The 72,089-nt window shown below is 40.5% G+C and overlaps 1 protein-coding gene and 1 pseudogene across 2 annotated transcripts; both read right to left on the bottom strand.

The window, feature by feature from the left end:
• Positions 1–26,520: 26,520 nt before the first annotated feature.
• LOC143589266 (uncharacterized) lies at positions 26,521–30,016 on the bottom strand. Its single transcript, XM_077070087.1, has 6 exons — positions 29,866–30,016; positions 28,888–29,394; positions 28,559–28,713; positions 28,047–28,159; positions 27,467–27,950; positions 26,521–27,177 (listed from the first exon to the last, which is right to left on the bottom strand). Exons 1-6 carry the CDS (start codon positions 30,014–30,016, stop codon positions 26,521–26,523), a joined length of 2,067 nt encoding a protein of 688 aa, XP_076926202.1.
• Positions 30,017–50,921: 20,905 nt separating this feature from the next.
• LOC143589265 (uncharacterized) lies at positions 50,922–63,787 on the bottom strand (annotated as a pseudogene). Its single transcript, XR_013145240.1, has 6 exons — positions 63,652–63,787; positions 62,880–62,999; positions 61,843–62,341; positions 61,184–61,377; positions 51,847–52,275; positions 50,922–51,767 (listed from the first exon to the last, which is right to left on the bottom strand). The product of XR_013145240.1 is annotated as an uncharacterized LOC143589265 (transcript).
• Positions 63,788–72,089: the final 8,302 nt, after the last annotated feature.

Raw genomic sequence — 72,089 nt, 5'->3', positions numbered from 1 at the left:
GGTCAACGATCACCCAGATGGTATCGCATCCCGTCGGCGTCTTAGGCAAACCCGTAATAAAATCCATTGAGATGTGTTCCCATTTCCACATTGGGAGTTCCGGTTGTTGCAGTAGACCAGATGGTTTCTGGTATTCTATCTTGACTCTGGCACAAGTCAAACATTTGCTCACGTAGGTGGCAATGTCGGCTTTCATGTTCGGCCACCAGTAAAGTGCCTTTAAATCATGATACATTTTATCTGAGCCAGGGTGGATAGAATATCGGGACTTGTGAGCTTCGTCCATCACTAGAGTTCTCAACTCTCCGTATCGTGGAACCCAAATCCGGTTCTCAAAATATCGGACCCCGTCCGATTTGGTTTCAAGTTGCTTGCTCATGCCCCGCATGAGTTCCGATGGAAAATTATCACCTTTCAAAGCTTCCAGTTGCGCATAGCGAATCTGATCGGGTAAGCTGGCATGAATCGTGAGTTGCAATGCTCTCACCCGTCTGGGTTTATCTGTTTCTTTTCTGCTGAGGGCGTCGGCCACCACATTGGCCTTGCCAGGGTGGTACTTGATGGCACAATCATAATCTTTAAGCAGCTCGACCCAACGACGCTGTCGCATGTTCAGCTCCTTCTGATCGTAGATATGTTGGAGACTCTTGTGGTCGGTGTAAATGGTAAACTTGGTACCGTACAAGTAATGCCTCCATATCTTAAGAGCAAACACCACAGCTCCGAGTTCCAAATCATGGGTCGTGTAGTTCTTCTCGTGAACCCGTAGTTGTCTAGAGGCGTAGGCTATAACCTTCTCGAGTTGCATCAGCACACAACCGAGACCTTGTATAGATGCGTCACAGTGTACCTCAAAATTTTCCGTTCCCTCGGGGAGGGCTAAAATAGGGGCGCTACAAAGCTTGGTTTTCAACAGTTGAAAAACGGATTCTTGCGCGTCACCCCAGTTGTACTTAGTGCCCTTGTGGGTCAAAGCGGTGAGGGGTTGAGCAATCTTTGAAAATCCCTCGATGAAACGCCGGTAGTAGCCGGCCAGTCCTAGGAATTGTCGCACCTCAGTCGGAGTCTTAGGTGCTTCCCAGTTTTTTTGATGGCCTCTACCTTACCGGGATCGACATGGATACCATTCTCGTTGATCACATGTCCTAAAAAGTGAACCTCGCGAAGCCAAAATTCACATTTCGAGAGTTTAGCATACAGTTGTTCCTTCTTCAGTAGTTCCAGAATTATCCTTAAGTGCTCTTCGTGGTCAGTCTCGTTCTTGGAGTAGACGAGAATATCATCAATGAAAACAATCACAAACTTGTCGAGGTACGCCTTGCATACTCGATTCATGAGATCCATAAATACGGCTGGTGCGTTGGTTAGGCCAAAAGGCATAACCGAAAACTCGTAGTGACCATACCGTGTTCTGAAAGCCGTCTTTGAAATATCTTCTTCGCGCACTCTCAGCTGGTGGTAACCGGATCGTAGATCGATCTTCGAGTAGTAACTCGATCCCTGAAGCTGGTCAAACAAATCATCAATTCGGGGTAAAGGATAACGGTTCTTGACCGTCACCTTGTTCAACTCCCGGTAGTCGATGCACATTCGGAAAGTCCCGTCTTTCTTTCGGACAAACAAGACAGGGGCTCCCCATGGCGATGAGCTAGGTCGGATAAAACCTTTATCCAACAAATCTTGCAACTGAGTGGACAACTCCTGAAGTTCCGCCGGTGCGAGTCGATACGGGGCTCGTGCTATGGGTGCTGCACCGGGTGTCAACTCGATTTGAAATTCGACTTGACGAATAGGAGGGAGTCCGGGCAAATCCTCCGGGAAAACTTCTGGAAAGTCTCGCACAACCGGTATGTCTTCAATTCGTTTCTCCTCCGCGGGTTTCTCAACAATCTGCGCCAAAATTGCCGGATGACCCTTTCGTAGATACTTCTGTGCCTTCAAAAGGGTAATGACGCTGGTGGTCATGCCGCTTCTCTCGCCTCGGACCGAAATGATCTCGCCGGAAGGGGTGGTGATATGGACTATCTTATCATGGCATATAATCTCCGCTCGGTTCTCGGATAACCAGTCCATGCCGACCACGACATCGAAACTACTAAGCGTAAAAGGAATAAGGTCGATGTCAAAGACATGACCTGACAGTTTCAACTTACATCCCGCAAGTATATGAGTTGTTACTACAGTTTTACCGTTAGCTAATTCAACAGGAAACTTAGCGTCTAACGGGGTTGGAGTAAGGTCTAAAAGTTGGCTAAAAGTTTTTGACACAAAACTCCTATTAGCTCCAGTGTCAAACAAAACAGAAGCAAAACAATCGTTTACAGGGAACTTACCAGACACCACATGCGGATCATTGCGGGCTTGACCCGATCCAATCACAAACGCTCTTCCTTTGCCATTTCCTCCACCATTACTGCCACTTCCATTACCCCCATTATTGTCATTCTGTTTCAGCTTGGGGCAATCCTTCCGGAAATGACCTTCCTGTCCACATTCAAAACATCCCTTAGTCGTCATCGGTGGCTTAGTAGCACCCTTCGCCGCAAGGTCAACTCTACATTCCTTCGCTTGGTGACCTATCTTTCCGCATCTTTGACACTTGACACGGTCACACTGACCAACATGATGAAAGTTGCACCTGTTGCACTTTGGATATTTCCCAGCATATCCGCTCGAAATCTGCCTGCTACCGTTGTTGTTGTGATTCTGAGTGTTGAAACTCCGAGTAAATTCGGGCTTACGGTAGTGGTGTTGCGGTGGGAGGTTTGAGGATGAAGATCTGGTGTTGTCAAACTTTCTCTTCCCGCTGTTCGGGTTGCTGTTGTTGTTACTGTTGCTGACGTGGTCATTACTCGGGTTGTCACGGACTTTAACAGTCGAACCCCTCGGTGGTAACGCACCCTGGGTCACAGCCTGATCCGTCAGTTTGTGAGCCAAACGGATCGCTTGCTGGATCGTGGCTGGTCTGGAAGACGTCACCATACCCTGAATCTGTGGTGCTAACCCATCAATGTACATCTCTATCCTCTTGCTCGGCGGAACCACCATCCGCGGACACATCACAGCCAACTCGTGCGAACGAGTAGTGTAGGCTTCAATCTCCGAACCCACCATCTTCAACAACCAAAACTCCGATTCTAACTTCGAAATTTCCTCCCTCGGACAGTACTCCTCTCGCATCATGTTTTTGAACTCCTCCCAGTTCATCGCGTTAGCCAGTTCCAATCCAAGGATCTGGACGTTCGAATTCCACCAAGTGAGGGCGGAATCCTCAAGTGTCCCAGCAGCGAATTTGACCCTACTGGCAGGGGGACAGTTACACATCTCAAAGGCCGACTCGGCCTTCTCAGCCCAACGCAGGAAGCCTATAGCTCCCTCAGTGCCCTTAAACGTACTGGGCTTGCAGTCTAGGTAGTTCTTGAAGGTACATGTTCCATTCGGACCTCCTGTTTGATTCTGAACGTGTGCAGCTAAAGCGGCCGCCACATGGTCATTCAGCAGAGTTTGGAGTTCAGCTGCAGTCATGCTGATGTTACCACGTCCTCGTCCAGCGTTTCTTCCGGCCATTTCCTAGAATCACAGTATAAAATGTTAAACATGAATTTTTCTTTCATATACAACACACCATACATGTAATAAAAGATAGGTAAGAAAGAAAAAAAAAAAGAAACAACATCACATCACAACCACATATTAGTCTAAATAAAAATTCATGATTAAAACCATTGTATTCGCTACAAAGTATTTCCAATCAATCCTTATAATCGTAGAAAAATAATAGTTAGGATGGAGACAACCCCTCCATCTAAGTGTCATCATCACTAGATGTCGTCATCTGAGGACACTTCTGAATGTGCCTCCTCCTCAGCCGGTTCTTCCTGTGGTTCCTCTTCGGGTTCCTCCTCAGGATCTTCCTCAGGATCTTCTTCAGGATCTTCTTCAGGCTCTGCCTCGGGCTCGGCCTCAGGCTCTGCCTCAGGTTCTGCTGCGTTCTGAGCAAGTTGCATTTGTAGGATATCGCAACGTTCTAACGCTATCTCAGTTCGGGTCCTTGCTTCTTGGAGTTGCTCTTTCAAGTCTATCATTTCGGCTTGCATCTTCATCATAACCTTCATCTGTTGATCACTAGCCCCTTGCATATCTTTCATTGCCGCCGCCATGCGGGCAATCTCCTCCTTATTCTCGGTTTCGTCTTTTAACAATCTGGAAACGTTCTCTCTCGTGTAGCGCATGTAACCCACATCACGCTCCAAACAAGAAACGACAGCTGCGAGAACTCGCTCCACAGGTTCGGTTATGGGTGGTAGAGTGTTAGGATAAGCAGGATGGTTCGGGTGAGGCAATGGGGGAACTTGTTCACGGTAGACCATACGTCTGATCATGTTGGGGTACCAATCCCAGCTAACGTCGTTTTCATACAGGCCTCCGGATAGGCGGTACCTCTTCGGTGCAGGAGCTTCGAGTTCCGGGACTACACGGGGTGGCGAGGCAGTAGGTAACTGCGGTTCCTTCCCGTGAGCATGCGTCATCGAATCGGATGATGATGAGGGTGGCGTCGACATTCCTACAGGTAAGCCGTGTATATGCGCGCGTATGAGTGAAAGAGGTAAAGAAATAAGATTTCAAGACTACACAAACCTATGCAGTGCGTATCATTATAACTAATGGGTCGTCGCGGTTATAGTCTAGTATGCATGCAGCTTCTAGTTCGCTATAACCAATGGCTCTGATACCAATCTGTCACACCCTCAAAATCCACTAACGGAGTTTTACCGTCAGAGGGTGTGAACTGGCAGGATCGGAATCATTAGTTATAATCAAACCAAAGAAAAAACGTTTAAATGTAAGTAAGTGCGGAAGCGTAAAACCTTAATTCAAAAGTTGCGTCACGCAGGACGACTTAAAACCAAATGTAACTGTTAAAATTAAGTTTGCAGAATAAAGATGTTTTCAATTAATGCATGCTCCTAAACCGCGCGCCCGCCTCGGCTACCTGAGAATAACATACTAAAAGTGTCAACACAAGGTTGGTGAGTTCACAAGTTAAATAAGATAAATCGTTTAGCGTTTTGCGTAACCTCGTTACGGCGTTTCAGTGTTGCGTAACCCCGTTACGACGTTTAAGTGTTGCGTAACCCCGTTACGACGTTTAAGTGTTGCGTAACCCCGTTACGACGTTTAAGTGTTGCGTAACCCCGTTACGACGTTTAAGTGTTGCGTAACCCCGTTACGACGTTTAAGTGTTGCATTACCAGATAGTGTTATGTCAAATTATATATCGATAGGTAGCTAATCTATACAACAAGTATCGCTAAGTGGTTCGCGACCGAAGCTGACTGTTTATCAAGTGCCCGTCACCAGGTCAATCCAGACCATGGTAAGTGTTAGCCAAAATTACACCCACTCAACCTCCAGTTGAGCTTAACGTCGGGTGGGGTTTGTCAAACCCAGTAGTACTACTCAACAGTGACTCGCTATTCCAAATATTAACCGGTCCGATGTGTGGGACTTCAAATGTTACGTTTGCCGCTTAGCCTTTACAAGTGATATATAATTTATAACAAAATCTTAAATATGCGTTTATCTCAGAAAATATGTTTATCGGAGTATGTTATCTCCCCCAAGTGAAAAACGTTTGAAAACAGTTCAAAGAGCGGGGTAAGTGAAACTCACTGTTTGCGAAGAATATCCCGATATAGATCACCAAGTGATGCGCGTCGTAGAAACTCTCTAGCGTTCTAAATAACAAAGAGATTTTCTAAGTATCGGTACGTTTAACGAGTCTCTAGACTCGGCACATAATACCTATGCACGTAACAGATTTCGTGTTTCGTTTGTGAATCGTGTGTGACTTAAACAAGTACAATTGTGATACGATACATGAGTGAGCAATTACTTTCGTGTCACGTACTAATAACATACTTTACTAGCAATTATCCCCGTAAGGGCATTTTGGTCAACAAACAAAGATTAACTAACCATTATTCCCCATAAGGGCAATTTGGTCAATTCATGGCAATCAATTTACAACTATTCCCCGCAAGGGTATTTTGGTCAAAAACAACAATTTTATAAAAACTATCATATTTCATGCATTTTTACACAACTCAGCAGCTAGTTTCATTATGACAGAATTTTTACTTGAAAGATTGCACTAGTTCACCGATCATAACGTCTCAATTAATTCACCAAAAATCACCACAGAAGCATACATATCTTAGGTTTCCAGAACATATTTTATCTTATTTTTATTCCACATATTTTTCTTATAATGACCAAAACATTACAGCAAACTCATATCAGTCAGATTCATGCGCAACAGAATGTTATTTGCAATTCCCGTTAAACGAAAAATCCAATAAATGCAAGACCACTTGGGTTTGGTTCCTAACTCAATGAGTCAACTTCCAGAAGTGGAACCAACCCAATTGGCCTCGTGGTTCATGAGATATAACATTTACAACTTAACCTAACAGCAGGTCTAGAAGCTCAGCTTTGCACCACGTTTTTGTAAAATCATAAAAGTACACTTATACTTGTCCAAAAATTTCAAACTTATACTTCATGAAAACTAGACTCAACCTAATTTACTGCAGTACCCACAATCTCAACCAATTTTCACGTTTACACTTCGTTACAGTCACTTGAACATCGTACACACATTCTGTCCAGATTCTGTTCACATCAAAACTCAACAATTTCACTAGCCATGGATCACAAATAAGTCATATAACATGCTAGACACTAATACTACTATCCATGCATCTCAATTACACCATACATACAAGATTAGGGTTTGTGTTTTAACTCAAATCAAAGACAACAATGAATCATGCAATACTATCAAAACTAGTTATCAAATCATCACTAATACACCATCAAATAAACAAGAATCATATGAACACCATGCATAGGAAAAAGTCGGACCTAGGGTTTGCAAGTTATACCTTCAAAACACCAATACAAGCAAGAGGAAGGTAGGAGATGATTAGAAACGGGTGTAGGATGCTTCAATTGTGAAAACCCAAGATTAAAACCAAGTGTTTGGTGTGTGTTTGTGAGCCGATCGCACGGAGGGGGGGGTCTAGCTGCCGTCGGTTTTTGTGAGGGGAAGGAGAGGAGTTAGGGTTTGTGATAATGATATATTTATAGATATACAAGTTACACTCTAGTCCCTAAACTTCCAAATGTTATATCTCTAGCCTAAATAGTTGGTTCCTGTTTCTTGTTTAACATTCCACATAACAATCAAGTAACACACATATATCTAACACATAATTAACACATAATTATTGTTTTGACGTTTGTCGTTTGTTTATCAATCGTTTGCGTCAACTCGTTTGCGTTTCGGTGCAAATCCCGAAAGACTACACATGTAGTAAGTGTTAAGCGTCATTTAAACCCTAGTTTAAATGTAATGAAGTGTGCGTTATAGATTTAACGATCTTAAAGTTTGAATTGACGGAGTTGAGTTAACGGGGTTAACCTGAAATTGACGATTGTCACATGAACATTCTGATATGCAAACATGTTTTTAACTATTATTACTTGAGTTTTAAGTCGTCCTGCGTGACGCAACTTTTGTCTTTTGGTTTTTACGCTTCCGCACTTATTTTTCATTTAAACGTTTTTTATATGGTTTGATTATAACTAATGATTCCGATCCTGTTAGTTCACACCCTCTGATGGTAAAACTCCGTTAGTGGATTTTGAGGGTGTGACAGATTGGTATCAGAGCCATTGGTTATAGCGAACTAGAAATTGCATGCATACTAGACTATAACCGCGACGACCCATTAGTTATAATGATACGCACTGCATAAGTTTGTGTAGTCTTTGTTATCTTATCTCTTTACCTCTTTCGCTCATACGCGCGCGCATACACGGCTTACCTGTAGGGATGTCGACGCCACCATCATCATCATCGTCCGATCAGATGACTCATGCTCATGGGAAGGTACCGCAGCTACCTACCTCATCGCCACCCCGTGTAGTCCCGGAACTCGAAGCTCCCGCACCGAAGAGGTATCGCTTATTCGGAGGCATGTACGAAAACGAAGTTAGTTGGGATTGGTACCCTAATATGATCAGGCGTATGGTCTATCGTGAACAAGTTCCCCCGCTACCTCACCCGAACCATCCTGCTTACCCCAACACCCTACCACCTATAACCGAACCTGTAGAGCGTGTGCTCGCAGCTGTTGTTTCTTGTTTGGAGCGTGATGTTGGTTACATGCGCTATACGAGAGCTAACGTTTCCGGACTGTTAAAAGATGGAACCGAAACTAAAGAGGAAATTTCACGCATGACAGCGGCAATGAAGGAAATGCAAGAGGCTAGTGATCAACAGATGAAGATTATGAGAAAGATGCAAGCCGAGATGATAGACTTGCAAGAGCAACTCCAAGTAGCAAGGACTCGAACCGAGATAGCTTTAAAGCGTTGCGATGTCTTACAGACGCAAATTGCTCAGAATCCGAGGAAGATCCCGAGGAGGAACCCGAAGAAGAACCGGAGGAAGAACCGGCTGAGCCGGAGGCACACTCAGAGGTGTCCTCAGTCGATGACATCTGAGAATGATAACACCTAGATGTCTGGAAGAAACGCTGGACACGGACGTGGTAACATCAACTTGACTGCAGCAGAACTCCAAACTCTGCTGAATGACCACGCGGCGGCCGCTCTAGCCGCACATGTCCAAAACCAAGCTAGAGATCCAATTGGAACGTGTACCTTCAAGAATTACCTTGACTGCAAGCCCAGTACGTTTAAGGGCACTGAGGGAGCTATAGGCTTCCTGCGTTGGGCTGAGAAGGCCGAATCGGCGTTTGAGATGTGTAATTGTCCCCAGGGTCAAATTTGCTGCTGGAACACTTGAAGATTCCGCCCTCACTTGGTGGAATTCAAACGTGCAGATCCTTGGATTGGAACTGGCTAACGCTATGAACTGGGAGGAGTTCAAGAACATGATGCGAGAAGAGTACTGTACTAGGGAGGAGATTGCAAAGTTGGAGTCAGAGTTTTGGTCATTGAAGATGGTGGGTTCAGAAATCGAGGCCTACACTACCCGTTCTCACGAGTTGGCCGTGATGTGTCCACGGATGGTAGACTCACCGAGTAAGAGGATTGAAATGTATATTGATGGGTTAGCACCGCAAATTCAGGGCATGGTGACGTCTTCCAGACCAGCCACGATTCAACAAGCGATTCGGTTAGCTCACAAACTAACGGATCAAGCAGTGACCCAAGGTGCGCTACCACCTAGGGGTTCAACCACTAAAGCCCGTGACAACCCGATTACTGACAACAACAACAACAATCCGAGCAATGGAAAGAGAAAGTTTGACAACACCAGATCCTTATCCTCGAACCCTCCACAGCAACAACACTACCGTAAGCCCGAACTCACTCGGGGCTTCAACAATCAGGGTCACAACAACAATAACAACGGTAGCGGGCAGGGTTCGAGCGGCTATGCTGGGAAGTACCCGAAGTGCAACAGGTGTAACTATCATCATGCTGGCCCGTGTGACCGTGTCAAGTGTCTGAGATGCGGAAAGATGGGTCACCAGGCAAAGGAATGTAGAGGAGACCTTGCGGCAAAGGGTGCTCCTAAACCACCTATGACGACGAAGGGATGTTTCGAATGTGGGCAGGAAGGTCATTTCAGGAAGGATTGTCCCAAGCTGAAACAGAACGACAACAATGAAGGTAATGGAAGTGGCAGTGGTGGTGGAAACAATGGGTAAAGGAAGAGCATTTGTTATTGGGTCGGGTCAAGCCCGCAATGATCCGTACGTGGTGACTGGTAAGTTTCCTGTGAACGATTGTTTTGCTTCTGTATTGTTTGACACGGGAGCTGATAGGAGTTTTGTGTCGAAAGCCTTTAGTCAACTCTTAGACCTAACTCCCACCCCGTTAGATGCTAAGTTTCCTGTTGAATTAGCTGACGGTAAGACTATAGTAACGACTCATGTACTTGCGGGATGTAAGTTAAAACTGTCAGGTCATGTTTTTGATATCGACCTTATTCCTTTTACGCTTAGTAGTTTCGATGTCGTGGTCGGCATGGACTGGTTATCCAAGAACCGAGCGGAGATTATATGTCACGACAAGATAGTCCACATTACTACCCCTTCCAGCGAGATCATTTCGATCCGGGGCGAGAGAAGCGGCATGAACACCAGCGTCATCACCTTCATGAAGGCGCAGAAGTATCTACGAAAGGGTCATCCGGCAATTTTAGCGCATATTGTTGAGAAACCCGCGGAAGAGAAGCGAATTGAAGAGATACCGATTGTGCGAGATTTTCCGGAAGTTTTCCCGGAGGATTTGCCTGGACTCCCTCCTATTCGACAAGTCGAGTTTCAAATCGAATTGACCCCCGGTGCAGCACCTATAGCACGAGCCCTGTATCGGCTCGCACCGGTGGAGCTTCAGGAACTGTCCACTCAGTTGCAAGATTTGTTGGATAAGGGTTTTATCCGACCTAGCTCATCGCCATGGGGAGCCCCTGTCTTATTTGTCAGAAAGAAGGACGGGACTTTCCGCATGTGCATCGACTACCGGGAGTTGAACAAGGTGACGGTCAAGAACCGTTATCCTTCGCCCCGAATTGATGATCAGTTTGACCAGCTTCAAGGATCGAGTTTCTACTCGAAGATCGATCTGCGGTCTGATTACCATCAATTAAGAGTGCGCGAAGAAGATATCTCAAAGACGACTTTCAGAACACGGTATGGTCACTATGAGTTTTCGGTTATGTCTTTTGGCTTAACCAACGCACCAGCCGTATTTTTGGATCTCATGAATCGAGTATGCAAGGCGTACCTCGACAAGTTTGTGATTGTTTTCATTGATGTTATTCTCGTCTACTCCAAGGACAAGGCTGACCACGAAGAACACTTGAGATTAATTCTAGAATTGTTGAAGAAGGAACAACTGTACGCTAAACTCTCGAAATGCGAATTTTTGCTTATCGAGGTTCACTTTTTAGGACATGTGATCAACGAGAACGGTATCCATGTCGATCCCGGTAAGGTAGAGGCCATCAAATACTGGGAAGCGCCTAAGACTCCGACTGAGGTGCGGCAATTCCTAGGGCTGGCCGGCTACTACCGGCGTTTCATCGAGGGATTTTCAAAGATTTCTCAACCCCTCACCGATTTGACTCACAAAGTCACTAAGTACAATTGGGGTGACGCGCAAGAATCCGCTTTTCAACTGTTGAAAACCAAACTCTGTAGCGCCCCTATTCTAGCCCTACCCGAGGGAACAGAGAATTTTGAGGTACATTGTGACGCATCGATACAAGGTCTCGGTTGTGTGCTGATACAACTCGAGAAGGTTATAGCCTATGCCTCTCGACAACTACGGGTTCACGAGAAGAACTACACGACCCATGACTTGGAACTCGGAGCTATGGTGTTTGCCCTTAAGATATGGAGGCATTACTTGTACGGTACCAGGTTTACCATTTACACCGACCACAAGAGTCTCCAACATATCTACGATCAGAAGGAGCTGAACATGCGACAGCGTCCTTGGGTCGAGCTGCTTAAGGATTATGATTGTGCCATCAAGTACCACCCTGGCAAGGCCAATGTAGTGGCCGACGCTCTCAGCAGAAAAAAAACAAATAAACCCAGGCGAGTGCGAGCATTGCAACTCACGATTCATGCCAACTTACCCGATCAAATTCGCGAGGCGCAACTCGAAGCTTTGAAAGATGATAATCTTCCATCAGAACTCATGCGGGGCATGAACAAGCAACTTGAAAACAAATCGGACGGGGTACGATATTTTGAGAACCGGATTTGGGTTCCACGGTACGGAGAGTTGAGAACTCTGGTGATGGACGAAGCACACAATTCCCGATATTCTATCCACCCTGGCTCAGATAAAATGTACCATGATTTAAAGGCACTTTACTGGTGGCCGAACATGAAAGCCGACATTGCCACCTACGTGAGCAAATGCTTGACTTGTGGCAGAGTCAAAATAGAATACCAGAAACCATCTGGCCTGCTACAGCAACCGGAACTTCCAATATGGAAATGGGAACACATTTCAATGGATTTTATCACGGGATTACCTAAAACACCTACGGGATGCGATACCATCTGGGTGATCGTTGACCGGTTGACTAAGTCGGCACACTTCTTAGCGATTAAGGAATCGGACAAAATGGAAAAACTGACTCGCGTCTACATGAAAGAAGTGGTGTCTAGACACGGAGTGCCTGTCTCAATCATTTCTGATCGAGATTCCCGTTTCACTTCGCACTTTTGGAAGTCACTGCAAAGCGCACTAGGCACCCGTCTTGATATGAGCACAGCATACCATCCTCAGACGGATGGGCAAAGTGAACGAACTATTCAGACCTTGGAGGACATGTTGCGTGCATGCGTATTGGATTTCGGAAAAAGTTGGGAACCTCACCTACCTTTGGTAGAGTTTTCGTATAATAACAGCTACCACGCAAGTATTAAAGCAGCGCCGTTTGAAGCACTGTACGGACGGAAGTGTCGATCACCTCTCTGCTGGGCAAAGGTGGGTGACAGCCAAATCACTGGTCCAGAACTGGTACTCGAAACCTCGGAAAAGATTGTTCAAATCCAAAACCGCATGGCAGCAGCACGAGATCGCCAAAAGAGTTACGCCGACAAGCGCCGAAAACCTCTCGAATTTCAAGCGAACGACCAAGTATTACTCAAAGTCTCACCTTGGTAAGGTGTGGTTCGCTTTGGGAAGCGAAACAAACTCAACCCACGATACGTTGGCCCTTATCAAATAACTGAGCGCATTGGTCCGGTGGCGTACCGACTGGACCTACCAACGGAACTCAGTGGCGTACACAATGTATTCCACGTATCCAATTTGAAGAAATGCCTATCCGATGAAACCCAAGTAGTCTCTTTGGATGAACTGCAAGTTGATTAACAAATACGCTTCATTGAAGAACCAGTCGAAGTTTTGGATTGGGAAACCAAAACGCTCAAGCACAGCAAAATTCCAATCGTTAAGGTTCGTTGGAACTCAAGACGTGGACCGGAGTTCACGTGGGAACGCGAGGATCAAATGATGAAAAAGTATCCTCACCTTTTGGAAGGGCTGACGAAACACAGAAAACCGCAAAACCCGACAAACCGTCAGAAATCACCGGAGGTATGAATTAAATTTCAGGACGAAATTTCTTTCTACTAGGGGATGATATGACAAACTGAAAATTTTTCTTACTTTTTCAGACACTCATCACGACTTAACTCAAATTTTCGGGACGAAAATTCTTTAACATGGGAATGATGTGACAATCGTCAATTTCAGGTTAACTCCGTTAACTCAACTCCGTCAATTCAAACTTAAGATCATTGAATCTATAACGCACACCTCATTACATTTAAACTAGGGTTTAAATGACGTTTAACACTTACTACATGTGTAGTCTTTCGGGAATCGCACCGAAACGCAAACGAGTTGACACAAACAATTGGTGAATAAATGAAAAACGTCAAAACTATAATTATGGGATAATTATGTGTTAGACTTATGTGTTATGTGATAACATTGTTATAAACGTTAACTCAAGGTGCAAGAATTAGTTAATTAAGCTAGTAAAGTAACATTTGAAAGTTAAGGGACCAAAGTGTATTATATTATTATTATTAATATAAACCTAAAACCCTAACTCTCCTCTTCCTTTCTCTCCCAAAACGACGGCAGCCCCCCCCCCCCTTGCTTCCCCCTTGCGATCGGCCCTCATACACACACATACAATCAAGATTGTTCAAGTTAATTGAAGATTAAGGTGCTAGGAAGGTATAAACGACTATCCTATGCATCCTTTATACATAATTTCGATTTTTAATGGGTTAATTACAAACCCTAGATTCCGAAAATTTCATATATATTGTGTTCATATGATTTTTGTTTGAGTTGATGATGTATTGATGATGATTTGATAACTAGGATTGATATTGTTACATGTTAATTGTTGTGTCTTTGATTTTGAGATCAAATAAAACCCTAACCATGTATGTATGGTGTAATTGATGTGCATGGATAGTGGTTATGGTGTCTAGAGTGTCATATGAACGGATTATGGTCTATAGATGATTAATATGTTGAATTTTGTTGCAAACAGTTTCTGGACAGATTGTGTTGTTGATGTTCAATTGACTGTATCTGGGTGTAAATGTGAAAATTGGTTGATAATATTGATACTACAGTAAACTAGGTTGAGTCTAGTTTCTAAAGAATATAAATTTTCAATTTTTCGACGTGTAAAAGTTAACCTTTATGATTTTACAAAAACGTTGTGCAAAGCTGAGTTGTTAGACCTGCTGTTAGGTTGTTTTGTAAATGTTATATCTCATGAACTACGAGACCAATTGGGTTGGTTCTACTTCTGGAAGTTGACTTGTTGAGTTAGGAACCTAACCCAAGTGGTCTTGCATTTGTTGGATTTTTCATTTAACGGGAATTTCAAATAACATTCTGTTGCGCATGAATTTGACGGTTATGAGCTTGCTGTAATGTTTTGATCATTATGAGAAATCTATGTGGAATAAAAATAAAATAAAATATGTTCTGGAAACCTAACACATGCATGCTTTTGTGATGATTTTTGGTAAATTAATTGAGATGCTATGATCGGTGGAATAGTACAATCTTTCAAGTAGAATTTCTGTCTCGGTGAAACTAGCTGCTGAATTTTGTGAAAATGCATGAAACATGATAATTGCTAGTTAATTGTTATGTTTTGACCAAATTGCCCCTGTGGGGAATACTTGCTATATAATTGTCGTGTTTTGACCAAATTGCCCTTGCGGGGAATAATTGCTAGTTAACTGTTATGTGTGACCAAATTGCCCATACGGGGAGTAATTGCTAGTGATGTACATTATTAATACATGACACGTAAATAATTGCTCACACATGTAATGTATCACGAATGTACTTGTTAAAGTCACACACGATTCACAAACGAAACACGAAACACATTGTGTGCATAGGTATTATGTGCCGAGTCTAGAGACTCGATAATAGTTCCGACACTTAGAAAAATCTCTTTGTTGTTTTAGAACGCTAGAGAGAGTTTTTCTGTGACGCGCATCCTTTGGTGATTTGTTTTGGGAATTCTTCGCAAACAGTGAGTTCACTTACCCCTCTAAACTGTTTTCAAACGCTTTTCACTTGGGGAGATAACATACTCCGAAAACGCATTTAAGATTTTGTTAGTATAAATTATATATCACTTGTAAAGACTAAGTGGCAAACGCAATAACTAAAGTCCTTCATTCACATCGAACCATTTAATATTGGATAATAGCGAGTCATTGTTGAGTAGTACTACTGGGTTTGACAAACCCCACCCAACGCTAAACTCGACTGGAGGTCGAGTGGGTGTAATCATGGCTAAACACATACCATGGTCGGGATAGACCTGGTGGCAAGACAAATGATAAACAGTCAGCTTCGGTGTCGAACACTTAGTAATTCTTGTTTTATAGGCTAGCTACCTATAGATATATAATTGACATAACACTATCTGGTAACGCAAAACGCTGAACGCAAAACGCTAAACGCTTTATTTTATATAAACTTGTGAACTCACCAACCTTGTGTTGACACTTTTAGTATGTTATTCTCAGGTAGCCGAGGCGGGCGCTCGGTATAGGATCATGCATGGTTTTTGAACATTCTGATATGCAAACATGTTTTTAACTATTATTACTTGAGTTTTAAGTCGTCCTGCGTGACGCAACTTTTGTCTTTTGGTTTTTACGCTTCCGCACTTATTTTTCATTTAAACGTTTTTTTTATGGTTTGATTATAACTAATGATTCCGATCCTGTTACTTCACACCCTCTGACGGTAAAACTCCGTTAGTGGATTTTGAGGGTGTCATAAATTGTTAAAAAAACTAATATTTTTTACTTATATTAATAATTTATTATATATTATTAAAAAGACTAATAATTAGTATTATTAATTAAAATTAATTAGTATAGTAATATTACTTTTAATTAATAAATAGAATATTAACTGAGTTCAACCATAACTTTTTCAATTAATACTACTTTTAATTATTTATTTTACTTTTATTATATATTTTTAAAAACCTGTCGAAAAAGATATGGTTGAACTTAGTTAATATTATATTTATTAATTAAAAGTAATATTAATATACTAATTAATGTTAATTAATAATACTAACAAGTTTTTTAATCCGTGCGTTGCGGCGTGGGGAGCGTCTGTCTACAGGTAGTCATTAGTCAAAAGTATTTTCAACAACAAACAATGAAGTAATACTTGTATGGTTGATAATCATAATATATATTGTGTAACTATTACTGAAAGTTGGATAAATAGTGAAATTTGTGAGAGGAAGAAATGTTGACTTTTAATATACCTATATATATATATATATATATATTTAGGATTTGATTTATTTCAGAAGTGTTTTTTAGTGCGAGAAGTGTGAAAAGAGATTATAACCAATCACATGATTTCTTTTTTAATTTATGATTATTTCAATACAAGGGTATGTTAGTAAAATATAAAATGTTTTGTTTTGTAACTCATACTCATTAGTGGTTTAATTAATGATAAGTTACTACCAAATGGTAAGTAGTTGATATTATTATTATTAATATTATTATCTATTTCATCTATAATCCAAACCATTAAAATCCATAGAAATCCGTAGGATCTAAAATCATTTTATTCTAACAAATGGCTAAATAATTTTTTTTATTTGATCTCAAATGTGAAGTGTTTTTTTTGTTTGATTTTATACAACTAACGTAGTGTAGGCTTATCATATTTAATGTAGATATAGTTGTGTAATGTAGTGTAGGTAAAGTTTTAAATTTTGCGTAGTCAATAACTATTGTAGTGTAGACATATCATATGTATTGTAGGAAAAACTAATGTAATGTAGGCTCACATCCAAATGATGTGTAGTCATAACTAATTAGTGTAGATATATCAAATGTAGCGTAGGCAAAACTAATGTAGTGTATGTACACTTTCAAGTGTTGTATAATCATAACTAATGTAGAGTAGACATATCATATTTAGTGTAGTCAAAACTGATGTAATGTAGGCCCACTTTCAAATGTTGTGTAGTCATACTTAATGTAGTGTAGGGAAACTGATGTGGTGTAGGCACACTTTCAAGTGTTGCATAGTCATAACTAATTCAGTGTAGATATATCTAATGTTTGTGTAGGCAAAACTAACGTAGTGTAGTGTAGGCACACTTTAAAATGTTATGTAGTCAAAACTAATATATTTTAAACATATCTAATGTAGTGCAGGAAAAATAATGTAGTGTATGGACACTTTCAAATGATGTGTTATCATAACTAGTATAGTGTAGAAATATTTAATGTAATGTAGGTAAAACTAATGTCGTGTAGTCACTAAAGACAAGTTAGTGTATGTTTTTATGTATCATGTATATGTATTAAACTAATATATGAGTAAATCAATTACTCTATTATGAAATATAATAAAAGAATTTAGCCTTGGATATTATTAGTTTACATACAAACAAAATTACTTTAAACTCAAAATAAAATACTACCCAAATAGAATTCGAACTAAACTAATTAAGTTGTTTTCAAATGATTATAGAAGTAATATATATTAGTGGCTGAAAGTTTTTAGTTAAAGAAATACTAAGAGACAATTTGGAGTAAAATAAGGGATTATCATTACGTTTCATATTAAAATGCCTACATTTGGATGACCAAATTGCCCTTTTTATTAATAAACTTGGACTTTTTCTTTCATATTTATACAAGTTTGCCACTTTTTTATAAACCATTGATTGACATATTAAATGGTCCAGATCTATTTCACACTTCTCGTTATAATATCACTTCTCGCATGATCCATCCCCTATATATATATATATATATATATATATATATATATATATAAGGGAGGGATAATTTGAGAACATCTTGAGTTATTAGAACTTTGAGAACTAAATATGGACCACATGTTAAATTAATTATGGAACTAATTTGTGGTTGTAAATTAAACTATAATAAAAAAATTAGAAAATGAGAGAGAATCAATATTTTTAAATGGTAAAAGGGTGTATTTAAGTCAAATGCACCAAAAGAAAGACAAAAACATCAATTCAGTAGTCCATATCATTGTTTATTTATATTTAATTATTTTATAAACTAAATCATTTTTATAAAAAAACTAATTTGTTAAACCGATCATGTTTTTTTATAATTACATACATATTACAATTTACACAAGTTACATTAAGACCGTGTAACTTATGTAAATGTCATAATATTACCTAAATGTAATATAATAATATTACATAATATTACACAAAACCTATAATACACAATTTACAAAAACTACATAAATTACAACACATACATAAATTACCCAAATTACAGCTAGTCCAGTTACACAAATTACATCGACAACAATTACACAACTTATCCATATTCCATTAATTACCCAACAACCAATATCATATCTTACACAACGTACATAAAGTACACAAATGCAAAATACATATGTTACATAAAATGCACAAAGTACCCAAAGTTACCGAAATTATACAAATTACATATCCTACACAAATACATAAATTAGATCTATCTAATGTAATATACCTTTATATGCTAATGCTAAATAACTTTTAAAGAATGAATTTTTAATAATTATTTTAAAAACCTATTAGCGACATGAACCAAACGAAGATGTTGTCCGGCGATGAAGATGGTCTAAGGCATAACAGAATTAGAGAGAAGAAAAATACGAGTTTCTTTTTTTTTATTGTTTTTTTTACAGAAATTCATATATTTTGATTATGAGATCTAACAATTAAAATTAGAGAAAAAATGGGGGCTGCGTACTCCCGGCGTTACTTAGTTGGCCGTTCAAAAAAAAATTAGAGAGAGAGAATGATGAAGAAAGAAAACATTTAGAGAGAGAAAAGATTTAGTTTTTATTTTATTAAGAGGCAATGAAAAGTAGAGGAGAAAAATAATTAGATTTACCAAAATAACCTTTACCGTTTAAATTCTTTTATGATGTGGATTAATTTCACCCACTAATTAGATTACAAAGTTCTTAAAACTCAATGAGGTTCTTAATTGAAATCATCCATATACATATACATATATATATATATAATATATATATATATATAGGGGAGAGTTATTTTGAAAACCATGGTGAGTTTTAAGAACTTTAAGAACTCAATTTTGGACCACATATTTAATTAAATGATATGAAACATGTGGCTGAGATTAAATGTAATTAAAATAAGAAGCAGGAGAGAGAATAAGTATTTTTGATAATTACACAAGTTTAAACGTTAGTTACACATGTGTAAAAAGTCGATTCGGTGTGTAAAGAAAATATCGTAATTTTTTGTACATCACTTACACTCACGTATTACACATGTGTATAAAAAATTCGGAAAAACAAATTGTTACGTTAAGTTCATTCGAGTTCTTAAAACTCAAAGTGGTTCTCAAAAGAAATTAATCCTATATATATATATATAGTGGGTTATTGTTCAATAATGGATTATCGTATATTACGTACGCGGCCTTCCGGAGCATTGGATTACAAAACACGCAGTGTCAATTTCGTAAATAATCCAAACTAGTTCATGATCAAATTCACCGATTACAAATCCATTTTGATCAAAATTTTGAATTCCCCGATATATCTCATCCAATTTCTAAACCCTAGTCAAAGCTTAAAGTATGAAATCTCTAAAGTCAAAACCCAAAATCAAAATAGAACGTCGTTGAACATCAAGATGCTTCAAACTTGTTAAAAAAATGATGATTTAATTAATCGAATTGATGTGTAGAAGAATTTAGATTCATCAATGGATTATGAAATTGCTGAAATAATACATTCAATTGAGCTCTGATTATGGTTCAAAATATTACGTTTAAACGTTCAGAACAAAACTGAAGACACTGTATACATTTAAACGTTCTAACCAAAACGAAAACATTTAAACGTTCAAGTTTATAAGTTCAGAACAAAAAGTTTAGAAGTTCAGGTTTAAACTTTATACATTCAAGGTTAAACTAAAACGTGCAGGCTTAGAACCTAAAACATTCAAGCTTCATCTTAATGAACTATAGTGTAAACCCACCACTCAAAATTTAACTATTGAAGCTTCAATTTGATGATTAATTGGATCAATTTCAAGGTTAATCGATCAATTTCAATTTCAATTTCAATTTCAAATTCAATTTTATCAAAAGATAAACAAACTTGTGAACAACAATAGACGATGATGTATGATGACTGTGGATAGTGGTTTCGACGGTGGACGGTGTAACATCCTAAAATTTTCGTATTTAATAAAAGAAGTCGCGGTTAGTTATTGGGCCTATATAAAGAATTAGTAAAGAAAAGATCATAGACTTAGATTAATCAAGATGAGATTATGGGATGAGATGGACTTAGGGTCCATGGGCCTTAGGAGTATAAATACTCCCTTAAACTACCCTAAAACCCAAAATCCTCATTTCTTTCCATCTTATTCTCTACACACTCAAAAACACACACATCATGACACCACCTATACGTCCGAGAGAGAGACGAGCGAGATCCAAGAGCAAGTGAGCGTTAGTTGTGTTAGATCTTCATTATCCGAGTCTTATACAAGATCTAGAGTTCCTAAACAAGCTAACCAATACCAAACGAACCCGTAAAGGTATGTTCTTGATCTTAAAGCTTACATTTTTGTAAACGTTTAGCCTTGAAACGTAGAACGTGACTAGATCGGGTGTAAACGAAACATAAAGATGTAAACTTGATGATAAAACGAACCTAATGAACCCGTAAACATAAACGGATCGTTTAAGATAAACCTTAGAAATCATATTGAACGTTTCGAGCTTAAAGATCCAAACTTTATGTCTTTCCGGGCCAAGTTTTACCCGAAAAAGACCATAGGAATGATCGCGGGTGTAACATCCCGAAATTTCGAGATAATATTAATTATATTACTTAACAATAGAGGGAAAGATTACTCGGGTTATCAGGAATTAAATAATAGAATAGGAGTTGGTATGGGTCGGGCTAGTGTTGGGAAATGTATGTGGGTCTTGGACTTAGATTGCGTAAGATGGGTTAAATGAGAATGGGCCTTGGGTCCGTGGGCTTGAGAGAGATAAATACCCATCCCAAGCCCAAAATATCATTTATTTCCATCTTTCTCTTTTACACTCCTCAAAAACACACACATAACCGACCGAGATTCGAAGCCGAGACCCGAGATTCTGTTGAATAGATCTGAGTTGATAAGGTAAGAACTAATCCAACAAAGCTAATATTACTGAAAATGGTTAGGATTGGATGGGTTAACCGGACCCGAAACCCAAACTGCCCAAATCGGACCCCTAAAACGTCGATTTTAGGCCGATTTGATGGTTGGGATTTGTAGGCGCCGATCATACGATTCCGTGGGTACCAAAATCGAGTTATTTGGCTAAGAAACGAAGGATTTATGGGCAAACAGATCTGCAGCGCGATAACTTCGCCTGCAAGATTAAGTTCGCCTGATGAACTTCGCCTTCAAGCGTAACTTCGCCTTCAAGCGTAACTTCGCCTAAGGATAACTTCGCCTACGGCCAAGTTCGCCTAAGGTATAACTTCGCCTGAAGCCAAGTTCGCCTAAGGTTTAACTTCGCCTGAAGCCAAGTTCGCCTAAGGTTTAACTTCGCCTGAAGCCAAGTTCGCCTAAGGTTTAACTTCGCCTGAAGCCAAGTTCGCCTAAGGTTTAACTTCGCCTGAAGCCAAGTTCGCCTAAGGTTTAACTTCGCCTGAAGCCAAGTTCGCCTAAGGTTTAACTTCGCCTGAAGCCAAGTTCGCCTAAGGTATAACTTCGCCTGAAGCCAAGTTCGCCTAAGGTTTAACTTCGCCTGAAGCCAAGTTCGCCTAAGGTTTAACTTCGCCTGAAGCAAAGTTCGTTTATAAAATAAATTAAAAACCTAATGGAAAATGTGTTAAGGCAGTTATCGAAAATAAAATTTTTCCAAGCTGACCTGGCAGCTTAACCCCAGCCAGGGGCTCTGCCCCTTGGACCCCGCTAGGGGCTGCCGCCCCTAGAACCCCGCTGCCAGGGGCGCTGCCCCCGGACCCCCGTTCGTTGTGGGTCATATATAGATAGAAATACAAAACGAGTAGTAGTAGTTAATTGATATGTGTAAATATTATACAGTTAGCCGAGCCCAGTTAAAGAAAGGAATTACGATCAACGGCGAGCGTAACAGGATCCAGGTGAGTTTCTAGCCCCATTCCTTGTTATGTTTTCGGGGCTGTGTGCATACTTGATGTGTTGTTAATACAATTATCCTAAGTGATAAGTGTATGCCATATGTGATATATGTGATATGTATGAATGATTGCTTGATGGTACGTGAACGATCTTCGGATATTGCACGTACTGTCAGGTTGTAACGTTATAAATATGGTAAGTATGATATGTATGAATGATTGCTTGATGGTACGTGAACGATCTTCGGATATTGCACGTACTGTCAGGTTGTAACGTTATAAATATGGCAAGTATGATATGTATGTTTATGTGTATGAACGTAATAAAGTTAATAAAAGAAGGAAATGACGGTTGTATGGTTGTATGGTTACGAAAAGGGTACCGAGCCCTAATAATACTCGAGGTATGATGTATGGTTGTATGGTAACGAAGAGGGAATCGAACCCTACTAATATTCGAAAACAAGGGACCAGACCCTAATAATATCTGTGATGTTAGGGACCAGACCCTAATAATATCTGTGATGTTAGGGACCAGACCCTAATAATATCTGTGATGTTAGGGACCAGACCCTAATAATATCTGTGATGTTAGGGACCAGACCCTCATAATATCTGTGATGTTAGGGACCAGACCCTTATAATATCTGTGATGTTAGGGACCAGACCCTTATAATATCTGTGAGGTTATAGGGCGAAAGGCTCTTTAAAACGTATGATTATGAATGTAAAGAAAGTATATAAGTAAGAAAGAAAGTATGTAAGTAAGAATGAAGGCATGAGTACTTATGTGTGTATGAAAGAAAGTTATGAGGTTAAGTACGTATGTATGTAATAAGGTATTGTATGGTATTGTATGATTAACTAGAACTCACTCAGCGTAGCTGACTTTTAGTATGCACGCAGGTGAGTAGGTTGAGACAGCTGGCTTGAGTGGAGGACACATGGCAGAAGACTAAAGCCTGGCATCTGAAGATCTGATATGTTTTATAAGTTATGTTTTGATTTTGAAAGACAAGAGGAATGTTTTAAGACATGATTATGAATTGATATGTAATGTTTTATGAAAGTTTTATATTCCGCGTAAAGTTTTTAATTAACTCTGATATTTAGAACTGTGTTTATGAGTAAATCCAACACGAAAGTAGGGTTACCGGTAACGGGGCCTTACAGCGGGTTGGTTAAAATCATATCCAAGAATTTCACATTGTAACAGAGATGATTATGGAGGGGTTAAGGACGAACAGTGGCTGCAGCTGGGCAACTTCGCCGCAGCTAGGTTCGCTGCTGTTAACTTCGCCCCAGTAAGTTTGCCCAGCATGTTCGCCTGCATGTTCACCAAGCATGTTCGCTAACCATGTTCGCTGAGCAAGTTCGCCAAGCTGTAACCTCGCCTGGTGATAAGTTCGTTTAATGCTAACTTCGCCTAAGGCTAAGTTCGCTTAATGTTTAACTTCGCCAAGCTAAGTTCGCCTAAAGCTAAGTTCGCTACTGATAAGTTCGCTACTGGTTAAGTTCGCTTACACGTATGTTCGCTTACATTATGACCGCTTGCGAATTCAGGAGAGTTAAAATAATAAATTAAAATCCTAATAGAAAATGTGTTGAGACAGTTAATGAAAATAAAATTTTTCCAAGCTGACCTGGCAGCTTAACCCCAGCCAAGGGCTCTGCCCCTTGGACCCCGCTAGGGGCTGCCGCCCCTAGAACCCCGCTGCCAGGGGCGCTGCTTCCGGACCCCCGTTCGTTGTGGGTCATATAAAGATAGAAATGCGATACGAGTAGTAATAGTTAATTGATACGTGTAATTTTTATACAGTTAGTCGTGCACAGCTCAAGAAAGGAATAACCATAAACGGTGAACGTAACCGCATTCAGGTGAGTTTCTAGCCCCATTTTCTTGTTATGTTTTCGGGGCTGTGTGCATACTCGATGTGATAGTTAATACACTTACCTTAAATGGTAAGTGTATGCCTTATATGGTTTATATGTTATGTATGTATATCTTAAATGTGAATGAAAGCTTGTCGGTATGTGAACGATCTTCGGATATTGCACATGCTAACAAGGGAGGTATGTTTATGATAGAAGAAGGTGTATGATATATATATGTACAATATATGAATATGAATGAATGATTAAAGAAAGTATGTATGTTATGGGTATGTAAAGACAGTATGTACGAAGATGAAGAAAGAGGGAACAAACCCTAATAATATCTGAGATAGAAGGGACCAGACCCTAATAATATCTGAGATAGAGAAGTACAAAGGGACCCGACCCTAATAATATCTGAGATAGACAAGAAAGGGATCAGACCCTAATAATATCTGAGATAGACAAAGGAAAAGGGGACCAGACCCTAATAATATCTGAGATAGAAAAAGACAGTAATTTATATAGTATGAAAGTAATAAAGTACGAACGTATGTATGAACTTAAGAAATGAAAGTAAATTAGTAAAGTAATTATTATGTATCTTCGGATGCATAATTGAAGGTAAGCGTATGTATTGTATTATGTGTGATTAACTAGAACTCACTCAGCGTAGCTGACTTTTAGTATGCACGCAGGTGAGTAGAATGAGGCAGTTCGCTTGATGAGGACACATGACATCGAATTGAATACACTGGCGTCTCAAGGGAATGTTATGATGTTGTAAAGACAATGTTTTGTTTTTAAATGACTATGAATGTTTGATAAGACAAGATTTGAAAGTTATGTAATGTTTTATGGTTGAAGTTTTATATTCCGCGTAAAGTTTTAATTAACTCTGATATTTAAAACTGCGTTTATGAGTAAATCCAACACCAAATGTAGGGTACCGGTAACGGGGCCTTACAGACGGAATCATTGTATGATGACGGATTGCTGAATAGTGACGGTGAAGATGGACGGAATCAATGGGAGCAGTGGATCATAGTTGATGAAATTTACAATATTGCCACACGTGTTTTTTGAAATCACCGGTGTAGGAACTCGCATACGTAATGTATGATTAGGGATTATTGTATTGAATCCTTATATATATATATAGTCTTTCCGGTAATAATAACTAAATATTAATTATTAGTTAAAGTAAAATAAATAAAGTAAAAACATATTAGTCTTTTTAATAATACTAATTAAATTTTAATATTTAATTATATTATTTTATAAACAATACTAATTATTAGTCTTTTTAAAAAATAAAATAAAAACAAAAACATATAATAAAATAAATATAAAAAAGAAAAAAGAAAAATTAGGAGTTTCTAAATCAAATGTTAAATCTCGCAGGTACTTTTCACATACTTTTCACACTTGTTATTTGAAATGACGGATGTCTAGAAGACACTTGTCATTTCAAATGGTTGATCACACCAAAAATGTATTACATCCGACATTTCAAATAACGGAACACCATGTACTTGTCCAACTCACCCGACAAAAACTAACAGCCCGTATATTTAATCAGAGATCCGCCATTTCAAATGATGGATCACCTAAAACCATTATCACTTTTTCTCTCTCCTTGAAACCATTCTCACTCTATCAAATTTCCTATTTTAAAAAAAAAACCCTTACTATTGCCGATAAAATAAAACACCACCAACCTTTGTATAGACCGACCTAGCCTTCAATTGCTCAACTTCTTGATTGTCACCAACTTTGATCGAATTAACTCGGCTTTCACGAGACGATTGCTACCACACATATTGAAATCCCACCGGTCTCGAACAGTCTCCAACTTCTTCGAATCTTCCAAGCTATGATACCAATTGCTGGACTCTTTTAATATTATTAAGAATAAAAACCACACACATAATACAATTACCATACACCTCTATTTATTCTAACCTAAACATGTTTCCTACTTTAAACCTAACTCCTAATAATACTAAAACACATAATTAACATTATATTTTATCTCTAACTCTAATAATTATACCTATAACGCCATTATTATCTCCTCTCTTTCTAATTATCATGTACCTTTAACCCTTTAACGTTGTTAATTCACCATTCTAGTCCTTTAGTCAAATCAAGATCAACATTTCAGTAAATACAAATCATCCTTTTAAGCTCATTATATTTGAACATGTAATAGTTATCTTAGAAAGCGCTCAAACCTTCCTTGAATTAATAGGTTACCTTGTAGAGAGACAAGAGATACCCATCTACAAACAAATTTACAAATATCAACCTAAAACAAACTTTGTTGCAATGTATAGAATACAATTGTTAGACCTTGGGGTTCTTATAATACAGAAGGTGCTTCTGGGGCTTAAAAAGGTATCTAGAACGATATGTTGACCGAATTACATCAATGATTAGACCATATTGCAACACCATATATAGGAGGACAGGAAACACAGCAAACACTGAGATGACGATCGGCATCCATAACAAGCCCTTACGGTAAAGAACAAAAAAGCTGACACTAAAAGCGATTGTCATGGTTGTAATTGAGAGGAAAAGAGTTGCTAGACCTAACATCAGTTTTGTGGGTAGTGACTCCAAGAAATCACGTTCAGCATAACGAGACGTGAGGATAGATAGGAACATGAGAATTGAAGTTGAGGATGCGAACAAAGAAATGGCATCCGCCACAACAAAAACCATAAACGTTACTTTCGAATGAAAGACGGGGATCCCATTTTGTTGGCCTTTGGTTTGATCATCAGTTTGGCTATATCCACCAGGAACCGTAAAAGCTGCAGCAAATACTATGGTTGCAATAAGGGCTGCGACAACCATACATTGACTAGCCGTTCCTTTCATCCACTTCTCCCCTTGTGTAACCAATTCCTTGTGTTCCTTTGTAAATAACTCATATGGTGTTAGACCATCTTTATTCTTTCGTTCTCTGTATGAAGGAGGGATCATAGCCTCTACTTCCTACAACACAATATATAAATGATACTTTATACTCATTGTAAGAGTGAGGATGCAACATGTCAAGTCGACCAACAATCTCTTTTGAATCCATTTTTATTTGATACTTTTTAAATAACCATGCGTTAAATATATTAATTGTTAATGGGATACTTCTTGCGGGGATTTCAATCCATTTGACTCATTCTCGATTAAGCTAAATTATTTGTTCAGCCGATTCAAAATGAAACATAACCCAAATGACAAATTTAGGAAAGAAAAAAGAAAAAAACACAGAGAAATTAATATATACCTTGAACCATAATAGTTCCCGTTGCATTTGTAAAGCAACACCTGACACATCCTCAAGTCGCTTTTGTTTTGCACTCTTCCCCACTAAATGCAGCATATTGTTGTCCTTGTGGTCCTTGAGAGGAGTAATCAAATCCTTCATTGAGCCTATCTCGTATAATAGGTTGTAGATACCTTCGTGACGACGTTTGACAGCAATGTGAAAGATGCTTTGATTGTTATCATTTACTTTCCATATGAGATCCGGATACTGGCGGATGAGCTCAACCACAAATGTAACATTGCCCATCTCTGCAGCAACAAATAATATTCGGGAAGGGTATGTTTTCTTTGTATTTCCCAATAATGTTGCGTTTTGATAACTCAGAGGTGTTGTTGGCCCTTTGATTACATTTTGTGTTTCAACATGCATTTTGGCAATATGTTCAGAAACAAGCTTTTGTAGTTGCAAAGATTGATATTCCATTCCGGTAGATGGAAGCCCTCTGAGTATGTTCTGAATTTCAACATGCATGTTCACAATACGTTCAGAAATGAGTTTTTGTAGTTTCAGAGTTTGGCCTACAATTCCAGAAGATGACTTGTCGTCTTGCTTCACATCAGCCGGCCCTCTTATTATATCATCAATTTCTTTCTTAGATTTTTTCGCAATATTTCCCCAAATGATTCTTAGTAATTGCAATGCATTCTCTTCCTTTTCATGAGACGCCCCGTTTGAACCAATGAATGCGGAAACTGAGAGCAACAACAAAATAAAGGAGACAAGTTAATGATACCAGATACTTAGGAGTAACGGTTGAGGACCAAGTTGGATAATCCATGGTTGCATCTTGGTAACTTAATTGAGAAGATCAAAACCAAGGTTGGATCTTGGAAACTCAGTTGACACGTATACACACACAAACATATGCTTGTGCATAATTTAAAGTTGATACATATAATGTGTAACAAACAACACTGAGTAGAGATGTTTACCTAATTTGATGACTCTTCTTATATTAGAATCTGATTCAAGGAATGGTTCAGGCCTTCTATACAAATGCACATCATCACTTCTGCTACCAACTTCTAGATCCTTATTTTGGGATGCAACAGGCATCTTGGAGTAAAGATCTTTACCCCAACTGATGATTCTCGAGATGATAGTAAATTCTCTTTCGGGAAAGGCTTCAGGTTTTCGAGCCAAAACTCCGAGTACACTCCCAGTGGCAAGTTCTGGATAAATTCTCATTATCTCTAGGGCCACATCTAAGAGAAATTTGATAATAGCTTTGTGAGGGACATAAATTAATTCTGTTTTTTAAACTTCTTTAAGTATAACACATATATTAATAAGAATTATGCATAAATATTAAAAAAATTCCAAATAGCATATTCAATTATCTTATTAATTATGGTTCATAATAATACTAAAATGCTTACCAAACATGTCATTCTCGACACATTTCAGAAGCAGCCAACCACGATTCTGATCTGTCCAACCATCGTCATGCAACTCCTTGGAACGATTGTACAAATATTTCACCACGTCTTGGTTTCCAAACAATGCTGCCGTGTACAAGGGCATCATTGTCCCATTACTACCAGCGATTGTCAGCAAGCCCTTGTTCTTCGCTATCATAATTTTAATCACTTTAATATTTCCAGCTGCCACAGCCAAATAGAGCGCGGTATTGTGATTACTGTTTTGAAGTTCCAAGTCATCCTTGTCCATCTTATCCACAAGATTTTTGACAAACTCTTCAACATGTTTAGGACCTTTCGCAGACGCTGCTACATGTAATGCCGTTTCCCCATTTTCGGTAATGCTACACCTTACCAACTCCATCTCTGGGTACTTATCAAAAATGGCTTTTGCAGCTTTCCAATCACATTTTATTGATGCTTCATACAGAGGAACACCAATTTTCAGGTAGTTTTCTCTAGGTCCTTTAAAGTAGTTCCAATGAGAATAGTTAGTACCCGATCAAAGCTTAAATTTATCATATATAGGAATAAAGTCCTCTTTTCTCCAAATGTAAGTTATATATTATAAAATTGTATAAAGAATTCTTCTCTGTAATAGGATCATAAAGAAGAGTTAAAAAAATATATCAATATCTCCAACGACTTTCTGGCTAATCTATGTCTTCTTCTCTATATTATACACCAGATCACCTGATTAGGATTTCATTATATCGCCACTTGGGTATTTGGCCATGACGTTAGTTTAGTAAAAAAAATATAGTCTAATTTAGGAGTAATATAGTTTGCCGTTTAAAAAGAAGGATTTCATTAATAGAAACTTTGTTTCTCGTTTAAATAAAGCTTGAAAAGTTTCTTCTATGAGATCCTTGTCGTACATCTCAATCCTTTTATACTAAGAAGTTTAACATGAATACTATAATTAACTTAACTTACCGTTGATAAGATCCGAACAAGGCAGATTCGGTGGTGGTGGCCTTGAGTTGGCATGCTGTGAAGGAACCTGAATGTTGAGTTGATGCTGTTGTTGGCTTAAGCGCTTCTGTTCATCGATTGAGGCTAACTGCACACCTGTTTGCTTTGTCATGTGTCACACGTACACTAGAGGATATGATCGGTGTAAATTTTGTTTGAGAAAATGTAATGTAACTGGAATTTGGAACAGCTTTGAGATTTCTTTATTTGAAATGTGTTTCGTCATTTATATAGGCTTTTTTAAGTCAAGGTCATCGTCAACGTCTTCGCATAGAAAATAGAAAAGTACCAAGTATTTGAGTAAATAGTTTTTTTTTTCATTTATTTATTTTAATATCTTCTTCAATTAAATTACTTTTGTCATAATTTAATAAAAATATACATAATTTAATACTTTATAACCCAATCATATTTCATACACATGTGTGACACGTATGGATCAATGCAAACTCATTTCGGTTAATTAATCCAATTTACTTTTGTTGTTTAAAATAATTAAGAATTCTTTTATTTATTTATAAAGAATAAGTTAGAGCTAAGTAATATGTCGTGTATAACAAAATTGTAACAATTTTATTTCACATATAACATATATTTATAAAATTAAAAATATATATATTATTTTGTTATAGTCCATTAAATTGGTTATTACAAATAACAATAATGAATAATCGGTTTCTTAATTATTGTATGACAGAGACATGTGGTTAGAGACGTGGTTGTAAATTACAATCCAAATTTTCAAGTAGATTCCCAAGTCCAAACCTTTAATTAGATTCCGAGTACAAACTATTGATGGTGTTTCACTATCTTCGCGGAAACATCTATGAAAATGTTTGGCAACCACTTTGTTTGGTAGAAAAAGACTGCAAAACGATTAAACAAGGCATAAATATTCACCTTGTGATGAAAATTTTCAGTTTACAAGTTAATTTCGCACGCAATAGAATTTAAAAAATGCTAATATTTAAATAAAGAGATATTGGATTTTAATAATCGAAACGTTGGCTTATTGGCCAATATTAAATTCAACTTAAGAAATTTCCTACATTAATCTCAACTTTTACTATATTAGCATCCACTGAGCCTTTTTCTTAACGAGAACTAACCCGGTTAGTTTTTTTAACAAAATATATCATTACTCCAAAGTGAGGGAAACAAATGAAAAATGTAATTTAACTTAAAAACTCACCACCACGGCCGCCGCCACCACCCCACCACCACCGATACCGCCGTCACAGGCGATGGTGGCAGCAGTGACGGTTCGGCGGCGACGTGGCGGCTGTGGTGGCGGTCATGGTGGTGAGTTTTTTGGTTAATTACATTGTTCATTCGTCTCACTCAACTTGTAGAAATGACATATTTTGCTCTAAAACTAACCAGGTTAGTTCTCGTTAAGAAAAAGACTCAATGGAAACCAATAGTGTGAAAGTTGGGACTAATATCAGCCAATAAACCATAGTTTGGATTATTAAAATTCAACTTTCCTTAATTAAAAATTCATGCTCAAATACAAATACTTTTTAAAATGAAAATAGTTAGAACCAATTTGTCGGTACTATGTTATTATAAGTATTTGCCTATTATTTTTTGTTCCTATTTTGCTTATTTTCGATTATGAGACGTTATAAGTATTTGTTGATTTATATTTTATTAAATATGATTAGGTTATTTTCTTTTGTTGTTATAAGTATTTGATATTATTTTGTTATTGATTATGATTATTTTGTTGTTATTATCAGGTTTTTTTCTTAATTATTTTAAAACATTGCTTATATAAATTTTTATTGTTTTCTACATTTTCATTTTTAAGTGATTAGTATTGTTTCCTACGTTTTCATGTTAATACATGAGCCCTTCCCAAATTAGTTATTTAAACGTCAAAAAATTATAATTCATTTTTTTAACCCAATAAATTTTCCATACATATATGTGATATGACAGATCAAATCAGTTAGATCGGCTACCTTATGAGTCTGGGAGTTATATATGGACCACTTTGTTAAACTGGCTAATTTTATTGTCACTCGTTTGAAATCAGTAGATTGGCGCAACAAACTGTGTTCACATATTTTCATGGGTACTGTATATATAGAGAGAAAATGTAAAAATTTGTTTCTTTTTAGCAAGTACTTTGTATTTATAAGGGCATCCTTATTGGGGGCTTCTTCCAAGTAAAGAACACTCACACGCCCAATAACGAATCCAAAAAATTTTCTCACATGAGTTGAAAATTTTATTAAGTGAACCATTTCATGCTTTTATTATTTTATTTATTTATTTATTATTCTTATGTTTTACTTGGGTTGTATATATATTAAGTTGGTAGTTTTAACTTAAAAATTTGGGTATGATTGGGCAATATTTGAGGTTAAATATGTATCAACATTGTTTGCATTAAACTCTGATTAAACATATAAATTATGTGTATAGATTTATATAATTGCAATTGTATATATGCAAAATTTTCTTATTAGATTCAGTCTTGAAATTTCATGGGGTCAATCTTGAAATTTCACAGGGGTCATTCTCGAACTTTCACAGGATTTAGTGTCAGAATTTCACAAGGATCAATCAGGATTCTAACGTATGTAGACTATTAAAAAGGTTTTCACAGGGAATGACAGGCCCTCTACACATAAGGTAGGTCCAATGCCCACACCACTACGAGAGCGTTGTGGATGGGGGTGGTTGTCTAAACTCTGATTGTCAAGTCATGCAACAAACGGTGTTCCTAATGTACAAAAGTAGAAAAGTAGCCGTTTAACGGTGGGGCGTTGGTTTTTTTATATATTTTATAAACAACTTTTACTCTATATGTTTTTACAATCTTTTATCTTTTTTTTAATACCCACTATTCCCATCTCACTTAAAACTTTTGAATATTTATTTTCATCAATGAATTTTTAGCTCTGTTATATGAATTCCAATCACCCGATCTTTAATCAATTCAAGATTCCGAGCAATTAAAACAACACGAGCCATGCATTATCCAAGTTTAGGTTATTGTCCCCATGTTCCTGAAGTGTATCGATTATTAAGATAAAGGAAATGTGAGCACAATTGATAGGGAATAGATAATTTTATTATTCAATAGAATGGATATGAGAGAAAGTTACTGAAGATTAGATGAGAGGAGAAGATCTAACAAACTTTCATAACAATCAACATACCCCCCCACCCACATACTGTCAAGACCTATCAAGACCTATAAAGGAAATAAATAATTAATTAGATAACCCTGCACTCTTCTTCTATGTTAACTTGTAGTCCCTCAGCTTTGCAGGTTATGTTTTCTTTCTTTCACCCATTCTCATTTGCAATGGCCTTGTAGCTTGTGGGTTGGGTTCTTGGGTCACAACAATACCTTCCCCTTTAAAATTCACCTTGTCCTCAAGGTGAAGGGTTGGAAAAGATTGTTGCAGGGTGGTCTTATCTTCCCAAGTTGCTTCACTAGCGGTTAATCCCTCCCACTGGACTAGATATTGAGGAACGGTAGAGGAGCCCCTAATAATGGTGCGTTGAGCCAGCAGTCGAGCTGGTTGTAGATTGTAGGTGGATGAGAAATCCACCAAATGTAGGGGTGTAACCCGCTGGGTCGGTTTGCCCGTGCACTTTCGTAACATAGACACGTGAAAAACATTGTGTATCTTGGCCTCCGGGGGCAGATGGAGTTTGTAAGCAACTTGTCCCACACGTTCCAAAAACTGTAAGGGCTGAAAAACGGCGGCTGAGTTTGTAATGGCGTTGAAGGCGGACCGAATGTTGACGAAAAGGCTGCAATTTAACAAAAACCCAATCACCCACAACAAACTGAAGATCACGACGATTAGTGTCAGCATACGTTTTCATGCGAGATTGTGCCCGAAGCAGATTGTTTTTAAGGGTTCCCAAAACCTCATCTCGATCAAGTAACTGGGAGTCCACCAAAGAATTGGAAGTGGAACCTTTGATATAACGGGTCAAGTTAGGCGGTTTCCGGCCATAGACAACCTCAAAGGGAGTCATTTGAGCTGCTATTTGAAATGATGTATTATACCAATACTCTTCCCAAGGTAAAAACTTGAACCAATCGGAGGGACGATCCATCACATAACATCTCAAATACATGTCAACACATTTGTTAAGGACTTCGGTTTGACCATCCGATTGTGGGTGTTACGCGGTACTAAAGGACAATGTGGTACCTTGCAAGCGGTGTAATTCCTTCCAAAAGTTAGCCATGAAACGGGGGTCACGATCCGTCACAATGTCTACCTGAACCCCATGTAATCTTACGAACTCTTGCACAAATTTGGTAGCAACCGATAAACTGGTAAAGGCAGATGGTAGACCCACAAAATGCGCATATTTGAATAATCGATCCACAATAACCAAAATAACCGTATACCCATGAGATTGTGGTAGCCCCGTGACGAAATCCATGGCGATGTGTTCAAAAATTAAGGAGGGAATCGACAATGGTTGTAACAGCCCTGCTGGTAATAAGGAAGAAGATTTGACTTTTTGACGAATTTGACAGTTAGCAACAAATTCTTTAAAATCCCGGCGCATGTGTTTCCAAAAGAAAGTGGAGGATAATTGATGAAAGGTGTGGGCAATTCCGGAGTGTCCGCCGGTGAGTGAAGCATGAAACTCAAGTATAGGTGTTGTTTAATTGCTGAATTATCCGGAATCACAAGACGCCCCGAAATAATAACAAACCATTTTGGATTTGATAATCAGGAAAGACCAACGGGTCTTTTTGTATATCAGAAATTACCTTGTGAAGCGTACTGTCGGTTTGAAGTGTGGCCGGGAGGGAATCAAGAAATGATGAATCTTGACTAGAAAAGGCCATCATATGTGAGGAAAAAACCCGAGATAAAGCATCAGAAGCTGCATTAAGTTTACCGGGTCGATATATAATGTCAATTCATACCCCAATAACGTGCCCAACCATTTTTGTTGATCGGGGGTTTGTATAATTTGATCTTGTAGGTTCTTTAAAGACTGCTGATCTGTAATAATCTGAAATTTGTTGTCCAACAGGTACTGACGCCATTTAGCGATTTCCTGGGTAATAGCAAACACTTCCCCTTGGTACGTTGAAGCTTGTTGCATCCGAGGGCTCAACTTGATACTATAGTAAGCGATTGGTTGTTTGTCTTGGGATAAAATTGCACCTATTCCCGTCCCCGAGGCATCCGTTTCAACCGTAAAAGGTTTAGAAAAGTCCGGTAAGCGCATAACCGGAGTAGAACTCAGCAACATTTTAAGAGTGGAAAAGGCTTTATCTTGGGAAGCAGCCCAAGTAAAACTGTCCTTTTTTAATAAGTCAGACAACGGTGCTGCGATGGAGGCATAATGGTGTATGAATCGGCGATAATAACTAGACAACTCCAAAAAACTACGTACATACTTAACTGTTTTAGGGGTTGGCCAGGTCTTGATATACTCAATTTTGTCAGGGTCCACTGCAATACCGTGGGCTGATATGACATGACCCAGGTAACCTACTGTTGTTTGACCAGAAACACATTTGGACATTTTAGCAACCAACTTGTTATCAATGAAAGTTTGGAAAACTAACCGGAGATGTGATAAGTGATCGGTCCAAGTAGAGCTATATATAAGTATGTCATAAAAAAACACAAGGACAAATTTCCTTAAAAATGGTCGAAAATATCATTCATTAAACGTTGAAAGGTTGAAGGAGCATTCGTGAGGCCAAACGGTATCACTAGAAACTCATAATGCCCATTATGTGTTCGAAATGAAGCTTTGTCAATCGCCCCTTCTTGAAGACGAATTTGGTGGTAGCCCGACAATAAATCAAGTTTAGAGAAGTAAATTACCCCATATAATTCGTCGAATAACTCATCAATCATAGGGATCGGAAAGCGGTCCGGAACTGTAATAGCGTTTAAAGCCCAGTAATCCACACACAAGCGGCAAGTCCCATCTTTCTTACGAACAAGCAGGACTGGAGAAGAAAATGGGCTACAACTTGGGCGAATACTACCCTACTCCAATATGTCTTTAACCAATCTTTCCACTTCCTGTTTCTGAAAATAAGGATACTGATAAGGGCGAACAACAACCGGGGCAGAATTAGGAAGTAAAGTGATGTTGTGGTCTTAAGCTCGTGTAACATCCCGAAATTTCCAAGAATAATATTTTATATATTATTTATTTATGAAGGAAAAGTTTACTTGAGTTAGTAGAGAAGTAATAAAATAATAAGATAGTTCAAGTAGGCTAATTAGATGAAATTAAGTATGGACCAAAAAGGAAAAATGAGCCTTAGGTCCATGGGCTTAAGGGAGTATAAATACCCCTTAAACTCTAATCCTTTCCATTTTTATTCATCTCTACACCATAGCATACACCTTGAAAAACACACACCAACATTATCCTTTAACCTGAGCCAAGATCCAAAGGTGAAAACCCGAACCCGTTGGTGCTAGGTCGTCGTGACAAATCCAAAACGACATCAAGATTAGACCGTGTTCATAAACCAACTCGTTTAAGGTACGTTTATAATGGGATCTTGTTCATTTAGGTTCGGATTCGTTAATAATCCTAGATCGGAGTTTATGAGGTAAAAACAAATCCAACACAACAAATCTTTCTGAAATTGGTTAATATTTGATGGGTTAATCGATTGATTACATTACGGCAGGATCCGTCACCCGGGCAAACCAACCCTCCTCCAAGAAGAATTGTGCTATGCCCCCCGATCCCTATAGAGCGAAAGAGCTGCCTGGTGATCCCTAGGTTGCAGCGCGTTCGGTCGTTAACTCCTCGCGCCGCTGCCGCCGTTTCTAGGACCGACCGATGCCTCACCTGCACAGGTACCTACCTAGTGTCGGTCGCACATTCAACATAGCGTTCAGACTCATGTGCCTTCCAGAACCAGGGGTCTTCGAGCCTGCTGCGTACGATTAGAAACGAGCCGTGTATGTATATGCATAAATCGCACCATCTAAAATGAGATATCTAAGTGTTTGGGTAATTAGGGTTTGTAGGCGCTAGGTAGACGAATCCATTGATACCTAATCATGTTGTTTCATCGCGAATTTGAGGGGTAATTGCAGATCTGAGGTCTGTTGACCGTGTATGTTCATATTGATTTTGACTTTGACCCTTGAGTCAAAGTCTGGATAAGAACTGCAGATGATTCGTTATATTAAGATAACGAATCAGGTAGTTCGTTACTCGCTTATTTGTTATGTCAAGATGACGAATTAGCTCACTTAAGAGGTAGGTCCCAGCAGAGCCCAGTTGGACCCGCAAGACTCACCTCAAACAGAGACGTCTGCGCAGTCGGACCCGCAAGACTCACCTCAAAGAGGGACGTCTGCGCGGTTGGACCCGCAAGACTCACCTTAAAGAGGGACGTCTGCGCAAAGACCAACTGGATCCGCAGGACCCACCATGCTCAGAGACGCGACGTCCTTACGCGCAGTACGCAAGCTGCTCCCGCATGAAACGCCTCCCAATGGTCGACGTACTCCGCCTGTTCCCGCAGCTACGGATACTAGCCATCAGGGAAGGCTACCCGCACAGCAAGGCTACACGCACAAGGCACTAACTCTCAAATAATTCAGTAATGTCACATGAAGAAGGAATGAGCAAGCCGGGAACACTCCCGCCCAAAGCCGGGAATACTCCCGCCCAAATGAGCCAGTCCGTACGATACTGGAGGATCTTTTTTATTTGCCAAGGTATGGACAAAAGATCTGACCAAAGCTACGACAGCTCACTGACAACGGTACGACGGGCAGCACGCTCTAGTACTTAAAGTCACTATCAGCCGTTGCCTACTCAACAACCCCTGTCGGGGCACGTCCATAGCCTGCAGTTGGTGGAAAAGGAATAGTACACAGCCGGCCTGGTCACTATCAGCCGCTGCCTACCCACCAACCATCAGCATGGTACGTGCGTAGCCCACAGTTGGTAGAACAGGAATACTATTCAGCCGGCTGTACCTGCTTGGAAACCTACCTTCGGCTATAAATACTCCAACACCTTGGAACGGTATCATTATCTTATATCTCCATATATTATCTGATATCTGCTCTAGACATTTCTCTTGATATACACTTATATTCAAGAGCAATCGAGTCTGATTCTCACACCGGAGGGTGGTCACAAGGAGGTACCCCCCCTTCTCAGTGACGAGCTCACGGTGTCTGTTTTGCAGGTCATCGGAAGAATAACCATCTTGCCGGATACAACCCTCGTGGGAAACATCTATTTAACCCCCAGATTATCCGTAATCTGCCCGGGGTCGATTAGTGTTTCTTCATTGGCGCCATCCGTGCATAAAAGCTAGAACTTATTCTTTTTCAGTTTTTTCAAACTTCTGGAAAGATGGTTAAGGTTACTCCGTTGCCAAGGCCAACGAGCGAACAAGAAACCACGGTAACCACATCCCCAGCTACTGGGGGGAACACCGGCGAGTACACAATATTTACGAACACTACCCCGGTTACCCAAGCCAGGGCAAGTGCAGTAAATTTTACGAACACTACCCCGGTTACCCAAGCCGGGGCAAGTGCAGTAAACAATTATCCCCTGAGATTCATTGATACCCAGGTGGAAAGACAACTGACGAGGCTCCCCCACCAAACATTTGAACAAGTTAAAGCGTGGGCGGAAGCACGTCAGAAGGAATTCCAAGCTGAGTTGGATGAACGCTTACGTTCCATCCAACAGGCTGACGAATTTGGAAGCACTCAATAGCTCAACATGAGCAGTGAGTGCGAGTACTCGGACGATGATCGGGAGGAATCCGACACCGACGCAAACCCTCGCCATAGGGCGAAAGGGAAGGGTAAGGAAACGGACTTCCAACCGAGAAGGAATTTCGGAGACACCTTCAAACCAAGGAACGCGGGGGGGAAACCCACGCGACTTCTCCAAAACCTTTAGACCAACTGCTGCAAATGCGGGAACATCCAAGTTTGCAAGGGACATTGCGGAAGCAATCGCCCCGAGAAGTGCCAAACAGATGTCCAACATCGGCACTTATGATGGTATATCTGACCCAGACGATCATTTGAACAGATTCATAGCGGGGACAACCGTCAGCAACTGGACGGAACCCATGTGGTGTTATATGTTTCAGATGACGCTGGTTGGAGCAACCAGAGCGTGGTTTGACCGTCTACCGGTCCACCACATCTACGATTGGGCAGACTTCCAACAGAAGTTCAGCCAACACTTAAGTCAACAAAGAAAGTACACTGAAGAGCAATGGACAATCCTCAACTGCATCCGAGAGGAAGATGAATCTTTGCTAGACTTCATCACTCGCTTCAACTCAAAGAAGCTGAGTCTGGGCGCTATTAGCGAAGATCTTGCTCGCGCTGCTTTCATCCAGGGCGCGAAAGATCCAGGGCTCATCCGCACCTTAACGGGTAAAGACGGCATGCCATCCACATGGGATGCCATCATGACAGCAGCTAAACGCTTCGCGGAAACGGAAAAGCAACTGGGTAGAGATCTTCACCAAAGCACAAACCTCTACACCAGAAAACAAGAGAAAACAACGTCCTTACCGCCCGACTAAACAAAAAGAGGAAGCTAGGTATTTGGCAGTCAAGGGTAAACTTTGACACCTCATCCGGCTCGCACCCTCGGTTAGGCGGAAAGGACAACATGCAGTCGTCGAACCGGAACTCCAGATGGACGCCACTCACCAAAAGCGTCACCGAGATATTCGCCACTGAAAGGCTCCCATGGCCAGAGGCTCCAATTATCCGACAGCGTCCAAACGCTGATCAAAGCAAATTCTGTGACTTCCACAGGACAAGAGGCCACACCACCGAGGAATGTTTAGACTTGAAGGACATCGTCGAAGCATTTGTCAGAGATGGGACGCTCACGCACCTCGTGGCGTAATGAACGCTGAGCAGGCTAATGCGTGTTGAACCCCAGTTGGGAAAAACACGAAACTGCAGCTTCAATGTTGGAGACTACATACTGTGTAAACAACGAGATTCCGAACCAAGTGCATATCGGCTCGAAAGGCTCGATGACACTCCCATCCCAAGAACATGGAAGGGAGCTCAATTACACAGGTTGCATGTAGATCAATTCCAAACTTGTAAAGAAAAGGCCCAGAGCCACTTCTAATGGAAATGATTCTCCTTATCACATTGGCGCTGATGGTCTTACATTTATACTTATGAACTTTCCACACTGATATGCCGGTATTCACCGCATAAATAAGTGGAGACGTCGTTGCGTGTGGACAGCGGCAAAACCCGCATAAACACAAAAAAAGGCAAACCTTCACGCAGGTCAGTTATAGGTAAAGTTTGGTCATCCCACTAAATGAAAGTGCCGGTCCTATCCGCACAATCATGATAGAGGAAACTGAACTTTAACCTATTGACAGCCGCGCGTCGAACGGTTAACTTATTCAATACTGATGCCGGTATTCACCGCATAAATAAGTGGAGACGTCGTTGCGTGTGGACGGCGGCAAAACCCGCATAAACACAAAAAACGGAAAACCTACACGCAGGTCAGTTATAGGTAAAATTTAGTCATCCCACTAAATGAAAGTGACGGTCCTACCCGCACAATCATGATAGAGGAAACTAAACATTAACCTATTGACAACCGCGCGTCGAAAGGTTTAACTTATTCAAAACACTGATATGCCGGTATTCACCGCATAAATAAGTGTGAAAAGAAGTCGTTGCGTGTGGAAGGCGGCAAAACCCGCATAAACACAAAAAACGGCAAAAATTTCTAAGAGATGAGGACAACATTCACGCAGGTCAGTTATAGGTAAAGTTTAGTCTTCCCACTAAATGAAAGTGACGGTCCTACCCGCACAATCATGATAGAGGAAACTGAACATTAACCTATTGACAACCGCGCGTCGAAAGGTTTAACTTATTCAAAACACTTAGAAAATCTCTAAGGAAAAGATGAGGAAAACCTCCACGCATGTCAGATGTAGGTAAAGTTTAGCCATCCTACTAAGTGAAAGTGACGGTCTTACCCGCACAATCACGAAAGAGGAAGCAAAACTTTAACCTATTATCCGCCACGTTGAAAGGTTAACTTATCCAAAATACTCAAGAAATTGCTAAGTTAAACCAAAATATGCGTGAAACAAAACATATAAGGTTTACAACGCAAGGCATTAACAAATGATTTATATTCCATCAAGATTCAAGTATTACAAGAATATAAATCTATACAAAAAAAAAATCTATCCTAAAGGTGGGAAGGGATCTCAAGGTTCAAACTTCAGGACCACTCCCTCCAAACCCACTCGTACCCGCACCATCAGTTGGCTGTGGCGGTTCAAGGAAAGTCTTGAGGATAGTTAGCCCATCATCAGCGGCAGCAACTTCGTTCACCTTCTCCACCACTGGATGCGGGAAGGCAGCATACTGGTTCACTGCTTGGTCATAAGCAGCTTCAGTATCTACATCATACAGAGGGAAGTTGGAAGGCGGAATGCCTTGTTCAACAAACCCTAGACCAAGCAGGAAGCCAGTCTTTTCCCCATCCTCATGAGAAACGTTGAGGGTTGCGCTCATAGCATCGTCATATGATGTGTCCGTGAAGACCCGATGCACAACCTACAAAACAAAAATACCAAGTATCAAAACCTTTCCTAAGTACAAAGAAAAGCGTAAAGACGTTATGAAGCTAAGCTTACCTGCGACAACGCTTCTCGTAGAAGCCATTCCTTGGTAACCAGAGCCTCCTGGAGGGCAGCTTGAGCTTGGTTACGGGCGCATTCGGCTTCACTTTTGTTAAGGTTGGCAAGCAACACTTCCTTAGCAGCAGCCTCTTCAACGCCCTTTAGCTTACGCTCAGTATGGTCAAGCATACCCCTCTGGTCCAAGATCTCTTGAAGCTTCTTGGCGTCTTCCATGGCCAAGGCGTCATGAGCCTGCTGGAGCCTCTCTAGTTTGGCTTTGAGCTCCTCATTCTCGGCGCGCAGAGGCTCTGCAACAGCTTCAGCCTTGGTGGCCCTCTCGGTTGCATTCCGCGCAGTTTCCTTAGCCAACCGAAGCTGTTCGTTAACAGCTTGGGTAGCCTTGGAACGGGCCTCGAGACGGGCCTGAACTTCAACCTCAAGGGCCTTGAAGGCCTTCTCCTTCTCCGCAGCAACGGCGGAGAGTCTCCTGTTCTCCTCCCGGATAGCCCGCGCCTGAGCTACTTCTTGGATACGAGCCCCCTTTAACTTATCGTTTTCACGATAAAGCAGCTCGACGCGCGGCTACATCCGGGCAAGGAGAATTCGAAGCTCGTTTGTCAGCCTACCCTCCTGGTAGCTCGACATAGCTTCTCCCAGTGCACCACTGGGGGCCGCGTGACGCTCCCACTCGACGCAGTCCACAGCCGTCCGATGGGTTGTTCCCCGGCGGATGTTCCACCGCGGAACATACACCTCATTCGAATCCGACACTGCAAAAACAAAAAGCAGTTAGGAAAAGATGATATATAAAAAAAAAATTAGGCCAAAATAACCCTACGCACCTGTAGGGTCGACAACAGGACGGTAGCCGCCAAACCCATCACCCGAACCTAAGGGATATCCATCCAAGAGGTCAGGCAGATGGGAAGGAGGCAGGGATTGGCTAGAAGCCCCAACGCTGAACATACCTGCTGAACCGGCCGGGGACGAGGTAGTCGCCGGTGCCGGAGGCACGGTTGAAGCCGCCGCGGTAGAAACCATCGGTGGTGAACTCACTGGAGGTGAACTCACAACCGTGGCCGCCGCTGCGGAGGAACCCGCAGAAAAACTCACCGCCGGCTCAGTGAAGGACTCAGTGAATATGGCACTGACAGCCGGCGGAGACGACGTCACAGTTGGAACAGTTGCCTCAACGGGATAAGCAACTGAACCAACACTTGAAACAGGCGCAGCCGCCTGGGTCGTCGCCTCGAGTAGGTTGACCAAACCTACAGTCATGCGTCCAGAAACGCTCCCCCCCCCGCTCCACTCTGGAATGCGGTAGCATCCACGCCTGCACGAAGACAAGATATATAAGTATAATGGCGGAAAGATATGCAGTTAAAGTAAATAAAGTTTATACTTACGAGTCCTCTTGAGCTTGAAGGTGCGAACAGGCGGGGACGAACCCGATGGAGCCGGCCTCTTCACGCCGGTCACCGTCGTACGAGGCTGTTCGGAGGTGACAGATGTCTCAACCTCCGGAACAGTGGTCTCAACACCACCAGGGTTCTCCGCCGCCTCCTCGCTCTCGGTCTCCGACTCAGACCGTTTCCCCTGATCGGCGGTGGAGGCAACCTTCGCCTTGCCTTTCCCGCCAGCAGCCTTCTTCCTCACGAAGAAAAGACCATCTGCGGATTCCTCATCAGAAGATGACATAATTAGAGGAATTCCAGCAGAGGTTTGAGCATTGAAAGGGCGAGGGTTAAATAACTCCTTACCTGGCCGCGTGGCACTCAGAATTTGGTGGCCTGGCGGGTAGGCCTCCACAAACCGATCCGCCGTTTGCTCGAGGATGGGCAACTCGTTCTCATCAAGAGCACGAGTACCCAGCCGAGTGGGACCACCAGCCTCCCGCGGATGCAGGAGTGATTGCAAGTTATTCCCCTCTGAAATAAAAAGAGAAACAGTTAGAAGAAAAACCCTAAATCAGCAAAGAAGACGGAGCATACCGTAAGGGATAGAGTTCAAACCGTATTCGAGGACGATGGGAATCTGAGGCGCCTCTGCCCCAGCATCCTTCCATACCCGGCTCATCCCGAGCATAACCATCCCATACTCCGCGAAGCGGTAAACCGGATTCTGGATCCGGGAAATCTTGGAGAACCATTTCGCCTCCTGGTAGTTGAAGGCGTGAAGGCTGGGGAGTGCTCTCCACTTCTTGAATGTCATCGCAATAGGGACGACACGGGCAGAGATGTAAAAGAACTCCCGCTTCCAAGACTGAAGACTGCGCTCGGTAGCACAGATCTTCAAACCATTGATCCGGGTGACCAAGGTGTACCAGCCCTGGATGCACCTCCAGGAGTAGAAGGTCATCAGGCGGTCGACGTGGGGCTCCACACCAAGAATGAGGCACACCCATTCAAAATGACGGATCTTGGCGATCGCCATTGGATGTACCTCCGTCAGGTGCACACCGTGTCTCTCCAAAACACGGTATACAAACTTTGTCAATGGGAACCTGAGATTCCCATAGACGAAGAACGCAGCATATACCCCTATCTTGCCTTTAGGGGCATCGTACACCGTCTGATGAGGCCAAGGAAACTCAGGCTCGAAAGGCTCGACATGAACTTCCTGACGATGTACTGATAAGCGTCGACGGAAAGAGCACACTGACACTCACCAGCAGTACTCTTGTCATCCTAGTCCGACGTGGACGAAGGATTCTCGAGGTATACATCGGACTCCTCGACAGTAACCTCAGGATCATGAGTAGAAGACATGTTTTGGATGTAAAGAAGAACGATTTCAGGAGAATGCTCGACAGAAAAGTTAGAGCATTCGCCGGAAATCGTTTAGAAGAAGAAAAGTGAAACTGTGAGTTGAGATGCATCCTCTCCTCCCTTTATATACTCATCGCAATGAATGCGATGAATTTAATGCGGAAGAGAGACGAAAACGCAGGTGCAATGAAACTATGACACGTGGAAAAAGCAAGCTGGCAACAGCTGTTGACAGGACGTGCGCCGTAAACTTCGCACCCACGCGCCCGAAAACTCGCGCCCGCGCGCCTGAAAAAGCGTCTGGAACGACCATATACTGTCACGTCGCCATAACTTCCTGCACAACCTGAAACTGTCAGAAGAAACCGTCGGACGACGTTTCAACAGTTTGGACTGTTCTTATCCTTTCACCAACTCTTCGAATTTCAAAAAGATTCAAAAAGATTCAAAAGAGGGACTACACCCCCTTACCTTGGTAACCAAGTAACCGTAAGACAGGTGCGGGTACAGTGTCAAGGCAAAACCCTTCACATACTTAGCACCTGCAGGGAATTGAAGCCAAGAATACCTCGGCAACCAAGTAACTATAAGACGGGTGCGGGTACAGTGTCAAGGCAAAACCCTTCACATACTTAGCACCCGCAGGGAATTGAAGCCAGGAATACCTTGGAAGTAAAGTAACTATAAGACGAGTGCGGGTACAGTGTCAAGGCGAAACCCTTCACATACTTAGCACTCCGCAGGGAATTGAAACCAACAAGGATCTTCTGGGCCATGCTTGCGGAAACGGAATTAACATCCCCGCATAGCGGGAACGTCGAGAACTAGATTGTTTGAAGCTCCAAGATGGAATTGGTTGTTTAACATAATTGATCACTATGTTTAAAACTACCAAAACCTCATGGAGAATCTACACAACTGGAACTCAACGCTCCTGACTTGCGAGGAGGTTACAGACCTACCCGCATCATACCCAAAGATCAAGCAGAAAAGTCGGGAATTTCTGCACGTGACATTAGGACTTCCGCGGGAAGATTTCCCATGGAAAACCTTAAAACTAAACCCTTTTCAAAACCCCTTGCTTAAGTCCAAAAGTTCACCTCACATATTAACAATTCATGAGAAGAACATTGGACTGGGGGGACTTGAAGAGGTAGGTCCCAGCAGAGCCCAGTTGGACCCGCAAGACTCACCTCAAACAGAGACGTCTGCGCAGTCAGACCCGCAAGACTCATCTCAAAGAGGGACGTCTGCGCGGTTGGACCCGCAAGACTCACCTTAAAGAGGGACGTCTGCGCAAAGACCAACTGGATCCGCAGGACCCACCATGCTCAGAGACGCGACGTCCTTACGCGCAGTACGCAAGCTGCTCCCGCAGGAAACGCCTCCCAATGGTCGACGTACTCCGCCTGTTCCCGCAGCTACGGATACTAGCCATCAGGAAAGGCTACCCGCACAGCAAGGCTACACGCACAAGGCACTAACTCTCAAATAATTCAGTAATGTCACATGAAGAAGGAATGAGCAAGCCGGGAACCTTCCCGCCCAAAGCCTGGAATACTCCCGCCCAAATGAGCCAGTCCGTACGATACTGGAGGATCTTTTTTATTTGCCAAGGTATGGACAAAAGATCTGACCAAAGCTACGACAGCTCACTGACAACGGTACGACGGGCAGCACGCTCTAGTACTTAAAGTCACTATCAGCCGTTGCCTACTCAACAACCCCTGTCGGGGCACGTCCATAGCCTGCAGTTGGTGGAAAAGGAATAGTACACAGCCGGCCTGGTCACTATCAGCCGCTGCCTACCCACCAACCATCAGCATGGCACGTGCGTAGCCCACAGTTGGTAGAACAGAAATACTATTCAGCCGGCTGTACCTGCTTGGAAACCTACCTTCGGCTATAAATACTCCAACACCTTGGAACGGTATCATTATCTTATATCTCCATATATTATCTGATATCTGCTCTAGACATTTCTCTTGATATACACTTATATTCAAGAGCAATCGAGTCTGATTCTCACGCCGGAGGGTGGTCACAAGGAGGTACCCCCCTCCTTCTCAGTGACGAGCTCACGGTGTCTGTTTTGCAGGTCATCGGAAGAATAACCATCTTGCCGGATACAACCCTCGTGGGAAACATCTATTTAACCCCCAGATTATCCGTAATCTGCCCGGGGTCGATTAGTGTTTCTTCACTCACCCAGTTCGTTATGTCAAGATAACGAATCAGGTGATTCGTTACTCACCCAATTCGTTTTGTCAAGATAACGAATCAAGTCAAGATAATGAATTAGGCTAACGAACTAGGATTACGAACCAGATCATGTAAGATAACGAATCAGATAACGAATCAGGTGATTCGTTACTCACCAATTCGCTAAGTTAAGGTAACAAATCAGGATATGTGCTAATAACGAATTAGGCCATGAATCAGGCTATGTTCAGATATTGAATTAGGCTTAATTCGTTATAGCAGACAAGTGGACGAACTAAATAATATTCTAAAATCCTAATGGAAAATGTGTTAAGCCAGTTAATAGAAATAATAATTTCAGCTGGACCCCAGCCATGGGCTCTGCCCCTTGGTCCTTTCCAGGGGCTGTTGCCCCTAGAACCCTGCTGTCAGGGGCGCTGCCCCCAGACCCCCGTTCGTTGTGGGTTATAATTAAGCTAGATATACGATATGAATAGTAATAGTTAATTGATACGTGTAATTGTTATACAGTTAGTCGTGCATAGCTAAAGAAGGGAATAACCATTTCGGTGAACGTAACCGAGTTCAGGTGAGTTTCTAGCCCCATTTCCTTGTTATGCTTTCGGGGTTGTGTGCATACTCGATGTAAAGTGTGAATACACTTACCTTAAGTGGTAAGTGTATGCTATAATGTTTGATATGATTATATAGATGTTATGAATGGATGTCTGTCGATACGTGAACGATCTTCGGATATTGCACGTGTAGACAGGGAAGGTAACGTTTATCGCTGCGTGAACGATCTTCGAATATTGCGCGTACCGCCAATGGGAATGATCTTCAAGTGGTTATTAGCGTGTGTACATGTTATGATGTAACTTGGTTATTATGTAAATGATGTAATGATAGAAAGTGTGTTGTAGACAAGTAGACGTAGATGCAAGCGTCTAGTAAGGGTGTTAGTGGCATGAAGATAGTATGTGGTGGGGTAAGCCTATACGTGCCTTCGTTATTAAAGTGGCATAACGTGAGTGCGTGGTAGGGTAAGCCTATACGTTCCTTCGTTATTAAAGTGGCATAACGTGAGTGCGTGGGAGGCCAAGCCTCTATGTGCTTCCATAAACAAGTGGCTAAGACTTAAGGGGCAGTTAAGTGGTTAAGCGGTAAGGTGAACAAGTTAGACAGTGGACTATGTGTCTTCGGATACGTGTATAATGCATGTAATAGTTGTATGGTAAGTTGCTTGATTAACTAGAACTCACTCAACGTAGCTGACTTTTAGTATGCACGCATGTGAGAAGATTAAAGAGCTAGCATGAGGATGGCACATGGCATGGATTGAACGGTTGACATCTGAAGATGGAAGAAAATATGTTTTAAATATTATGTTTTATGTTATGACTTTAAAGAAAATACTGATTGTTTTGTATCAAAATATTGAAGTTTTAGTTATTCCGTGAAAGTTTTAATTAACTCTGATTATAGAACTGTGTTAATGTGTAAATCCGACGCTAAAGTAGGGCACCGATAACGAGGCCTTACAGCTCGGGCCGGTGGTAGACCATTGGGAGGTTGAAAAACCTGTGAAAACTCAGTTAAAAGTTGCTGAATGTCAGGTGGGTGTACTGAAGAGGATTCAACATGAGGCGGTATAACAGTTATATGGAAGAACTGGTCAATAGCATCACTGTGAGCCAGTCGTTTCAACCCATGAAATTGAATAGGATTAGCCACTAGGGTGGGTTCACCTTGACAAACCACCCTAGTGTCTTTTAAATGGAATTCGAATGTGGCCTTTGCATAATCAGTAATCACCGAACCCAACGTGGATAACCAAGAAACGCCCAGTACCATATCCCACCCTTGGAGAGGTAGAACAAAGAAATCAACGCATACCGGTGAGCCCTGAATAAACAATTCAACCTGTTTAGCCACTCCAGAACACGGTAACCGTTCCCCACTACCGACCAAAATCGAGAAGGGAGCAATGGATTCGATTGCAAGATTAAAAAATTTAGCAATGCGCGTTTGGACGAAGTAGTGGGTAATACCCCATCTAACAACACCTGGATCGACTGACCTTTTACCGACCCTTTAAATCGAAGAGTGGAAGCCGAACAGCCACCCGCAAGTGCATTATAAGATATTGTAGAATGAGATTTTACCTCATCCATTTGTAAGGCATCGGCCAAAACAGAGTCAGGAGAGTCAATCATACCCGAGTCAGACTGTTGTTTCGGCCCCGTATCTTCATCAAGAAGAGTAGTTGAGGAGCCGAGCGACATTTATGGTCAGTGGTATACTTTTCATCGCATGTGAAACAAAGACCCGGTGCCTTTTTCCGAGATAACTCGGCTGGAGATAGGCGTTGAAATCCCACAGTGGTTGGGACCTTAGGTGTTATTGGTAAATTTGAGACAAGCCCAGTAGTAAAATTGGATGGAGGTTTAGGTGTTGGTAAAATGGGCTTACCCGAGCCCAAGGAAGGGCGACCCACTCCGTGTTCCATGTTAATATGGTTCTCGTGTAGTTGGGCCTTATCCATGGCATCTTCCAATGTGGTCGGGTTATGAATCAGACCGCCTGCTTAATATATAAACGGGGCCCCGAAATAAAACACGAAACCAGAAACTCCGGTGGAAGAGCCACCGTGGTGCGATTCGAGATTTCTTCAAAACGCTGACGGTACTTTTCAACTGTTGATGTTTGTTGTAATTTAGCCAATAATCCTTCCGGTTGTTCTATGTGTTTCGGACGAAAATGAAGAATCACAGCCGATGTAAACGCCTTCCAGTTATGAATCGGAGAGTGTTTATCCACCCAATCATACCAATCAGCGGCGGCTTCTTCGAAATAAAACGACGCGATAAATCGCCGTTCCTCCGCTGGAATACGATAAAATTCGAAATATCGATTCACTTGAGCCACCCAACGTTCCGGATGAGAACCAGAAAAGCGAGGTAAATTAAACGGTGCGGGTTTGTGCCGACCGAAAATAGAGGATTCAAACGTACCAGAGCCCGACAAACCGGACGATTCGCCTGATTTTTGTTTAGCTAATAAACCCACCTGGACACACAATTTGTTGACGGCCGGTTTGGTATCCTCCAGGGAAGAAGCCAGGAGAGCCACATCAGACTGACGAGCCGCAGAGGTGAGTTGAGAAGAGAAATCTCGATGGCTATCTTGTAGGGATTTGATGTGATCATCTAACACCTTGAATCGAGTACCATCAGCCATGGTGCCGATGGTCAATGAAGTGTATCGATTATTAAGATAAGGGAAAACTGAGCACAATTGATAGGGAATGGATAACTTTATTATTCAATAGAATGGATTTGAGAGAAAGTTACAAAAGATTGGATGAGAGGGGAAGATCTAACAAACTTTCATAACAATAACACACCCCCATACTGTCAAGACCTATAAAGGAAATAAATAATTAATTAGATAACCCTGCACTCTTCTTCTATGTTAACTTGTAGTCCCTCAGCTTTGCAGGTTGTGTTTTCTTTCTTTCACCCCTTCTCATTTGCAATGGCCTTGTAGCTTGTGGGTTGGGTTCTTGGGTCACAACAGTTCCTACCAAGCCACTCGAGTACGTAGTTTGGATCATGTTTCAACAAAACGGGTTTCTAGCTCAAGCAGCTACATTCTACTCCAGAGTTTGTCCCGGGTACCCACTCATAGCAAAACCGCAAGAGAGAGAGAGAGAGAACACATGAAGAAGGATGTACCGTCTATTACGGCGGGGAAAAGGACACCCTAAGAAGCAAGAGGGGAAATGGACAAGCACAGAGGAGTACGCATTGGCGAGTGCGTGGGTTGATGTCTCAGAGACCTGAGTGTTGGTTTAATTTATTTTATGTTAATTTTTTATATTAAAACTTCGTTTCTTTATATATATTTTAAATATTTGACATGGAATAATAAAACGAGTCTTTTTAGACGTTCTTGGGAGAATTTTTACGGTGCCATGAGTCGTGGGGAGCACCGTTATAACCAGAATATATCGACGAAGTGAAACAACATACGTTTTCACGTTGCTAGGTTTAACGGCAGATATACATATGCAACTATAAAACAACCGGCGAAGTGGTCAAAGCGACCACAATATTTTTGTTGAAGCATGTGAGGTTTATAAAAGAGAAATGGGTACACCATTTACGGAGGTAAAAGCGTGGACCATTCTGAAACAAAGTTCAAAATGACATTTTGTTCTCTTGATGAGTATCTCTTCTTCCAAACGGTCCAAAACCTCCAATTCATCCTCTCAGTCGCCCCGAATGCCCATTGTGAAATTAACTTAAACGATGCAGACGAAGAGATTGGGTTGTTTAGCTTCCAAACGGTCTACACCTAATGTGAACACGTAAGGACGGAGTAACAGGTAGCCAAGGGTCATCTGGAATCGGGTTGAAAAATATAAAGGCCCTTTCATTTTTGTTTTTTCGCCCCTGCATAAAGATAACAAAGTAGCAAACAAATATGCTAACAAAACATATTTATAAAAATACGTAATCAATACACAATTACAAATATTTTACAAAAGCATATCTTAACACAAACTCATTACAACAAGGGAGTGACAGCTCTTAGACCGTAGGGTTTTTATAGTAAAGAACATGTTTCCCGGGCTTAAAGAGGTACCTAGAACCATACGCTGAGCGAATTACATCGAAAAACAAGCCATATTGGAGATATGTGTATAAGACGACCGGCGCCACACTAAACACGCAGATCAATGTTGGCGACCATAACAAATTCTTACGGTTACGGTAAAGTACGAAAAAGCTGACACCAAAAGCGACCATCATGGTTGTAATAGATAGGAAAAGAGTTAATAGACCTAAAATCAACTGTTTTGGTAGCGATTCCAAGAAATCATTTTCGGCAAAACGAGATGTGAGGATGGATAAAAATATAAGAAGTGAAACAGATGACAAGATTAGAGAAATTGCATCTGCTACAACAAATATCTTAAAGGTTACTTTTGAATGGAAGAAAGGGAAACCATTAATTTGGCTGTATCCACCAGGAACTGTAAAAGCTGCAGCAAATACTATGGCTGCAATAAGCACCGCAACAACCATACATCGATTAGCCGTTCCTTTCATCCACTTCTCACCTTCTGTAACCAATTCTTTGTGTTCCTTTCTGAATAGTTCATGTGGTGTTAAGCCATCTCTGTTCTTCCGTTCCCTATAATCAGGAGGAATCATATTCTTTACTTCCTGCAACACAAACAAACTAAAATAGTTATAAACTACTTTTTTAGGCTGTACAAATTTATTTTTAGAAAAAAATATGTACATTGAACCATAATAACTCTCTTTGCATTTGTAAAGCAACTCCCGACACATCTTCAAGTCGTTTTTGCTTGGCAATCTTTCCAACTAGGTGCAACATATTGTTATTATTTGGATCTTTTAAAGGAGTTATCAGATCCTTCATTGCACCTATCTCATACAATAGGTTGTAGACTCCCTCGTGACGATGTCCAACAGCAATGTGAAATATAGATAGTTTGTCATCATTTCTTCTCCATATGAGATCAGGGTATTGACGAATGAGCTCAACTAAAAAATTCATATTGCCCCATTCTGCAGCAATAAAAAGTACCCGAGAAGTGTATGATTTCTTTGCAGTTATTGTGCGGTTTACTGTATTCATATCCTGAATATGTTCATCAACGATGTTTTTAATTAGTTGCGGATCAGGTTGATCTTGCCTTTGAGTTATCTATGTTTTTTCATACGTGCTTTTAATCTGTTCCAAAATCATATTTTGTAGGTGCAAAGCCTGATCTGGTTGACTAGTAATTGGCCCTTCAATTATCTTTTGTGTTTCAGCATGCAAGTTCACAAGAAGTTTAGAAATAAGCTTTTGTAGTTGTTGAGCTTGATGAGTTGAATTTGGATGCCCTGTGATCATTATCTTATTGGTTTCTTCTTCCAGTGTGTCAACATGCTCAGAAATGAGATTTTGAAGTTGCATAGGAATGGCCCCATCTAGATACTGCTGTGCTGTCTTGTTCTCCTCTAAGTATGTCATCAATTTCAGTCTTAGGCCTTTTTGCAATATCTGCCCAAATGAATCTTAGCAATGTCAATGCACTACTCTCCTTTTTAGAAGCTCCCACCTTTGAACCAATGAATTTAAAAACTGAAAGCAAAAAACAGAAATTTAAAGCCACACGGATGATACCAGATATTAAGAGAGAAAGTTGCTCAAATGGCCCATAGAAGCATTTGTAAGAGGGTCGCACGTTTAGTCCAACCGTTAAACCCAATTATTTTTTAACAAAAAAGAGATGTTATTTGTCAATCATGTGAGGGAAATTGTGTATTTTCAAAATTGAAACTTTTATAAAATAATCTATCAAACTCTAGAACTTCTAAAGTTGCATATCTGTATTTTTTAAATTTATTTTGGTTTGACAAAAACTAATAACATATAAAATAATGGAAAAATAAAAATTTTAAAATTAGTGTTTAAAAGTGATTTTCATTGGTAATTTTCTAGTAAAAATGGTTTTCGCTGAAACCCTCCCCTATATGTAAATGTGTGAGTGTATAGGATAAATTATCTAAAGATAATAAGATGTGAAAACCCTGCAAACTTATATGCAACACTTGACTTTGGTTGATTTTATAAACACAAGTAATATATATTGTTACATTTAATATAAAAATTAAAAAATAAAAATCATTTACACCTATGTAAGACATGTGTAACACATGAGATAGAAAAGTGAAAAAAAAGAAAGATAATAGCTTTCATTTTTTATTCTCTTTTATTTACAATCACATTTAGAATTTTTGATTTAACTTGTGGCTGAGATTCTTATGTAAGACATGTGTAACACATGAGATAGAAAAATGAAAAAACAAAGATAATAGCATTCATTTTTTATTCTCTTTTATTTACAATCACATTTAGAATTTTTGATTTAACTTTGAGATTGAGTTTCCTTGGTTTTCACATTTCAACAATATATACAAATAGTTGAATACAAAGAGAAATATTAATCAAATCTGCTTAAAATTTAACATATATATGTGCTTAATTTTGAGATGGTTGATATGTAAGTAGAGATGTTTACCCGACTTTATGGTTCTCAGTATGCTACTTCGGGCTAAACCTTCACGCACACTCCCCTCACCAGAATTTCTCTCTTCAGGTGCCCTCCCATCACCAGCTTCTGGATTTCTCTCTTCATGTGCACTCCCATCACCAGCCTCTGGATGCGTATCTTCAGGTACACTCCCATTACTTTTGTGGTCGGTTCGGGTCAAGTCAACGCGGACCGACCCGACGGTATGAGTTACACCGGGGGTAACGAAATATAAACCCACCTAAATGTTAATTGGGCCCGACACAATCAATTAGATAGACCGGATGATGGTTAAAGGCTTTGTTTGGTTAATTGGGCTCAAGCCCAATTGGTTTAATTTGATTAAACCCTAATAATAATAGTATATATAGTATAAGATATTATATTATTAGATAACCTTAAAAAACAACAAACCCAAACAGCCACCTCCATTTCCGGCGCCGTTTTCCGGCAGTCGGTTTTCCGGCGACCACTTCCGGCCACCGGAACTTCATTCCGGTCATCTTCTCCGGCACTATACACAGCATATCACCACCATAGCCTTTATAGCCTATTCGTGTTGTTCCCTACTGCTGTCCGCCGCCCATTCGCGTTTTTCCGGCGATTGTCGTTTTTTCGGTGACCCCTTTTTTGGGCTGTTTCTTGTTCTGGCAGCCGCTGCTGTACCACCAGCTGCCCGCCGCCACTTGCTGTTGTTCCAGACCTCCGTCGCCGCACCGCCATAGTTCACCGGAGCGTCGCCGCCGTCTGCAACCACCAACAGCCGCCTGAATTGCTAGGAGACTTGAGTGTGTCTTATTTTCTAGCTCATTTCGTTAGCCTTTGGTGTCTTCCCGGTTTCGATAACCGAGGTACAATAACTAAACTAGATCTATGGTTGTTTGTTATTTGATTGTTCGTACTCGTATAAAGTTGTAATCGGATCCGGGTTTTGGGTTTCGGTTTATGGTTCGTGTTAATCGTTTATTTATCCGCTGCGTTATATATAGTTCGTTTATATATTAATATTGTTTAATATTTATCGAAACAAAATCATTAACTAAAACGGGTTTGAAATTACTTAACCGTTTTCGTTCCGAACCACCGTTGAAACCCGACAGTGGTATCAAAGCTAGGTTACAATGTACGAGTCGATCCCGGTTCGTTTAAAACTGGATCTACCTCTTAAACTTTAAAATCGTTTAAAGTTTTGATCTAGATTTATTTTCGGGTGATTTTGATTTGGTCAAAATTTTGTTTATTTTATTTGACCAAGTCGAAACGACCCGAAATTTTATTTATTTTGAATATGTAAATCCAGCCCGACCTATGTTTGTTTGGTTGTTTAATTGTTGAGCTTGTTTTGGCCATATGGATGGTTCAAAAGTTGTAAACGGTTATTTTTATTTTTCGGTTTTATTTTGACCATAAAGATGGTTCAAATTTGTAATAGGGCAAATTGTTGTTACTTTATAAATTTGTAATAAAGAAGGCGCGAAGATAACTGAGGACGAGCTCAAGGATTTCTTGGAGTTAGTGGGAGTTCGGACAAGATGACGGGATGCACGAAGAAGTCCATCCTTGTGGTTGTTTTGTGTTGTGAACACCTTGACCCGATCGGTCTCCCTAATTGGCTCTAGCGAGACCGATCACCTTTTGGCCATAAGGATTTACATATTATTATTTGCTATTGTGGTTTCTTGGATTGTTTATAATAGGATTATAATATCACCGACCAAATACCAAATAAGTTTGAAAATAAACATTTTATTAACCAATAATGTTTTGCAAATTAAAAGCGTTTTGATTTCTAAAACTAATAACTTAATAGATTTCTATTAACTTAAAATTGGTTAGTCGTATCGTGACAAACTTAGTTTTTACTAGGTTATTTAAAACTAAGTGTCCTGAGAGATGAAAGGGTTCATCAATTCGTCCCGATAAAGAAATACAGTAAAATTTGACTTTTACTCTATTTGGTAATTTTAAAATTAATCCCAATTTAAAACCAATAGTTTATGCCAATCCTACTACAAGTCACACTTGAGGCATACTGCGAAATTTCAAGTGTTTGTAGCTGCAACACCGCATTTGTTTTCTAGCCTATCCCATCAAGGTGAAAGCGTTTCGTTGACACATCCGGCCCTTTCACACGTCACTATACTAGGACAACTATTACTTTACTCTCCTGTTACATGCCTAAGCTATCTGGAGACTTAAAGTGGGCAAAGATGAGGCTAAACGTATCTATACAGACAATCGTTGTCTCTATAGGTCTCATAACCGAGAGTTGTGCTCTATTCACAATTGACAATCATTGTTAGTCTGCCTAACCACTTATTAATGTTGTGTGCTACAACTGCCTTTAATAATTGGAAGCTGAATTCTCATGCTCCTATTTCATTAATGTTATTGGGTCATTAATAATGGGACTACAACGTCGAAAATACTAATTAAATTTACTTTTGCTTAATTAATCAGATGTCGTCAAACGAATACTCACCCTACGCCCTTAAGACTATCCTTGAGAAAGATAAACTGAACGGTACCAACTTCATCGAATGGCACCGCAACTTGAGACTTGTTCTCACCATGGCAAAGCGCCTGTATGTTCTCGATGGACCTATTCCAACCGAGCCTGAAAACAACACAGCCGCTGCTCGAAAAGTTCTTGACAAGCATATGGATGACTCGGCTGAGGTCTCCTGTATTATGCTAGCCACCATGACTTCTGAGCTTGCTAAAGGCTTAGAAGACTTTGGTGCCTATGAGATGCTTGAGCAACTCAAGGGCATGTTCCAGAAACAATCCCGTTAAGAACGATTCGACACCATGAAACAACTCATTAGTTGCAAGATGGCAGAAGGGTCTCCCGTCAGTGCGCATGTTCTTAAGATGAAGGGGCACATCGATCAGCTCAAGAAACTTGATTATCCCCTGCCTGATGAGATGGCAGCTGATTTCATCCTCAACTCTCTCCCCAGCTCATACGACCAGTTCGTGATGAATTTCAACATGAATGGCTGGGTGAAGACAGTGCCGGAGCTTCACAACATGCTCAAGACGGCTGAGATGAACATTCCTTCTAGGACCAATCAAGTTCTAATGATCCGATCTGCTGGTGTCAAGAAGCCTAATCCCAAGAACCGGAGTTATAAGAGTAAAGGCAAGAAGAATGTTACCATTGCTGCCTATCGTGCCACCAATGCTAACAAAGGGGTTCCAAAGATACCGCCGCCGCCTCCTGAGGAGCGCAAGTGCTGCCGATGCAACCAAATGGGACACTGGATGCGAAACTCTCCCGAATACCTTGCTGAGATCAAGATGAAGAGAGCCAATGGTGAAGGCTCTTCTCGAGGTATTTCCATATACGTTATTAAACTTTTCACTGTCTCTAGCAACACATGGGTATTTGTTACCAGATGTGGTTTCCACATCGTTAATGTCTTGGAGGAGCCTGAGAAGTGGAGGAAACTGAATTAAGGCAGCATGGAACTCATCGTTGGAGATGAGAAGAGAGTACCAATTCTGGCAACTGGAGTATTTCATTTTACTTGTCCATCTGACCTAGTTTTTCATTTGAATAATTGTTTGTATGCTACTAGTTTGACCAGAAACATCGTTTCAGTTTCATTGTTGTTTGAACAAGGTTTTAAGTACGTTTTCAATGGCATGGCTATTTCTACTTACTTAAATGATATCTTTTATTTTGTGGCTAAACCTCGAAATGGTATATATGAGATATATGTTCAAACTAATAATAACGTATATAATCTTTCAAAACGTATCAAATCTGGCATCAATGATACATTTCTATGGCATTGCCGACTTGACCACATATGCAAAGCAAGAGTTAAAAGACTCCAATTCGAAGGGATTCTTGAATCCACAGGACCAGAGTCTTTTGACGATTGTGAATCTTGCTTAGTTGGTAAACTTGCCAAAAGCTCTTTCACTCATAAAAGTGAACGAGCAAAAGATCTGTTAGGACTCATACATACTGATGTATGTGGACCTTTCAGAACCATGTCTAGAAACCATGAAAGATACTTCGTTTCTTTTATCGACAATTATAGTCAATATGCTTATGTGTATCTTATGAAACACAAGCATGAAACTTTTGAAAAGTTCAAAGAGTTTCAAAATGAAGTGGAAAACCAACATGGTAAAACCATTAAGATACTTCGATCAGATCGAGGTGCAAAGTATCTCAGCTCAGAGTTCATCACTCATCTAAAAGAGTGTGGAATTTTTTCCCAGCTCACTCCACCTGGCACACCCCAACATAATGGCGTGAGCGAGATGAGGAATCGAACTTTGCTAAACATGGTTCGATCGATGATGTGTAGAACTAACTTGCCTCACTCCCTTTGGAGTTTCACCCTTATGACCGCCTCCCGCATTCGTCACATACTACAACCAAAGAGGTTATTACTTCTTTCATCCTGATACAAATATGATTTCTATCAAGAGGAAATACCACTTCCTCGAGAAAGAATTTCTTGATCAAGGAACTGGAGATTACATTGTCGATCTTGAAGAAATTCAAGAACCACAAACAATCGCTGAGGAAGTTGTAGTGTCTGATCAACAAGTTGTTGTTGCTGATACGTCAGACATGAACACGAGCGTTTGCAGAAGTAGTAGGACTCCCGCACCAAATCCTAGATACCTATGGCATCTGGATGGTCCAGAAGTCTTATTAGTAGCCAAGTCTAGCGACGAAACTACTAACTACAAATCTGCAATCTTAGATCCGGAATCTGAGAAACGACGTGAAGCCATGAACGCCGAGATGCAATCTATTCATGGCAATCAAGTCTGGAACTTGATTGAGCTACCCCCTGAAGGTCGGGCAATAGGGAGCAAGTGGACTTTAAGCAAACATCTCGAAGCTGGAATCTTCACTTTGATGAGAAAAACAAAGAGTTTGGTTTTATCAAAAATAAGGAAGAGCCTTGTGTTTATAGAAAGGCTAGTGGGAGCACTATATCATTCCTCATCTTGTATGTGGATGATATACTTATCATTGGAAACAACAATTCTATGCTTAAGGGAGTTAAGAACATATTGAAATATTGTTTTGCAATGAAGGATCTTGGAGAAGCTGCTTGTATTCTAGGAATCAAGATCTACCAAGATAGATCTAAGCGGCTTCTAGGGCTGAGTCAAAGTACATACATAGACAAGGTCATGACACGCTTCTCAATGGACATCTCCAAGACAGGAGCTGTTCCATTGCTAAAGGAACCGTTTTAGCAAATCGCAATCTCCGGCAACGGACATTGAGACAAAGCACATGCAAGCAATTCCATATGCTTCAGCGATTGGCTCTATCATGTACGTTGTATTATGCACTAGACCTGACGTCTCGTATGCGCGTTTGGAGGAGTGGAAGAGGCGCTCACTGTAAGGTGTTACACTGATGCTAACTTCCAGAATGACCGAGATGTTTCTCGCTCATAATCTGCTTGGATGAAGAAATTCATAGCCAACCTCGATCTGGTTCCAAGTTTAGGAAAATGATCGACGTAATATGTGATAACACAGGTGCTATTGCTCAAGCCAAAGAGCCCAATTATCATCACATGGCCAAGCACATTTTTAGTTCCACTATGTACGAGTAATACTGGAACGAGGTGACATCATAATAAGCAAAGTAGACACAGATCAAAATCTAGCTGACTCGTTCACTAAGCCAATGACTCAGGACAAGCATGATCAGCATAGAGATGCTATCGGGCTTAGACTTGCTAGTGATTTATTTTGATTTAGTATTTGGATGTATAAACATTTAATCAGTTGTACTTCTCTGTTCACTTTTGATTTGATGGTTAAATGCAAACGTTGAATAATACAATTGTGTTCATTTTAATACGTTTAATCCATGAATATTGTATTCCAAATTATCCGTAGTCGATCAGACTCGTGGGAACGATTCTGAATTAAAACTATTCTGACTTTGGACTCAAGCAGTTGACTTCCAAACTCACAGACCTCATTATGAATGACGTTGGATGTAACTCGCATCAAATCATCTTCATGGATGTTGATCATAAGATGTTTTGATAATAGTATGCTCATTTAGTATCCTAAGACCTGAGATACATATTAGAACTTACGTTTACCGAGGAATATTCTTTGATCATGTCAACCGCTGTTGCGTAACTGCCAGCCATAAAGGCATTGATTGGGAATGTTCTGGAGTTCAGTGGGAGTTGTATGTAGTCAAGATGGGATTCTGTACTCTTACATTAAAATATAACAGTTAGACATATTGGCGCCTTCGTTGATTCAAACTGGTAAAGTGTGAGGCCTCACCCAAACTTACTGTGTGTTTGATTGGACCACTTTGACTCTATATCGAGAACTACAATAATTGAACACTATATGAGATTGATTTGATTCATGTCTCATTGTTCAATTAATGTCTTATAAAGAAAGGATAAATGACAACAATTACTATAAATTCATTATCTTGCAATAAGGTAATCCAAGATATTTTGGTTATGGATTTAAAAATATCAATTTGGTTGGGGACAGCTATGTGTAGCTAGAACGCCTCTAGCTGTTAGCGTTGTGATACTTGACCCAAATCCGTCCAAGTGGGAGACTGTTGGATTTTGTGGTCGGTTCGGGTCAAGTCAACGCGGACCGACCCGAATGTGACCCGGTATGAGTTACACCGGGGGTAACGAAATATAAACCCACTTAAATGTTAATTGGGCCCGACACAATCAATTAGATAGACCGGATGATGGTTAAAGGCTTTGTTTGGTTAATTAGGCTCAAGTTCAATTGGTTTAATTTGATTAAACCCTAATAATAATAGTATATATAGTATAAGATATTATTATTATTAGATAACCTTAAAAACAACAAACCCTAACAGCCACCTCCATTTCCGGCGCCGTTTTCCGGCAGTCGGTTTTCCGGCGACCACTTCCGGCCACCAGAACTTCATTCCGGTCATCTTCTCCGGCTACTATACACAGCATATCACCACCATAGCCTTTATAGCCTATTCGTGTTGTTCCCTACTGCTGTCCGCCGCCCATTCGCGTTTTTTTGGCGACTGTCGTTTTTCCGGTGACCCCTTTTTGGGCTGTTTCTTGTTCCGGCAGCCGCTGCTGTACCACCAGCTGCTCGCCGCCACTTGCTGTTGTTCCAGACCTCCGTCGCCGCACCGCCATAGTTCGCCGGAGCGCCGCCGTCGTCTGCAACCACCAACAGCCGCCGGAATTGCTAGGAGACTTGAGTGTATCGTATTTTCTAGCTCATTTCGTTAGCCTTCGGTGTCTTCCCGGTTTCGATAACCGAGGTACAATAACTAAACTAGATCTATGGTTGTTTGTTATTTGATTGTTCGTACTCGTATAAAGTTGTAATCGGATCCGGGTTTTGGGTTTCGGTTTATGGTTTGTGTTAATCGTTTATTTATCCGCTGCGTTTTATATAGTTCGTTTATATATTAATATTGATTAATATTTATCGAAACGAAATCATTAACTAAAACGGGTTTGAAATTACTTGACCGTTTTCGTTCCGAACCACCGTTGAAACCCGACACTTTTCGGATGGTTGTTGTGTGATGAACATCAAGGAGTAGAGATCTTTACTCAATTTGATGGCTTTCTCAATGATATTAGATCGTTTTTTATCAAATGCTTCTGGCTTCCGAGCCAAAACAGCGAGTACTCTGCCACTATAAAGTGCTGGATACTTTTTCAGTATCTCTAGTGCAATATCTGAAAAAGATTTCACAATTGATTAGTGGGTAAAAATGCTACCACAAAAGGGAAAATGAGAAAGCAAGAATGTGAAGATAAGCATTCTTACAAAACAAGGAATAGAGAAAACTAATATATGCATTCTTACAGATATTGATGATCAACAAAGACCAAGAATGTTACAACTTACAACAAAACCAACAAAGAAAGTAAGAACGTGATTAGGCATAAAGGCTTTTTCTTTACATTAATGAGTAGTGTACATAACCTTATTTTTTATTTGGTTTTAAAATTTTATTGTTTGATGATTACACTTGATTAATAATAATATAACTCTAGCTATCTAGTTCACGCCTACCAAACTCATGATCGGGCAACTGTTAATTAAATTGAATACTGGGTAGATCCCATTTAAGGTGCGTGTAACCTGAAGTCAGCAAATATACAGAGAAAATAAAATGTGTGCGTGCAATCACTAGATACTGAAATTCTTAGCAAACATGTCATTCTCGACACATTTTTCAAGTAGCCAGCGGCGTTTTTCACTTGTCCAACCATCATTATCACTCAACTCTTTTGATTCTTCATGAAGATACTTTGCAACATCATAATTCCCAAACAATACAGCGGCATGCAGTGGATACACTTTTCCTTTAGCACCTTGGATTGTCAATAAGACCCTGTTCGTAGCCACCATAATCTTAACTATTTTAATATTCCCAGCTGCAGCGGCTAGATAGAGAGCAGTGTTGGAATCTGCATCTCGAAGTTCCAAGCAATTTCCCTCCACCAATACCACCAGATTTGTCACGAACTTGCAGATGCAGCTACATGAAGTGCTGTTTCCCAATTTTCGGTGATAGCGCAACGTCCCAAACCCACCCTGCTTCTGTATCAAGAATGGCTTTAGCAGCTTTCCAGTCACAGCTAATTGATGCTTCGTATAGAGGGACACTGGTTTTGAGGTAAGCTTCTCTAGATCCTTCAAGGTAATTCCAATTATGCAAATAGTTAGTGCCTCATTTAGTGTTCTTTTCACTCTTGGTTTTATTGTACTTCAAGCATGCTATAAATCTGGTTTTAGGGAGACCGAATCGAAACTAAAGTGAAGTAGTGAACGTTACCAAGAAAGGTTAACAAAAGTCCCAAATTTGACAACAATGTGGGGACTGGGGAGTCATAAATTCTCTCTTATCAATAAGCTAGAACAAGAAAGTTTGTTTTTCTTTTTACAAATTAATTAAAAAAATGTTTTGTTTAAATTCAACTTTAAATTATTATACATGAGAACTGGAATAGCATCTCTAAGTAGGCTTTTAAAAGATACAATAATGCATAGATCGATCTCCCTCCTTGTGGAATTAATTTTTGAATGCATTAAGATGTGTATTTTTTAAGTGTCTCTCAACCAGTGACAAATTTGGAGCCCTGGTGCATAATACTACTTTCTTTGCGTACGTGTATAAATGGAGTGGAAAATAAAATAGCAGTAAATGAGTTAAGATTGATAGAAGATATACCATTAATTAGACGGAGGTCCGGTTTTGTGTTATCTTGTGAAGCTACTTGAGTGTTGTTGTTTTCTTCCCGTGCTCGGTGTGGCTGCTGCTGGCTTAAGACTTCTTCTGTTGGATCAGGCCCTAGTTAACACACACAGTTACAATTTCTTATGTATTAACTTTCAAAGACAATTACAATGATTTATTAATTAATCTACTCTAGAAAACACATTCACCACTCTCTATTTATAATGAAACAAAACAAACACGTGCTGAATTGAAATCCACTTTCTCCTACTTTTCTGGAACAAACCCACGTTTACTTTTCCAAATTGCTAAGTCTTCCTTCCCACATAATTCGGACAACCAAGACTCATTCTTTGCTGCAACTATGGATCACAATATGACCCGTACCTGCTTCATAACCCACTTGATCCGTACTCGACCCGTAACATCAAGATTAATTCCAACATTCACCCTCTTAATCTTGATGTCTGTTCTTGCAACATACTCGTTTCTTGGTCGCATTCGTTTTTACTTTCCATGCTAAAACCGGAATCGGTTTTCTTGCTAAACTTGCCACTGTCTTTCTTGATTCGAACCTTTCTTGCTCCCTTACATCGAATCATCTTGCTCACTTGTTGTTTTCTTACATCTTGCTATTCATGCTTGCTATCGGTTAATAATCTGACTCTAATCCTGCACTTGCTGAACGAACCCCACGGGTCCGATTTCTCTCTTTCTAACTTGCTATTCGAACCATACGGTTCGGTCTTTCTCTTTCTTTACGAACCAAACAAGTTCGCTTCTTTCTTTCTTTCTTTCTTTTGGTTATCGATTATCTTTCTTCTTTCTGATCGATTCCCGTTCTTTCTTTCTTTCTTCCTTTCTTGTGACGGCTCTTTCTTTCTTCTTTCTTGCACCGCCATTACTTTCTCATTCTTTCTTGCTTACTTTCTTTTTCTTTCGTTCTTGCTGATCTTGATCAGCCTTCTTTCTTTCTTTCTTTCTTTCTTTCTTTCTTTCTTTCTTTCTTTCTTTCGGTCTTCACGGTCTCACCGGTTCTTCTCTCTGGTAACGGTCTTCTCTGCCTACCACCGGAATTCACTTTCCGGTAACGGTCCTTTGCAAGTTCTTCTCCGACGTCAATCTCTTCTTATTTTGACTACCCGTACCTTTTTCTGATCTAGCCTGTTTCAAGAGGCCTCTCCACCGGACAAGAAAACAAAGCCACCTGCTTAACACGTTTTCTTCCAAATGCTAAACGAACCGAATCCAAAGCCACCTGCTTTGACAGATCCTTTCTGCCCGCTTTTCACGCACCATGTTGGACTCCTCTTATCACGAACAACCGGATCAAGGTACCCGTTTTCACCATCTACTGTTATCACCGGTTGTATACTAGTCGTGCAAACCCGCAACTAACAACCGAACAACCCTAAACCTTCTTCCTTTCATCACTACTAACAGCCCCGGAACACAAGTGTTTATCACCGATCACCCCCGTCGTCTCAACCGGTATGTCTACCATGACAACGGCTTAACCGAAACACTTTAACGCCTCCGTCTTCTGCTGTAAAACGACACTAAAACAGCCCCCTGCTGTCCCGAAACACCCCGCAAAAATTCTGCTTCAAAAACCCGAAACATATTGCGAAAATTAACGACCAGAACTCGGTTTCTTCCTGCTACGTTTGCCCCGCAGCCAAGGGCTACACCCTTTCTCGAAACCGACTCTCAATCCGGCCTTCTCCTTCTTCCCGAGCCCTAGGCTCTGATACAAAATGTTGGATCAGGCCCTAGTTAACACACACAGTTCACGTACAATTTCTTATGTATTAACTTTCAAAGACAATTACAATGATTTTTTAATTTATCTACTCTAAAAAACACATTCACCACTCTCTATTTATAATGAAACAAAACAAACAAATGATGAATTGATGGTGTGTTCGGTAGAAAAAATCGAGGGGTTGATAAAAAGAAATTCTAAGGATAGAGCAATACAATTATTTAGCCTCCAACTCACCAAGGGGGGGGGGGGGGGGGGTTCGAAGTTACCTACCAATCCAAGGTTTTATGCGATAAGACCCACTCGCACGAGAAGCTGCCTTGGAGAGAGTTGACCCAAGCTTTCTCCGAGGTATTTCAGACGCCGAAAGGGTTGCCATCCAATCGGTCTTTTGACCATCGTATCGTCTTTAAGGACCGAACGGGGAGCCGATTAGCCAACGACCTTACCGGTACCCGTCAGTTCAGAAAGATGTGATAGATAAGACCACACAAGAATTATTGGATTCGGGGGTTATACGTAACAGTTAAAACTCATTTGCAGCCCCCGTTGTGTTAGTTAAGAAAAAGGACGGGCAGTGGCGAATATGCATGGACTATCGCAGGCTTAGCGAGGCAATATTTAAAGATAAGTTTCCAAACCCACTAAGTGAAGAATTCTTAGATGAACTGGGTGGGGCCATATTTTTTTCAAAGTTGGATTTATGCTCCGAGTATCATCAAGTTCGTATGACACCTGAAGACATTCATAAAACAACGTTTCGAACCCACGAGGGCCATTATGAATTTCTTTTTATGCCATTTGGCCTTACGAACGCATAGGAAACATTCCAAGCTCTTATGAACCATGTTTTTAGACCTATGTTAAGAAAAGGGGTACTTGTATCTTTTGATGACATACTTGTGTATAGCCGAAGTGAAGACTAGCACATGCAACATTAAAAACAAGTCTTCTCTGTTATGAAGGGAAATAAATTGTTTGCTAAAGAATCAAAAGGTGTGTTCGGGGTACTTGCAGTGGAGTATTTGGGCCATATTATATCTAGGGGAAGAGGGTGAAAACATATCCGACCAAAATAGAGGCTATTCAACAATGCCGGTACCGAAGACACTCAAACAACTTAGTGGTTTTTTAGGTTTAGCTAGGTATTACAGGCGTTTCATTAGGTCCTTTGGAATAATTGCTAACCCACTTACCGACTTATTAAAGAAGGATGCATTCCATTGGGGAGAGGAAGCAAATAAAGATTTTGACCGGCTCAAAGGAGCTTTATCCTCAGCATCAGTTTTGTCATTGCCTGATCCCACTAAACAATTCGTTGTGAAAACTGATGCTTTAGCAGGTGGGCTAGGGGCGGTTCTAATGCAAGAGCGCCACCCGGTTTCATTTTTAAGCAAGTCTCTCTCCCCAAAACAGAACGTGTTATCAGTGTACGAGAAGGAGTTGCTAGCGATCATGATGGCGGTGAAACAGTGGCACTATTATCTCATCACGGGCCCATTTATTATACGCACATATCAGAGAAGTCTCAAACATCTTCTGACCCAAAAGGTGACAACTCCATTACAACATAAATGGCTCGTGAAACTCATGGGCTATGATTATTGCATTGAGTAGAAAAAGGGTTGAGAGAATGTTGCAGCTGATGCCTTATCACGGGTTCAGGGTGACACATTATTCACTACTGCCATCTCACAAATAAAACCTTTATTATTACAAAGAGTTATGGATAGTCAAGTCCAATATTGATGTTCAAAATATTATACATAAACTTAAAAGTGGTGAAATTTTGCCCATATTTAAATGGAATGGAATGTGGCTGACCAAAGGTGATTTCATGGTGGTTGGGGAGACGCCCACTTGCGGGATGAGATTGTTAAGATCCGTCATGATTCACCGATGGGCGGTCACTCAGGGTTAGGGGCACGGTTCAACGGTGAAGGGTCTTTTTTTGTAAGGGAGTTTCAAAGATGGTGCAACAGGTTGTCCGTAGGTGTTACGTGTGTATGCGGGCTAAACATGAAAATGTTTCATCACCGGAGCTGTTACAACCTTTACCGGTTCCCAACACTATTTTCACGGATATTTCCATGGATTTTATAGGTGGCCGGGTTACCGAATGTCAAGGGTAAAGATACTATATTTGTGGTGGTTGATCGACTCACGAAATACGGTCACTTCATGGTTCTCGGCCACCTGTTCTCTGCAAAGGAAGTTGCTCAGGTATTTCTCGACAATATTTATAAACTGCATGGTTTCCCTAACTTGATTCTCTCATATCGTGATCCGTTTTTTTTAAGTTCATTTTGGACGGAATTCTTAAAGCTTCAAGGGGTGTCCGCCAAATTGTCCACGGCTTACCACCCGCAAACCGACGGGCAAACGGAAGTTGTTAATAGGTGTTTGGAAGGGTATTTACGATGCATGGTGGTTTAACGACCCCACACGTGGGTTAAATGGGTGTCCTTAACTAAGTTGTGGTATAACACTATATTCCATTCTTCACTGGAAAAGTCGCCTTTCGAGGCTTTCTATAGGTATCGCCCTCCCGTGCATATCCCTTATATTCCCAAGGGCACGACCGATAAGGAGGTTGATGAAATGATGCAAGACTAAGAGGCCGCAGTGAGGGTCTTGAAACAATCGCTACTTAAGGCTCAAAACCGTATGAAATAGCAAGCCGATAAGCACCGCACCGAGAGAGAATTTGAAGCAGGTAATTGGGTCTACCTCAAGTTACAACCGTACATGCAAAATTCCCTATGGGTTCATAAGCACTCTAAGCTCACACCGAAATACTTTGGCCGTTTTTTTATTATAGAAAAGGTTGGTAATGTCGCCTACAGGTTGGATCTACCAGATGAATCTCTATCTCTGATTCACCCCGTTTTTCATGTGTCGTTGCTTAAAAATGCAGACGGACCACCATCCAAAGTAGTTCCTCTCCCGACGGGACCACGGTTTAGTTTGCTACCTGAAAGCAGTGGCAGAGCCACATTAAAGTCATCGGGTTCAGCTGAACCCGGTCTATTTTTGGTTTTTTATATAACTTCTAGGTACGATTTAGCTAGCGAACCCATTCTTTTTCGGCGAACGAACCCAGTGTAACAAAATCTCTGGAAACATTTCATCGTTCGCCGGTGAATAAAAAAACAAAACTTGAATTTCAAAGAGAGACAACGATGTCATCTTCTTCAGCTAATATGTCATCGTTTTTGACATTTTGAGTACATGTCATTTAATTTCAGTGCAACGATGGAGAAGGAAATGGTTTCAGCAGTCTTTTTAATTTTTCTGTGCTCACAAAAAATAGGTCCAGACAAATATTATTTCTATTATAATAATATGTGTAGCCATATTTTGTTTAATGGTCATCATCATTCATCCATATTCATTTTTATTCTTTTGAATGGCTGAAATATTATTAAAAAACTCCTATACCTAGCAAGAATCTTGAATCGAAGGAACGAACAACGTACCAAAGTTCAGTTTTTTTTTAAATGTAAACTTACACAAACTAGACCAATCAACATCATTTTACAAAAGTATACGAACTAATCGAACGGGTAGCGGTTATATGAATAATGTCTGCATTTGCTATATTGAAAATGAGTTGTTTCCGATGGTCGCGACCGAAGATGTTATTATTCGTTTTCAACACATGAAAAGGCGTATGGAACAATTATAATAGGTAAGCCTTTTTATTAATATCACTTTGTATTTTATTTTAATGTTGATAATATACTTTTGTTATGGTTGTGATATTGTGTTTTATTATTTGGCCGAATGATGGACCCGACCCATTAGGACCCGAAAACTTTGAGGTCGGAAAAAAATTGAACATCTAAAAATTCCGAACCCATAGGAAAAAATTCCTAGCTCCGCCACTGCCGGAAAATGTTGGATCGGAAGTTTGTTAAAAGGGTTAACAGGGCTGCAATGAAGATACTTGTTCATTGGAAGTGGCAGATGACTCAAGACGCCACATGGGAATACCTTGATGACTTACAGCTGCGTTTTCCCAATTTCAACGAGCTCACTTCTTGAGGTCAAAAAGTGTGTTATGGCGGGGGCATTGATACGAACAGTCTGCTTTGTTTGATTATTTGAAGTATTTTGTTTGTCTTGTTTAAGTTTGGTTTGTTAAGGACCATTATGGCCTTTCTGTTTTGTTTGGGGTGTCTTGTGGAACTTTTGTTAATTGTGATTTGATTATAAACCTAAATGCCGTCAAGGTCTGGGCATCCAGAAATTCGGCTTTCCTTCACATCTCTTAGCTTTCTTATTCTTTGCCCTATCAAGAAATGGGTACGCCATTTACGGAGGTAAAAGCCTGGACCATTTTGAAATAAAGCTGACATTTTATTCCGTTGATGAGTATCTCTTCTTCCAATCGGTCCAAAACCTCGGATTCATCCTCTCAATCACCTCGAATGCCCATCATGAAATTAACTTAAACAATGCAGACGAAGAGATTGGGTTGTTTAGCTTCCAAACGGTCCACACCACATCACATGCGAACACGTAGGGTTAAAAAAAATATAAAGACCCTACCATTTTTTATTTGAACGATTAGGTCTGAAATTCGACCGTTCTCTGTCTCTTGTTTGTTATAAATTGTTGTGAATATTGTTTTATTTTTCTAATGATTAGTATCATATGAAATGACGTGCCATTTGAAATTTTAACATATGTTTTTAGAATATGTTTGATAGTTGTGTCATGGGTTAAAAATGAAGGCAAGGTCTGGTTGTCTGAATAAACTTGTATTTTTGTGATGATTGGTGGATGGTTTTGTGATTTGAAAGAGAGACAATGATGGAAGCAAACGGAGAATGCAAAATTTTTAGCTAGGAAGCAAGCATACGCATACCTTCAACAGGATTTAGGCCAGGTAGATTCCAAACTTGTCTTTGCTGCTGGGCCTGCTGTGGTCGAGGTGGTGGCTGCGGCTGCTGTGTGCTGGGTGGTGACTGCTGTGGTTGCAGCTGAGGTGGTGGCTGAGGCGGCTGTTGTTGGGGCTGGGGTGGTGGTTGAGGCTGCTGCGGGAGAGGCGGTGGCTGAAGTTGCTGTTGCTGGGGTGGCGGCTGGTTCATCTGCATAGTTACACCATTAATTATTAATAATGATTAAAACCAAAATGTGCATGACAAGAGGTAGCAACTGGTTTTTAATACCTTTGCGTAAGAATCGACAAGAACTTGAACGATTTTAAAGTAATGACTGAAATTTGAACGAAAGAGAGGACGAGGATTTCAGTTGTGTGATCGTTTGAATATCCATTCCATGATTTATATAAAACACCAAACTTTATAAGTCAACTTCAACAATCAATGGTGAACGTCTACTTCTATAAAAATTTACTAATTTAGAATTATTTGTCGAAGTTATATATTAAAGGCTTCGGATCTACTAGTTTGTCTATTCATCAACCAAGACTTTTCACAAAATATTGAGGCATTTGAGTACCTCCTTGTCTGCGTGTCAAAACATCCTTCACAATTTGTCTATCAAATTCAGTGAGTGCGATTTTTATAATATAAGAGGTGGTTTGGGGTGTTGTGAATAAAGAAAAACTAAAATTCAGTAATTTTTCTATATATATAAAACGTTCTTGTAGCATCCTATAATTTTTTTAATATTTTTTGAAAGTGGTTATACGTGAGTGAAGGGAGAAAAATTAATGATAAAGATATAAAAATGTATTATTTAGTTGAAAGAAAAAAGAAAACATAGTGATTTTTAGTGTAGTTATATATTTAGATATAGTGAATAAGATGTGAATGCTCTAATGTTGTCTGAAGGACCCTCTAAATGGTGCATAAGTACATTTATTGTACTAACTCCTTCGCTCCTCAAAAGTCAAAGTAGGAATCATTTGGTTTTTAGGTCATTCGTAGTCACGGCTTTATGATGGCGTTTTGGATGAAAACGCCGGGGGCACCCCCCCCCCTCCCCGGCGTTTTTGGCCGGCGTTTTCGTAAAGCGTTTTCTACAAAACGCTTAAATGTAATAAAATTGTGTGTGGGGAGAGAGAGAGAGAGAGAGAGAGAGAGATGGAATAAATGTAATTATTGTAGGAGAGTTATGGCGTTTCGCCACTACGCCACTTTTTTGCATAACTCTCAAATGATGACGGGATGCCACATGATGCATAACGTCTAAGGGTGAGACGTTTTAACTACACATTGTCTTAAAACAAAATGAAGTGTGGAACAAATAATTGTTAAAAGTATGATCAAGAAGTGATACTAGGTAATTTTAGTGGAGAAAATGCTATATTGAAGACCATGGAAAGACATGCTCCTATAACATCAGTAATACTCTACTAACATGTGTAAATTTGTAATGCATCGTATAAACATGCTATGTAAATCGAGCAAAATGATATACTGGTATGGTGATTCAACATGAGAATTAACTTCTCAAAGTTCGTTTCTTGTGCATGATTTACTGCGTGAAAGTATACGACACATAAACATGTTGGATGCTAGTAATTACTCGCCACGATATGTGAATGCTTTAAGCCACCATAATATTGGAGTCAACTTCCCAAGACAAATATGTGTGGATCAAGTTTACAATGTTACCAATTGGTGTCTAGCTGGGTTGGATAAGGCTTGGGCTTTCCTATGGGAGGTCTCAAGTTCGAATCCCACTCCAGGCGGCCTTGAGGTACCCGTCACCAATGAAGTTCTACTAAGACAGGGAAGCCGTAGTGGCGCGGGTTCGATCCTGAGGGTCGGCCCAGATCTATCGCGGACTGAATGGAGGTGTTTTACCGGTGTCATACCTCTTGCGGGGTGGGGTGATGGGTATCCAAATGGGTACCTGGGTAAGGGTTCCCTCCTCCAACTCTTTCTTTAGTTTACAATGTTAAGCCACTTTGTCAATGAGAAATCCACACTATATATCAAACGTGTGATCCAAATTCACCATATCCATGATCTTAGATCCGAATCCAAGCTCACAAAAATAAATATGTGAGGATTTGTGCCCACACATTTAGAACCGTATAGCGACACTCGCGGCAAGATGTGTTAAAAATGATCTTGGTGTCTCACCATTAGAAATAAGAAAAGGACTTTAATCTCACCCCTATAGCAGGCTTGAGCTAGCACCAACTCTCTTGAGTCTTGTCAACCCTTAAGTCAACTATGTTCTAGGTTATGTTGTGCTCAAGAGTTCATATCTTAACCATTGTTAGTGCGTGTGTAACCCAAAGTTGGTACGGGCACGTGTAACCACAGCCGTTGCGCATGTGTATATCACAGATAGTAGAAGACACCAGACCGTACGCAGTGACGGAATATGTAGGTGTTAGGTGACATCGGTGTTGGGCCATAACATTACCACTACTAAAAGAATATCCTTTAATGACATGCGGAAAATGACAAACAAGTTACACGTCATTGTTTAGTGACAAAATTAAAAAAAAA

Source organism: Bidens hawaiensis, unplaced genomic scaffold (assembly GCF_021521415.1).
Source record: "Bidens hawaiensis isolate Kalapana, Puna unplaced genomic scaffold, B.hawaiensis_p1.1 tig00037291_1, whole genome shotgun sequence".
Lineage (NCBI taxonomy): Eukaryota > Viridiplantae > Streptophyta > Magnoliopsida > Asterales > Asteraceae > Bidens > Bidens hawaiensis.
The sequence above is the reverse complement of the archived record's forward strand: the minus strand, read 5'-3'. Positions and strand labels throughout refer to the sequence as shown.

Excerpts from the sequence above, each read along its gene's own strand:
- LOC143589266 (XM_077070087.1), bottom strand. The coding sequence starts at position 30,016 with ATGACAAAGCAAACAGGTGTGCAGTTAGCCTCAATCGATGAACAGAAG. Across the intron at positions 29,395-29,865 it reads TTGTTCGGATCTTATCAACG|GACCTAGAGAAAACTACCTG; the intron begins GTAAGTTAAGTT and ends ACTACTTTAAAG. Across the intron at positions 27,178-27,466 it reads GGGAACTATTATGGTTCAAG|GAAGTAGAGGCTATGATCCC; the intron begins GTATATATTAAT and ends ATTGTGTTGTAG.